Raw genomic sequence first — 72,089 nt, 5'->3', positions numbered from 1 at the left:
TCTCCAAAAGGTAAAATAGCAATTGATTGAATTCACAGAGTTACAGGGAAATTTGGAAGCTCACTGGCATGAAAAAGCCAGTAAGAAACATTTTGGGCGTTGAACGCCCAAAAGAAGCACCCACTGGGCGTTCAACGCCAGTAAGGGTAGCCATCTGGGTGTTAAACGCCAGAAAGGAGCATCTTCTGGGCGTTGAACGCCAGAAAGAAGCACCTTCTGGGCGTTTAACGCCAGATTGATAGCGTCCTGGGCGTTCAGAAAAACGCCCAGTGACAAAGGACTTCCTGGCGTTCAACGCCAAAAAGAAGCAACAGCTGGGCGTTGAATGCCCAGGAGAAGCAACAATTGGGCGTTAAACGCCCAAAACATGCAGCAGTTGGGCGTTTAATGCCAGGATGGTGGGGAGGAGGTAAAATTCGTTTTTCTTCAAAAAATTTTCTAATTTTTATGTTTCAATTCATGATTTCTTGCATAAACATGTTTCCAAATATCATCCTTCAATTTCAAAAATTTTAATCCTAATTTCTAAATCTCTAATTTCTGAAATCCCTATTTCAAAGATTTTACATGCATCTTAATCCATAAAGACAGATGATTTTCAATCCAATCCAACTCTTTTTCCAATCTCTTTCCCAACTTAATTATCTTTTAAAATCTTTTTCAAATTAAAAATTCAGATTTATTTCAATTTTTTTTTAAATTATATCCTTTTCTTATCATATTTATCTTTTATAAATCATATCTCTTATCTTATATCTTTTTCTTATTTTCGAATACCCACCCCCTCCCTTTATATTCACTTTCGGCGCCCCTCTCATCATCCACCATTCCATACTTGCTCTCCTCCTATCCCTCTTCTCTCTCTTCTTTTGCTTGAGGACAAGCAAACCTCTAAGTTTGGTGTGCTTATCCGTGATCACAAAAACATACTCACTTTGATCATGGCCCCTAAAGGAAAACAACCCAACCCAAGAGGCAAGAAAGAGAATATTCCAAAGCCACTTTGGAATCAAGGGAAGTTCTTAACTAAAGAACATTCAGACCATTACCACAAAATAATAAGTCTAAGATCAGTGATCCCGGAAGTCAAGTTCGATCTGAAAGAAGATGAATATCCAGAGATCCAAGAACAAATTCAAAACAGGAACTGGGAAATCCTAGCTAATCCTGAAACGAAAGTGGGAAGGAACATGGTTTAGGAGTTCTATGCTAATCTATGGCAGACAGACAGGCAAAGAATAATTGGAGCTGTCCTCTATGACCATTGGACCTTAGTCAGAGGAAAGATTGTTCATACCCATCCTGACAAAATCAGGGAGATCTTTAAGCTTTCTCAACTGAAAGATGACCCAGATTCCTTTAATAGGAGAATGATGAGGGTAAATAAAGGCTTGGACAATATTCTAGAGGATATATGCATCCCTGAAGCCAGGTGGACCACCAGCACGACTGGCATCCCAAATCAACTCAAAAGAGAAGATCTCAAACCAGTAGCCAGAGGCTGGCTGGATTTCATTGGGTGTTCTATATTACCCACCAGCAATCGTTCTGAAGTTACTATTAAAAGAGCAGTGATGATTCACTGCATCATGTTGGGAAAAGAAGTAGAAGTCCATCAACTAATCTCGTGTGAACTATACAAAATAGCAAACAGGAATTCCAAGGATGCCAGATTGGCCTATCCAAGCTTAATTTCTATGCTCTGCAGAGATGCCAGAGTGAAGATGGGAATAACAGAGTATATCTCAGTTGAGAGGCCAATCACTAAAATATCAATGGACAGACAACAGCTGCAGGATGATCCAATCAAGAGGAGAGCACAGGAAGTCCTCCCAAAACTTCCTCAATTCGAATATTGGGAACATCTTGAGGCATCTATCTCCAAATTACAAGAAGCTATGAACCAAATAAAGGAAGAACAGAACAATCAAAGTAGCATGCTTTGCAAACTGCTTAAGGAACAAGAAGAGCAAGGGCGTGATTTAAGGGAGCTGAAGCGCCAGAAATTAATCCTTGAAGGACCAAGCACCCCACAGATCAGAGGAACATCTACTTCTTAGAACACAGGTTGTTGAGTTCTAAATTTTAGCTTTAATTCTATGATAGTGTTATTATAGAAATTTACCTTAGGAGATATATATAGTAGTAGTAGTAGTACTTAGTATATCTATTCTGATTTTATTCCCAATTAAGTTATAATTTATTTTTCTCATCATCATCAGACATGAATAAAATAGTAGATAATTAGAATAAAGAAGTAATTTATTTTTTTTTCGAGTTCTTAATAATATAAATTATAATTAACTATATGTGGTGGCAATACTTTTTGTTCTCTGAATGAATGCTTGAACAGTGCATAATTTTTATCTTGAATTTTATGAATATTGGCTCCTGAAAGAATGAGGAACACGAAAAATATTATTGATGATCTGAAAAATCATGAATTTGATTCTTGAAGCAAGAAAAAGCAGTGAAAAAAAAATTTACAAGAAATCATTGGATCAAGAGAAGGAATAAAAGCCAACAGCCCTTAAAACCAAAAGGCAAGGGTGAAAAGGATCCAAGGCTTTGAGCATCAGTGGTTAGGAGGGCCCAAGGAAATAGTTACAGGCCTAAGCGGCTAAATCAAGCTGCCCCTAACCATATGCTTGTGGCATGCAGGTCCAAGTGAAAAACTTGAGACTGAGTGGTTAAAGTCGTGATCCAAAGCAAAAAAAAGAGTGTGCTTAAGAGCTCTGGACACCTCTAACTGGGGACTTTAGCAAAGCTGAGTCAAAATCTGAAAAAGGTTCACCCAGTCATGTGTCTGTGGCATTTATGTATCCGGTGGTAATACTGGAAAACAAAGTGCTTAGGGCCACGGCCAAGACTCATAAAGTAACTGTGTTCAAGAATCAACATACTACACTAGGAGAATCAATAATACTATATGAATTCTGAGTTTCTATGGATGCCAATCATTCTGAATTTCAAAGGATAAAGGGAGATGCCAAAACTGTTTAGAAACAAAAAGCTACAAGCCCCGCTCATCTAATAAGAATCTGAGGTCCACTTAAAAACTCTGAAATATTATTACTTCTTAATTTCTTTTAATCCTATTTTATTTATCTAGTTGCTTGAGGACAAACAACAGTTTAAGTTTGGTGTTGTGATGAGTGGATATTTTATACGCTTTTTGGGGGTAATTTCATGTAGATTTTAGCATGTTTTAATTAGTTTTTAGTAGAATATTATTAGTTTTTAGAAAAAAATCATATTTCTAGACCTTACTATGAGTTTGTGTGTTTTTCTATGATTTCAGGTATTTTCTGGCTGAAATTGAGGGAGCTGAGCAAAAATCTGAGTTAGGCTAAAAAAGGACTGCTGATGTTGCTGGATTCTGACCTCCCTGCACTCGAAATGGATTTTCTGGAGCTACAGGAGTCCAATTGGCGCGTTCTTAACCGCTTTGGAAAGTAGACATCCAGGGCTTTCCAGCAATATATAATAATCCATACTTTTCGCGAAGATAGACGACGTAAACTGGCGTTCAACGTCAGTATCATGCTGCTGTCTGGCGTCCAGCGCCAGAAACAGGTTACAACCTGGCGTTGAACGCCCAAAACAGCCCCAGGCACGTGAGAAGCTTAAGTCTCAGCCCTAGCACACACCAAGTGGGCCCTAGAAGTGGATTTCTGCACTATCTATCATAGTTTACTCATTTTCTGTAAACCTAGGTTACTAGTTTACTATTTAAACAACTTTTAGAGATTTACTTTGGACCTCATGACATTTTCAGATCTGAATTTTATACACTTTGACGGCATGAGTCTCTAAACTCCATTGTTGGGGGTGAGGAGCTCTGCAGCGTCTCAATGAATTAATGCAACTATTTCTATTTCATTCAAACGTGTGTGAGTTCCTATCTAAGATGTTCATTCGCGCTTAATTGTGAAGGAGGTGATGATCCGTGACACTCATCACCTTCCTCAATCCAAGAACGTGTGCCTAACAAACACCTCAGTTCTACATCAGATTGAATGAGCATCTCTTAGCTTCCTTAATCAGAATCTTTGTGGTATAAGCTAGAACTGATGGCGGCCATTCTTGAGGGTCCGGAAAGTCTAAACCTTGTCTGTGGTATTCCAAGTAGGATTCAAGGAGTGAATGGCTGTGACGAGCTTCAAACTCGCGATTGCTGGGCGTGATGACAAACGCAAAAGGATCAATGGATCCTATTCCAATATGATCGAGAACCAACAGCTGATTAGCCGTGCTATGACAGAGCATCTGGACCGTTTTCACTGAGAGGATGGGAAGTAGCCACTGACAATGGTGACACCCTACATACAGCTTGCCATGGATGGAACTTTACAAACAATTGAGTTGAATATTACATTGCAGAAATTCAGAGGACAAAGCATCTCCAAAACTCCAACATATTCTTCATTAATAAAGTAACAATTCCTTATTCCAAATACTTTTACTTCTTACAATTAAACCCAAATAACCTTATTTGCATCTTGACTAAGATTAATAAAATAAATATAGCTTGCTTCAAACCAATAATCTTCGTGGGATCGACCCTTACTCGCGTAAGGTATTACTTGGACGACCCAGTGCACTTGCTGGTTAGTTGTACGGATTGCAAATTCGTGCACCATCCACCATTGTTAAAGCCTTGTTGAGGCTTTTGTTGATCCTTCCATGAGAAATTTGGATGATTTCTCCATGATGAATTATAGGTGTTTCCATAAGGTTCACCCATGTAATTGACATCTGCCATTGCAGGGTTCTCAGGATCATAAGCTTCTTCAGAAGCTGCCTCTTTAGTACTGTTGGATGCATTTTGCCATCCATTCAGACTTTGAGAAATCATGTTGACTTGCTGAGTCAACACTTTGTTCTGAGCCAATATGGCATTCAGAGCATCAATTTCAAGAACTCCTTTCTTCTGAGGTATCCCATTATTCACAGAATTCCTCTCAGAAGTGTACATGAATTGGTAGTTTGCAACCATGTCAATGAGTTCTTGAGCCTCTTCAGGCATTTTCTTTAGGTGAATAGATCCACCTGCAGAATGGTCCAATGACATTTTCAAAAATTCAGACAGGCCATAATAGAATATATCTAATATGGTCCATTCTGAAAACATGTCAGATGGACATCTTTTGGTCAGCTGCTTGTATCTTTCCCAAGCTTCATAGAGGGATTCACTATCTTTTTGTTTGAAGGTTTGAACATCCACTCTCAGCTTGCTCAGCTTTTGAGGAGGAAAGAATTTATCCAAGAAGGCGGTGACCAGCTTATCCAAGGAGTCCAGGCTATCCTTGGGTTGTGAATCCAACCATATTCTAGCTCTGTCTCTTACAGCAAAAGGGAAAAGCATGAGTCTGTAGACTTCAGGATCAACTCCATTCGTCTTTACAGTCTCACAGATCTGCAAGAACTCAGTTAAAAACTGATAAGGATCTTCAGATGGAAGTCCATAAAACTTGCAGTTTTGTTGCATTAAGGCAACTAGCTGAGGTTTCAGCTCAAAGTTGTTGGCTCCAATGGCAGGAATGGAGATGCTTCTTCCATCAAATTTGGATGTTGGCTTTGTGAAGTCACCAAGCATTCTCCTTGCATTATTATTGTTTTCGGCTGCCATCTCCTTCTCTTATTCGAAAATTTCTGAAAGGTTGTTTCTGGATTGTTATAATTTAGTTTCTCTTAGTTTCCTTTTCAGAGTCCTTTCAGGTTCAGGATCAATTTCAACAAGAGTGCCTTTTTCCCTGTTCCTACTCATATGAAAGAGAAGAAAACAAGAAAAGAAGAGGAATCATCTATGTCACAGTATAGAGATTCCTTTGTGTTAGTAGAAAAAGAGAGGGGAGAAGAATGAAGAAGAATGAATAGTCTGTATAAAGAGTAAGGATAGGGGAGGTGAAGATAAGTGTTAGTAAATAAATAATTAAATAGAATAAGAGAGAAGAGATAGAAAATTCGAAAATACTTTTGAAAAAGGGATTAGTAATTTTTGAATATTAAAGATAAGATGTAATTAAAATTAAAACATGAAACAATTAGTTAATTAAAAAGAATTTTTGAAAAAGGGGTGAGATATTTTCGAAAATTAGAGAGGAAAGAGTAGTTAGGTGGTTTTGAAAAAGATAAGAAACAAACAAAAAGTTAATTAGTTAGTTGAAAAAGATTTTAAAATCAAATTTTAAAAAGATAAGAAGATAAGAAGTTAGATAAGATATTTTAAAATCAAATTTTGAAAAAGATATGTTTGAAAAAGATTTAATTTTAAAATTAAAATTAATTACTAACAAGAAACTAAAAGATAAGATTCTAGAACTTAAAGATTGAACCTTTCTTAACAAGCAAGTAACAAACTTCAAATTTTTGAATCAATCACATTAATTGTTAGCTAATTTTTGAAAATATGATATAAAGATAAGAAAAAGATTTTGAAAAAGATTTTTGAAATTTTCGAAAAAGAGGAAAAATTGGAAAAGATATGATTTTTGAAAAAGATTTTGAAAAGATAAGATTTTTAAAATTGAAAAATTGACTTGACTTGTAAGAAACAACTAATTTTGAAAATTTTTGACTAAGTCAACTCAAATTTTCAAAAATTTGGAGAGAAATAAGGAAAAGATATTTTTTTATTTTTGAATTTTTAATGATGAGAGAGAAAACCACAAACATGACCCAAAACATGCAAATTTTGGATCAAAACACAAGATGCATGCAAGAATACTATGAATGTCAAGATGAACACCAAGAACACTTTGAAGATCATGATGAACATCAAGAACATATTTTTGAAAAATTTTTAATGCAAAGAAAACATGCAAGACACCAAACTTAGAAATCTTTAATGCATGGACTCTAACAAACGAAAAATGCACATGAAAAACAACAAACAACACAAAACAAGAAAACATCAAGATCAAACAAGAAGACTTACCAAGAACAACTTGAAGATCATGAAGAACACTATGAATGCATGGAATTTTCGAAAAATGCAAGAAAAATTTTTAAAGCATGCAATTGACACCAAACTTAAAAATTAACTCAAAACTCAAACAAGAAACACAAAATATTTTTTATTTTTATGATTTTATTAATTTTTTTTAAAATATTTTTGGAAAAAAACGAAAAAGGAAAGGAAATTTTGAAAAAGATTTTTGAAAAGAAAATTACCTAATCTGAGCAACAAGATGAACCGTCAGTTGTCCATACTCGAACAATCCCCGGCAACGGCGCCAAAAACTTGGTGGACGAAATTGTGATACAAGAGTTCCAGGCACTGTTAGAGAAGCTCATAACTCCGTTCAACTTAACCAGCAAGTGTATTGGGTCATTCAAGTAATACCTTACGTGAGTAAGGGTCGATCCCACAGAGATTGTTGGTATGAAACAAGCTATGGTTACCTTGTAAATCTCAGTTAGGCAGATTAAATGGTTTTGGGTTTCAAAAATTAATAATAAATAGAAAATAAAAAGGGATAGAAATACTTATATAAATCAATAGTGGGAATTTCAGATAGGCGTATGGAGATGTTGTGCTCCTCTCGAATCTCTACTTTCTTCTTACATTCATCCAATCCTTCTTATTTCTTTCCATGGCAAGCTGTATGTAGGGCATCACCATCATCAATGGCTACTTTTAATCCTCTCGGGAAAATGGTCCTATGCGCTGTCACTGCACGGCTAATCGTCTGGAGGCATCACCCTTGTTGATAGCTACATCCCATCCTCTCAGTGAAAATGGTCCAAATGCTCTGTCACAGCACGGCTAATCATCTGTCGGTTCTCAATCAGGTTGGAGTAGAATCCATTGATTCTTTTGCGTTTGTCATCACGCCCAGCCTTCAGGAGTTCGAAGCTCGTCACAGTCATTCAATACCGAAATCTTACTCGGAATACCACAGACAAGGTTAGACTTTCCGGATCCTCATGAATTCCGCCATCTATCTAGCTTATACCACGAAGATTCTGTTGGGAAATCTAAGAGATATGTGCCCGGCCTAAGGTAGAACGGAAGTGGTTGTCAGTCACGCGCGTTCATAGGTGAGAATGATGATGAGTGTCACGTATCATCACATTCATCAAGTTGAAGTGCAACGTATATCTTGGAATAAGAATAAAAGAGAATTGAATAGAAAATAATAGTAATTGTATTGAAACTTGAGGTACAGCAGAGCTCCACACCCCTAATCTATGGTGTGTAGAAACTCCACCATTGAAAATACATAAGTGAAAGGTTCAGGCATGGCCGAGTGGCCAGCCCCCTAAAACATGATCAATAGCCTCCTAAGATGAAGAATAAAACAAAACTGAGACCAAAGATGAAACGTGGTCAAAAAGGCGACTAATACACTAGTAAAAAGTCTTATTTATACTAAACTAGGTACTAGGGTTTACATGAGTAAGTAATTGATGCATAAATCCACTTCCGGGGCCCACTTGGTGTATGCTTGGGCTGAGATTGATCTATCCACGAGCTGAGGCTTTTCTTGGAGTTGAACTCCAAGTTATAACGTGTTTTGGGCGTTCAACTCCGGATCATGACGTGTTTCTGGCGTTTAACTCCAGATAGCAGCATGTACTTGGCGTTCAACACCAAGTTACATCATCAATTTCCGAATAAAGTATAGACTATTATATATTGCTGGAAAGCTCTGGATGTCTACTTTCTAACGCCGTTGAGAACGCGCCAATTGGAGTTTTGTAGCTCCAGAAAATCCATTTATAGTGCAAGGAGGTCAGATTCCAACAGCATCAGCAGTCCTTTTGTCAGCCTTTTTCAGAGTTTTGCTCAAGTCCCTCAATTTCAGCCAGAAATTACCTGAAATCACAGAAAAACACACAAACTCATAGTAAAGTCCAGAAATGTGAATTTAACATAAAAACTAATGAAAACATCCCTAAAAGTAGCTTGAACTTACTAAAAACTACCTAAAAACAATGCCAAAAAGCGTATAAATTATTCGCTCATCATCCAGCCAGCCTCTGGCGACTGGTTTGAGATCTTCTCTCTTGAGTTGAATTGGGATGCCAGTGGTGCTGGTGGTCCACCTGGCTCCAGGGTTGCATATATCCTCTAGAATCTTGTCCAGTCCCTTGTTTGTTCTCATCATTCTCCTATTAAAGGAGTCTGGGTCATCTTTCAGCTGAGGCAGCTTAAAGATCTCCCTGATTTTGTCAGGGTGGATGTGAACAATCTTTTCTCTAACCAAGGTCCGATAGTCATAGAGGGCAGTTCCAGATATTCTCTACCTGTCTGTTTGCCACAAATTAGCATAGAACTCCTGAACCATATTCCTTCCTACTTTTGTTTCAGGATTAGCTAGGATTTCCTAGTTTCTGTTTCGAATTTGCTCTTGGATCTCTGGATATTCATCTTCTTTCAGATCAAACTTGACTTCCGGGATCACTGATCTTAGACCCATTATTTTGTAGTAATGGTCTGAATGTTCTTTGGTTAAGAACTTCCCTTGATTCCAAAGTGGTTTTGGAATACTCTCTTTCTTGCCTCTTGGAGTGGATTGTTTTCCTTTAGGAGCCATGATCTAAGTGAGTATGTTTTTGTGATCACGGATGAACACACCAAACTTAGAGTTTTGCTTGTCCTCAAGCAAAAGAAAAGAAAGGAGAGGGATCGAAGGAGAGCTAATGTCGAATGGTGGATGAGAGGAGGGAGGCCGAATGTGGATTTTAAAGGGAGGGGGTGGGTTTTCAAAAATATTAAAAAGATAAGATAGAAGATATGATTTATAAAAGATAAATAAGAAAAAGATATAATTTAAAATTAAAAAGTTGTGATTGATATTTGAAAAAGATAAATCTGAATATTTGAAAAAGATTTTAAAATATAATTGTGTTTTGAAAAGAGTTGGATTGGATTGGAAAAAGATTTGTGTTTATGCATTAAGATACATTTGATATTTTTGAAAAAGAGATTTTAGAAATTAGGGTTTTTAGAAATTAGGATTAAAATTTTTGGAATTTAAGGATGAGAATTTGTAACATGTTTATGTAAGAAATCATGAATTGGAACATAAAAATTAAAAAAATTGAAGAAAAACGAATTTACCTCCTCCCCACCATCCTGGCGTTAAACGCCCAAATGCTGCACGTTTTGGGCGTTTAACGCCCATGTGCAACTTCTCCTGGGCGTTCAACGCCCAGCTGTTGCTTTTTTCTGGCGTTGAACGCCAGGGAGTCCTTTGTCACTGGGCGTTTTTCTGAACGCCTAAGACGCTATAAATCTGGCGTTGAATGCCCAGAAGGTGCATCTTTCTGGCGCTCAACGCCCAGAAGATGCTCCTTTCTGGCGTTTAACGCCCAGATGGCAATCCTTACTGGCGTTGAACGCCCAGTAGGTGCTTCTTTTGGGCGTTCAATGCCCAAAACAGCTTTTACTGCCTTTTTCGCACCAGTGAGCTTCCTTTTTTACTGCTTTATCCTCTGAATCCTTCTGTAACTCTGTGGACTTAAGCAGTTGCTATTTTACCTTGAAGATACTTGACATATACCTGTAAAAATCAATTAATTAACAAATAAACTTTGTAAATGGCTGGGTTGCCTTCCAGCAAGCGCTTCTTTATTGTCTTTAGCTGGACTATTACTGAGCTTTAGTTAAGTCTCAGTTTTGAGCATTCTTGCTCAAAATTGCTGTCAAGATAATGTTTGACTCTTTGTCCATTAACAATGAACTTTTTGTTAGAATCATTATCCTGGAGCTCTACGTATCCATATGGTGACACACTTGTAGTCACATATGGTCCTCTCCACTGGGACTTCAATTTTCCGGGGAATAATTTGAGCCTAGAATTAAATAGCAGAATTTTCTGCCTTGGCTCAAAGACTCTGGATGACAATTTCTTATCATGCCATCTTTTTGCTTTCTCTTTGTAAATTTTTGCATTCTCGAAAGCATTGAGTCTAAATTCCTCTAGCTCATTTAATTGGAGCAATCGTTTTTCTCTAGCTAACTTGGCATCAAGTTTCAGGAATCTGGTTGCCCAGTAGGCCTTATGTTCCAGTTCCACTGGCAAGTGACATGCCTTTCCATACGCAAGCTGGTATGGAGAGGTCCCTATAGGGGTCTTGAATGCTGTTCTGTATTAGAGACTTCAGCTTGCCCATTTGTCTGTGGATGATATGGAGTGGCCACCCTGTGGCTAACTCTATATCGAACCAAAGCAGAGTAAAGCTGTTTATTGCAGAATTGAGTGTCCCCATCACTGATTAATACTCTAGACGTACCAAATCTGTTGAAGATGTGTTTCTGGAGGAATTTTAGCACTGTCTTAGTGTCATTAGTGGGTGTTGCAATAGCTTCCACCCATTTGGATACATAATCCACTGCCACCAGAATATAAGTGTTTGAGTGTGATGGTGGAAAAGGCCCCATGAAGTCAATACCCCATACATCAAACAACTCAATCTCCAAGATCCCTTGTTGAGGCATGGCATAACTGTGAGGCAGATTGCCAGATCTTTGGCAACTGTCACAGTTAAGTACAAACACTCGGGAGTCTTTATAGAGAGTAGGCCAGTAGAAGCCGCATTGGAGGACTCTTGTGGCTGTTCGCTCACTTCCAAAATGTCCTCCATACTGTGATCTATGGCAGTGCCAGAGGATCTTCTGTGCTTCTTCTTTAGGCATACATCTACGGATTACTTCGTCTGCATATCTCTTGAAGAGATATGGTTCATCCCAAAGATAGTACTTTGCATCTGTGATCAATTTCTTTGATTGCTGCCTACTGTACTCTTTGGGTATGAACCTCACTGCCTTATAGTTTGCAATATCTGCAAAGCATGGCACTTCTTGGATGGCAAAAAGTTGCTTATCCAGAAAGTTTTCAGAGATCTCAGTAAGAGGGAGGGACGCCCTTTCTACTGGTTCGATTCGGAACAGGTGATCTGCTACTTGGTTCTCTATCCCTTTTCTGTCTCTTATTTCTATATCAAACTCTTGCAGAAGCAACACCCATCTGATGAGTCTGGGATTTAAATCCTGCTTTGTGAGTAGATATTTAAGAGCAGCATGCTCAGTGTACACAATCACTTTTGATCCTACTAAATAGGATCTGAACTTGTCAATGGCGTAAACCACTGCAAGTAACTCTTTTTCTGTGGTTGTGTAGTTCTTCTGTGCGTCATTTAGAACACGACTGGCATACTAAATGACGTGCAGAAGCTTGTCATGCCTTTGTCCCAACACTGCACCAATGGCATGGTCACTGGCATCACACATTAATTCAAATGGTAATGTCTAGTCTGGTGCAAAGATGACTGGTGCTGTGACCAGCTTAGCTTTCAGAGTTTCAAATGCCTGCAGACACTCTTTATCAAAGATAAATGGCGTGTCGGCAGCTAGCAGATTACTCAGAGGTTTGGCGATTTTTGAAAAATCCTTTATAAACCTCCTATAAAATCCTGCATGCCCCAGAAAGCTTCTGATTGCCTTAACATTGGCAGGTGGTGGTAATTTTTCAATTACCTCTATCTTAGCTTGATCCACTTCTATTCCCTTGTTCGAAATTTTGTGCCCAAGGACAATTCCTTAAGTCACCATAAAGTGACATTTCTCCCAGTTTAAAACTAGGTTAGTCTCTTGGCACCTCTTTAGAACAAGTGCTAGATGGTCAAGACAGGAGCTGAATGAGTCTCCAAGTACTGAAAAGTCATCCATGAAGACTTCCAGAAAATTTTCCACTATATTAGAGAAAATTGAGAGCATGCACCTTTGAAAGGTTGCAGGTGCATTGCACAAGCCAAATGGCATTCTTCTGTATGCAAATACTCCAGATGGACATGTGAATGTTGTTTTCTCTTGATCCTATGGATCTACTGCAATTTGATTATAACCTGAATATCCATCCAGGAAGCAGTAGTATTCATGACCTGCTAGTCTTTCTAGCATCTGGTCTATGAATGGTAAAGGAAAATGATCCTTTCTGGTAGCTGTATTGAGCATTCTATAATCAATACACATACGCCACCCTGTAACTGTTCTTGTAAGAACCAGTTCATTTTTTTCATTATGAACCACTGTCATGCCACCCTTCTTAGGGACGACTTGTACAGGGCTTACCAAGGGGCTATCAGAAATAGGATAAATAATCCCAGCCTCTAGTAATTTAGTGACCTCCTTCTGCACTACCTCCTTCATGGCTGGATTCAGCCGCCTCTGTGGTTGAACCACTGGCTTAGCGTCACCCTCCAATAGGATCTTGTGCATGCATCTGGCTGGGCTAATGCCCTTAAGATCACTGATGGACCACCCAAGAGCTGTCTTGTGTGTCCTTAGCACTTGAATTAGTGCTTCCTCTTCCTGTGGCTCTAAGGTAAAGGTTATGATTACAGGAAAGGTATCACCTTCTCCCAGAAATGCATATTTCAGGGATGGTGGTAATGGTTTGAGCTCGGGTTTGGGAGGTTTCTCTTCTTCTTGAGGGATTTTCAGAGGTTCTATTATTCTCTCTGATTCCCCCAGATCAGGCTGAACATCTTTAAAGATATCCTCTAGCTCTGATTCGAGACTCTCAGCCATATTGACTTCTTTTACCAGAGAGTCAATAATATCAACGCTCATGCAGTCATTTTGGGTGTCTGGATGCTGCATGGCTTTGACAACATTCAACTTGAACTCATCCTCATTGACTCTCAGGGTTACTTCCCCTTTTTGAACATCAATAAGGGTTTGGCCAGTTGCTAGGAAAGGTCTTCCCAGAATGAGAGTTGCACTTTTATGCTCCTCCATTTCCAGCACCACAAAGTTAGTGGGTGGTGGACGAAATTGTGATCACTACAACTTCGCACAACTAACCAGCAAGTGTACTGGGTCGTCCAAGTAATAAACCTTACGCGAGTAAGGGTCGATCCCACAGAGATTGTTGGTATGAAGCAAGCTATGGTCACCTTGTAAATCTTAGTCAGGCAAACTCAAATGGATATGAATGATGATATACGAAAACATAAAGGTAAAGATAGAGATACTTATATAATTCATTGGTAGGAATTTCAGATAAGCGTATGAAGATGCCTTCCCTTCCGTCTCTCTGCTTTCCTACTGTCTTCATCCAATCCTTCTTACTCCTTTCCATGGCAAGCTCAAGCAAGGGTTTCACCTTTGTCAATGGCTACCTCCCATCCTCTCAGTGGAAATGTTCAATGCACCCTGTCACGGCACGGCTATCCATCTGTCGGTTCTCGATCAGGCCGGAATAGAATCCAGTGATTCTTTTGCGTCTGTCACTAACGCCCCGCCCTGAGGAGTTTGAAGCACGTCACAGTCATTCAATCATTGAATCCTACTCAGAATACCACAGACAAGGTTAGACCTTCCGGATTCACTTGAATGCCGCCATCAGTTCTAGCCTATACCACGAAGACTCTGATCTCACGGAATGGATGGCTTGGTTGTCAGGCAAGCGCTCGTTTGTCAGGCGATCAACCATGCATCGTGTATCAGGAATCCAAGAGATATTCACCCAATCAAAGGTAGAACGGAGGTGGTTGTCAGTCACACGTTCATAGGTGAGAATGATGATGAGTGTCACGGATCATCACATTCATCAAGTTGAAGAACAAGTGATATCTTGGAACAAGAACAAGCGGAATTGAATAGAAGAACAATAGTAATTGCATTAATACTCGAGGTACAGCAGAGCTCCACACCTTAATCTATGGTGTGTAGAAACTCCACCGTTGAAAATACATAAGTGATAGTGTGATCATTGGTTTCGGCCCCAGAGAGGGAACCAGAAGAACCAAGATGAAAATACAATAGTAAAAGGTCCTATATATAGAAAACTAGTAGCCTAGGATGTACAGATATGAGTAAATGACATAAAAATCCACTTCCGGGCCCACTTGGTGTGTGCTTGGGCTGAGCAATGTAGCATTTTCGTGTAGAGACTCTTCTTGGAGTTAAACGCCAGCTTTTATGCCAGTTTGGGCGTTTAACTCCCACTTTGGTGCCAGTTCCGGCGTTTAACGCTGGGAATTCTGAGGGTGACTTTGAACGCCGGTTTGGGCCATCAAATCTTGGGCAAAGTATGAACTATCATATATTGCTGGAAAGCCCAGGATGTCTACTTTCCAACGCCGTTGAGAGCGCGCCAATTGGGCTTCTGTAGCTCTAGAAAATCCACTTCGAGTGTAGGGAGGTCAGAATCCAACAGCATCTGCAGTCCTTTTTAGTCTCTGAATCAGATTTTTGCTCAGGTCCCTCAATTTTAGCCAGAAAATACCTGAAATCACAGAAAAACACACAAACTCATAGTAAAGTCCAGAAAAGTGAATTTTAACTAAAAACTAATAAAAATATACTAAAAACTAACTAGATCATACTAAAAACATACTAAAAACAATGCCAAAAAGCGTACAAATTATCCGCTCATCACAACACCAAACTTAAATTGTTGCTTGTCCTCAAGCAACTGAAAATCAAATAAGATAAAAAGAAGAGAATATGCAATGAATTCCAAAAACATCTATGAAGATCAGTATTAATTAGATGAGCGGGGCTTTTAGCTTTTTGCCTCTGAACAGTTTTGGCATCTCACTCTATCCTTTGAAATTCAGAATGATTGGCTTCTTTAGGAACTCAGAATCCAGATAGTGTTATTGATTCTCCTAGTAAAGTATGATGATTCTTGAACATAGCTACTTATCGAGTCTTGGCCGTGGCCCAAAGCACTCTGTCTTCCAGTATTACCACCGGATACATACATGCCACAGACACATAATTGGGTGAACCTTTTCAGATTGTGACTCAGCTTTGCTAGAGTCCCCAATTAGAGGTGTCCAGGGTTCTTAAGCACACTCTTTTTGCCTTGGATCACAACTTTATTTCTTTCTTTTTCTCTCTTTTTTTTCGTTTTCTTTTCTTTTTTTTGTATTCACTGCTTTTTCTTGCTTCAAGAATCATTTTTATGATTTTTTAGATCCTCAGTAACATGTCTCCTTTTTCATCATTCTTTCAAGAGCCAACATTCATGAACCACAAATTCAAAAGACATATGCACTGTTTAAGCATACGTTCAGAAAACAAAAGTATTGCCACCACATCAAAATAATCAAACTGTTATAAAATTCAAAATTCATGCAATTCTTCTCTTTTTCAATTAAGAACATTTTTCATTCAAGAAAGGTGATGGATTCATAGGACATTCATAACTTTAAGGCATAGACACTAAGACACTAATGATCACAAGACACAAACATAGATAAACATAAGCATAATTTTCGAAAAACAGAAAATAAAGAACAAGGAGATTAAAGAACGGGTCCACCTTAGTGATGGCGGCTTGTTCTTCTTCTTGAAGATCCTATGGAGTGCTTGAGCTCCTCAATGTCTCTTCCTTGTCTTTGTTGCTCCTCTCTCATGATTCTTTGATCTTCTCTAATTTCATGGAGGATGATGGAGTGTTCTTGGTGCTCCACCCTTAGTTGTCCCATGTTGGAACTCAATTCTCCTAGGGAGGTGTTTAGTTGCTCCCAATAGTTTTGTGGAGGAGAGTGCATCCCTTGAGGCATCTCAGGGATTATATGATTAGAGGAGTTTCTTGTTTGCTCCATCCTCTTCTTAGTAATGGGCTTGAGGTCATGCCTTCTCAGTTGAACCGGCTTCCCTCTTGAATCTCTCTTCCATTAAGCGCCCTCTTTCACAAATGTTTGTGAGGACTTGGTCCAACCTTTGATCAAAGTTGACCCTTTCTGAGTTTGGAAGGGACCGCGGGGATCACCTTCTTCAAGGCCACAACTTCATAGAAGTGGTCTTGATGCACCCTTGAGATGAATCTTTCCATCTCCCATGACTCGGAGGTGGAAGCTTTTGCCTTCCCTTTCCTCTTTCTAGAGGTTTCTCCGGCCTTGGATACCATAAATGATTATGGAAAAACAAAAAGCAATGCTTTTACCACACCAAACTTAAAATGTTTGCTCGTCCTCGAGCAAAAGAAGAGAGAAGAGAGTAGGAGAAGAAGAAATGAGGAAGAAGGGAACGGCTTTGTGTTCGGCCAAAGGGGGGAAAAGTGTTGTTTAGGTTGTGTGAAAATGAAGGAGTGAATGAGGGTTTATATAGGAGTGGGGAAAGGGTAGGTTTCGGTTAATTGAGGGTGGGTTTGGGTGGGAAAGTGGTTTGAATTTGAATGGTGAGGTAGGTGGGGTTTTGTGAAGGATGGATATGAGTGGTGAAGAGAAAGATGGGATTTGATAGGTGAAGGGTTTTTGGGGAAGAGGTGTTGAGGTGATTGGTGAATGGGTGAAGAAGAGAGAGAGTGGTGGGGTAAGTAGGGATCCTGTGGGGTCCACAGATCCTGAGGTGTCAAGGAAAAGTCATCCCTGCACCAAATGGCATGCAAAAATGCGTTTTTAGCCATTTATGGCGTTAAACGCCGGGCTGGTGCCCATTTCTGGCATTTAACGCCAGCTTCTTGCCCTTTTCTGGCGTTTAACGCCAGTCTGGTGCCCCTTTCTGGCGCTAAACGCCCAGAATGGTGCCAGACTGGGCGTTAAACGCCCAACAGCTAGCCTTACTGGTGTTTAAACGCCAGTAAGTTCTTCCTCTAGGGTGTGCTATTTTTCTTCCTGTTTTTCATTCTGTTTTTGCTTTTTTCATTGATTTTGTGACTTCTCATGATCATCATCCTACAAAAACATAAAATAACAAAGGAAAATAGTCAAAATATAACATTGGGTTGCCTCCCAACAAGCGCTTCTTTAATGTCAGTAGCTTGACAGTGGGCTCTCATGGAGCCTCAGAAATGCTCAGAGCCATGTTGGAACCTCCCAACACCAAACTTAGAGTTTGAATGTGGGGGTTCAACACCAAACTTAGAGTTTGGTTGTAGCCTCCCAACACCAAACTTAGAGTTTGACTGTGGGGGCTCTGTTTGGCTCTGTTTTGAGAGAAGCTCTTCATGCTTCCTCTCCATGGTGACAGAGGGATATCCTTGAGCCTCAAACACAAGGGATTCTTCATTCACTTGAATGATCAACTCTCCTATATCAACATCAATCACAGCCCTTGCTGTGGCTAGGAAGGGTCTGCCAAGGATGATGGATTCATCCATGCACTTCCAGTCTCTAGGACTATGAAATCAGTAGGGATGTAATGGTCTTCAAATTTTACCAGAACATCCTCTACAAGTCCATAAGCCTGTTTTCTTGAGTTGTCTGCCATCTCTAGTGAGATTTTTGCAGCTTGTACCTCAAAGATCCCTAGCTTCTCCATTACAGAGAGAGGCATGAGGTTTACACTTGACCCTAAGTCACACAAGGCCTTCTTGAAGGTCATGGTGCCTATGGTACAAGGTATTGAAAACTTCCCAGGATCTTGTCTCTTTTGAGGCAGTTTCTGCCTAGACAAGTCATCCAGTTCTTTGGTGAGCAAAGGGGGTTCATCCTCCCAAGTCTCATTTCCAAATAGCTTGTCATTTAGCTTCATGATTGCTCCAAGGTATTTAGCAACTTGCTCTTCAGTGACATACTCATCCTCTTCAGAGGAAGAATACTCATCAGAGCTCATGAATGGCAGAAGGAAGTCCAATGGAATCTTTATGGTCTCATTTTGAGCCTCAGATTCCCATGGTTCCTCATTGGGGAACTCATTGGAGGCCAGTGGACGTCCATTGAGGTCTTCCTCAGTGGCGTTCACTGCCTCTCCTCCCTCCCAAAATTCGGCCATGTTGATGGCCTTGCATTCTCCTTTTGGATTTTCTTCTGTATTGCTTGGGAGAGTACTAGGAGGGAGTTCAGTAATTTTCTTTCTCAGCTGACCCACTTGTGCCTCCAAATTTCTAATGGAGGACCTTGTTTCAGTCATGAAAGTTTGAGTGGTTTTGATTAGATCAGAGACCATGGTTGCTAAGTCAGAGGTATTCTGCTTAGAACTCTCTGTCTGTTGCTGAGAAGATGATGGAAAAGGCTTGCTATTGCTAAACCTGTTTCTTCCACCATTATTGTTGTTGAAACCTTGTTGAGGTCTCTGTTGATCCTTCCATGAGAGATTTGGATGATTTCTCCATGAAGGATTATAGGTGTTTCCATAGGATTCTCCCATGTAATTCACCTCTTCCATTGAAGGGTTCTCAGGATCATAAGCTTCTTCCTCAGATGAAGCCTCCTTAGTACTGCTTGGTGTATTTTGCATTCCAGACAGACTTTGAGAAATCATATTGACTTGTTGAGTCAATATTTTGTTCTGAGCCAATATGGCATTCAGAGTGTCAATTTCAAGAACTCCTTTCTTCTGACTAGTCCCATTGTTCACAGGATTTCTTTCAGAAGTGTACATGAATTGGTTATTTGCAACCATTTCAATCAGCTCTTGAGCTTCTGTAGGCGTCTTCTTCAGATGAAGAGATCCTCCAGCAGAGCTATCCAAAGACATTTTGGATAGTTCAGAGAGACCATCATAGAAAATACCTATGATGCTCCATTCAGAAAGCATATCAGAAGGACACTTTCTGATTAATTGTTTGTATCTTTCTCAAGCTTCATAGAGGGATTCTCCTTCCTTCTATCTGAAGGTTTGGACTTCCACTCTAAGCTTACTCAATTTTTGAGGTGGAAAGAACTTTGCCAAGAAGGCATTGACTAGCTTTTCCCAAGAGTCCAGGCTTTCTTTAGGTTGTGAGTCCAACCATGTCCTAGCTCTGTCTCTTACAGCAAAAGGGAATAGCATAAAGACCTCAGGATCAACCCCATTAGTCTTGATAGTGTCACAGATTTGCAAGAATTTAGCTAAAAACTGATGAGGATCTTCTAATGGAAGTCCATGGAACTTGCAATTCTGTTGCATTAGAGAAACTAATTGAGGCTTAAGCTCAAAGTTGTTTGCTCCTTGCATTGTTGGCATTGTTGTTGTTTTCGGCTGCCATAGGTTCTTCTTCTTTGAAGATTTCTGTTAGGTCCTCTACAGAGAGTTGTGCTTTGGCTTCTCTTAGCTTTCTCTTCAAGGTCCTTTCAGGTTCAGGATCAGCCTCAACAAGAATGCTTTTGTCCTTGCTCCTGCTCATAAGAAAGAGAAGGGAACAAGAAAATGTGGAATCCTCTATGTCACAGTATAGAGATTCCTTTAGGTGTCAGAGGAAAAGAAAAGTAGAAGACAGAAGTAGAAAATTCGAACTTATCAAAGAAGATGGAGTTCGAATTTTGCATTAAGGAATAGTGTTAGTCCATAAATAGAAGGATGTGAGAAGAAGGGAAGTAATTTTTGAAAATTAAGTAAAAGATTTTGAAAACATTTTTGAAAAACACTAATTGATTTTCGAAAATGAAAGTGGAAGAGAAATCAAGTGATTTTTGAAAAAGATTTTGAAATTAGAAATCAAAAAGATTTGATTGAAAACTATTTTGAAAAAGATGTGGTTAAGAAGATATGATTAGTTTAAAAAGATGTGATTGAGAAGATATGATTTGAAAGACATTTTAAAAAGATTTGATTTTGAAAATTAAAAACTTGGCTAACAAGAAAAGATATGATTCAAACATTAAACCTTTCTCAACAGAAAAGGCAACATACTTGAAATGTTGAATCAAATCATTAATTGATAGCAAGTATTTTTAAAAATAGAAATAAATTGATTTTGAAAACATATGATTGAAAAGATATGATTTGAAAAAGATTTGATTTTGAAAAAGTTTGAAAACTGAAAAAAAATCTGCATTAAAAACAAAATCTTCCCTCTTGTGCCATCCTGGCGTTAAACGCCCAGAATGGTGCACATTCTGGCGTTTAACGCCCAAAACTATACCCTTTTGGGCGTTAAACACCCAACCAGGTACCCTGGCTAGCGTTTAAACGCCAGTCTGTCCTTCTTCACTAGGCGTTTTGAACGCCCAGTTTTTTTCTGTGTAATTCCTCTGCTGTATGTTCTGAATCTTCAATTCTCTATATTATTGACTTGAGAAGACACAAATTAAAAATATTTTTGGATTTTTAATAATAAGAAAAAATCAAAATGCAACAAGAATCAAATAACAATGCATGCAAGACACCAAACTTAGCAGTTTGTATACTACTGACACTAATGAGAATGCATATGAGACACACAAAACACTCAAGTCAAGAGAATTTAAAGATTAGAGTAAGAAATCATCAAGAACATCTTGAAGATCACTAAGACACATGAATGAATGCATGCAATTGACACCAAACTTAACATGAGACACTAGACTCAAACAAGAAATATTTTTGGATTTTATGACTTTGTAAAATTTTTTTTGTGATTTTCGAAAATTAAGTGGAAAAAGAAGATAAAGGTATCAAAATTCTTAATGAGAACTCCAGGAATCATGCAATGTTTAGTCTAAGACTCTGGTCCAGGAATTAGACATGGCTTCACAGCCAGCCAAGCTTTCAAGGAAAGCTTCGGTCCAAAACACTAGACATGGCCAATGGCCAGCCAAGCCTTAGCAGATCACTGCTCCAACAGCAAGATTGATAAAAATCAACAAGCTCTTGTGATGATAAGTTGAAACCTCGGTCCAATGAAATTAGACATGGCTTCACAGCCAGCCAGACTTCAACAAATCATCATGAAACTCTAGAATTCATCTTCAAGAATTCCGAAAAAAATACCTAATCTAAGCAACAAGATGAACCGCCAGTTGTCCAAACTCAACAATCCCCGGCAACGGCGCCAAAAACTTGGTGGACGAAATTGTGATCACTACAACTTCGCACAACTAACCAGCAAGTGTACTGGGTCGTCCAAGTAATAAACCTTATGCGAGTAAGGGTCGATCCCACAGAGATTGTTGGTATGAAGCAAGCTATGGTCACCTTGTAAATCTTAGTCAGGCAAACTCAAATGGATATGAATGATGATATACGAAAACATAAAGGTAAAGATAGAGATACTTATGTAATTCATTGGTAGGAATTTCAGATAAGCGTATGAAGATGCCTTCCCTTCCGTCTCTCTGCTTTCCTACTGTCTTCATCCAATCCTTCTTACTCCTTTCCATGGCAAGCTCAAGCAAGGGTTTCACCGTTGTCAATGGCTACCTCCCATCCTCTCAGTGAAAATGTTCAACGCACCCTGTCACGGCACGGCTATCCATCTGTCGGTTCTCGATCAGGCCGGAATAGAATCCAGTGATTCTTTTGCGTCTGTCACTAACGCCCCGCCCTCAGGAGTTTGAAGCACGTCATAGTAATTCAATCATTGAATCCTACTCAGAATACCACAGACAAGGTTAGACCTTCCGGATTCTCTTGAATGCCGCCATCAGTTCTAGCCTATACCACGAAGACTCTGATCTCACGGAATGGATGGCTCGGTTGTCAGGCGAGCGCTCATTTGTCAGGCGATCAACCAAGCATCGTGTATCAGGAATCCAAGAGATATTCACCCAATCGAAGGTAGAACGGAGGTGGTTGTCAGTCACACGTTCATAGGTGAGAATGATGATGAGTGTCATGGATCATCACATTCATCAAGTTGAAGAACAAGTGATATCTTGGAACAAGAACAAGGGGAATTGAATAGAAGAACAATAGTAATTGCATTAATACTCGAGGTACAGCAGAGCTCCACACCTTAATCTATGGTGTGTAGAAACTCCACCGTTGAAAATACATAAGTGATAGTGTGATCATTGGTTTCGGCCCCAGAGAGGGAACCAGAAGAACAAAGATGAAAATACAATAGTAAAAGGTCCTATATATAGAAAACTAGTAGCCTAGGGTGTACAGATATGAGTAAATGACATAAAAATCCACTTCCGGGCCCACTTGGTGTGTGCTTGGGCTGAGCAATGAAGCATTTTCGTGTAGAGACTCTTCTTGGAGTTAAACGCCAGCTTTTATGCCAGTTTGGGCGTTTAACTCCCACTTTGGTGCCAGTTCCGGCGTTTAACGCTGGGAATTCTGAGGGTGACTTTGAACGCCGGTTTGGGCCATCAAATCTTGGGCAAAGTATGGACTATCATATATTGCTGGAAAGCGCAGAATGTCTACTTTCCAACGCCGTTGAGAGCGTGCCAATTGGGCTTCTGTAGCTCCAGAAAATCCACTTTGAGTGCAGGGAGGTCAGAATCCAACAGCATCTGCAGTCCTTTTTAGTCTCTGAATCAGATTTTTGCTCAGGTCCCTCAATTTCAGCCAGAAAATACCTGAAATCATAGAAAAACACACAAAATCATAGTAAAGTCCAGAAAAGTGAATTTTAACTAAAAACTAATAAAAATATACTAAAAACTAACTAGATCATACTAAAAACATACTAAAAACAATGCCAAAAAGCGTACAAATTATCCGCTCATCAGTGGGAAAGGCAAATGGCCCAACCTTGACAATCATGTCTTCAATCACGCCTGATGGGTATTTAATAGAGCCATCAGCAAGTTGGAGACATATCCGGGTTAGTTTAACTTCATCAGTCAACCCAAGCTTTTTGACAGTGGCTGCAGGTATTAGGTTAATACTTGTCCCAAGATCACATAGAGCTTGCTTGGTACAAGTACCTTCTAATGTGCATGGTATCATAAAGCTTCCCAGATCTTTAAGCTTCTCAGGTAAGCTTTTCAAAATGACTGCACTGCATTCTTCAGTGAGGTAAACTTTTTCAGTTTCCCTCCAATCCTTCTTATGACTTAAGATCTCTTTCATGAACTTAGCATAAGAGGGTATTTGCTCAAGTGCCTCTGCAAACGGAATCTTTATTTCAAGAGTCCTGAGATAGTCTGCAAAGCGGGCAAATTTCTTATCCGGTTCCGCTTGGCGGAGTTTCTGAGGATAAGGTATTTTGGCTTTGTATTCCTCAACCTTAGTTGCTGCAGGTTTATTGCCTACAGATGTGGGTTGGGAAGTCTTTTTAGAAGGGTTATTATCAGCACTAGTATGTGTCTGATCCCCCACTGGCATTTGAATGCCAGGGGTGGAAGCTGGAGTGGCGTTAGATGCCAGCTCCTTACCTGCTTCTGGCGTCTGAACGCGAGAACTGTGCTCCCTTTGGGCATTCAACGCCAACTCCTTGCTTGTTTCTGGCGTTGAACGCCAGGACTGAGCATGGTTTGGGAGTTCAACGCCAGCTTTCCACCCATTTTTCGGCGTTTGAGCGCCAGAATTTTTCCTCTTTGGGATCTTACTGTCCGCAGATGGATTTTGGGTAGTTTGCTCATTCCTTGGCTTTTTGCTACCTTGAAGTGAGGTATTTAATGTTTTCCCACTTCTTAATTGAACTGCTTGGCATTCTTCTATTATTTGTTTTGATAACTGCTGTTCTGTTTGCTTCAACTGTACTTCCATATTCATATTAGCCATTCTTGTTTCTTGTAATATCTCCTTGAATTTGGCTAACTGTTTTGTTAGAAAGTCTAATTGCTGATTGAATTCAGTAGCTTGATCTGTAGGACTGAGTTCAGCATTTACTGTTTTAGCCTCTTAGTTGATGGAAGATTAACTGTTTAGGTACAAATGTTGATTTCTGGCAACTGTATCAATAAGCTCTTGAGCTTCTTCTATTGTCTTTCTCATGTGTATAGATCCACTAGCTGAGTGGTCTAGAGAAATCTGAGTTCTTTTTGTAAGCCCATAGTAGAAGATGTCTAACTGCACCCACTCTGAAAACATTTCAGAGGGGCATTTTCTTAGCATCTCTCTGTATCTCTCCCAAGCATCATAAAGAGATTCATCATCTCCTTATTTGAAGCCTTGGATACTCAGACTTAGCTGTGTCATCCGTTTTGGAGGAAAATAGTGATTCAGGAATTTTTCTGACAGCTGTTTCCATGTTTTTATACTGTCCTTAGGTTGGTTATTTAACTACCTCTTAGCTTGGTCTTTTACAGCAAATGGAAACAGTAACAATCTGTAGACATCCTGATCTACCTCCTTATCATGTACTATGTCAGCAATTTGTAAAAACTGTGCCAGAAACTCTGTAGGTTCTTCCTGTGGAAGACCAGAATACTAGCAACTTTGCTGCACCATGATAATGAGCTGAGGGTTCAACTCAAAACTACTAACTCCAATGGAGGGTATACATATACTACTCCCATATGAAGCAGTAGTGGGGTTAGCATATGACCCCAGAGTCCTTCTGGACTGTTCATTTCCACTTATGTCCATGTTGGAGTAAAGGGGGTAATGTGGATTTAAATTTTTATTTTATAAATTAATAAAAAATGATTTTCGAAATAAAATAAAATAAAATAAAAATCAAAATTAAAATAAGATAAAATAAGAAAATTAAAATTAAAAAAATAATAAGAATTTGAAAATATTTTATGACGATTTTCAAAAAAAAAGTGAGGAGAGAGAAAATAGTTAGGATATTTTCGAAAAAGATATAATAATAAATTTTTTTAATCTTAAAAGGATAAGATTTGAAAAATTTTGAAATTGAAATATGAATTTTTATAAAAAAAATTCGAAAATATAGCTTGAAAATAGTTAGAAAAGATAAATTTTTTTGAAGTTTAAATTTTATGATGAAAGAGAAAAACACACAAAAGACACAAGACTTAAAATTTTTAGATCTAATGCTCCTTGTTTTAAAAAATTTTGGAGGAAAAACACCAAGGAACACCAAACTTAAAAATTTTAAGATCAAAACACAAGAAAGACTCAAGAACACTTGAAAATTCACAAGAACAGTAAGAACAAAAGAAAGAACACCAAACTTAAAATTTTTAGAAAACTTCAATAAAATTTTTGAAAATTATAAAAAGATTAACAAGAAAACACCAAACTTAAAGTTTAGCACAAGATTCAATCAAAGAAAAATTATTTTTGAAAAAGATTTTAAAAAGGAGATACCCAATTACCAAGAGCATAGACCAACGCTTTAGCCAATTGGGCAGTAAAGGTAATACTTGTTTTGAAGAGGTATATTCCTTTTGGAAGACTAATGCTTTGGAATAGCACAAGAAAAACAAGAAAAGACACAGAGCAAGAAAAACTAAAGATCAAACAAGAAAAATAAACAAGAACAACTTGAAGATCAAAGAACACAACTTCGAAAATTTAAAAGAAAAATATAAAATATGAAATTGACACCAAACTTAGAACAAGACACTAAACTCACGAAAAAAATTAAAAATTGATAAAGAAAAATAATATTTTTGAAAAATTTTTGAAAAGGAAATAAAGGACTCAGAATTTAATGACTCTATAGTAACAAAAATAAATTATTCCTAATCTAAGCAACAAAATAAACCTTTAGTTGTTCAAACTCGAACAATCCCCAGCAACGGCGCCAAAAACTTGGTGCACGAAATTGCAATCACACTTTTGCAATCCGCACAACTAACCAGCAAGTGCACTGGGTTGTCCAAGTAATACCTTACGTGAGTAAGGGTCGAATCCCACGGAGATTGTTGGTTTGAAGCAAGCTATGTTTATTTTATTATTCTTAGTCATGAGATCAATTATAATTATCAGTTTGAATTATTAAAAAAATAAAAGAGCGTGAAATAATTACTTGTTGTGCAATAATGGATAATATGTTGGAGTTTTGGAGATGCTTTGTCTTCTGAATTCCTGTAACATAATATTCCTCTCATGAAAAAGTGCAAAGTTCCTTCCATGGCAAGCTCTATGTAGGGTGTCGCCGTTGTCAATGGCTACTTCCCATCCTCTCAGTGAAAATGGTCCAAATGCTCTGTCACAGCACGGCTAATCAGCTGTTGGTTCTCAATCATGTTGGAATAGAATCCATTGATTCTTTTGCGTTTGTCATCACGCCCAACACTTGCGAGTTTGAAGCTCATCACAGTCATCCAATCCCAGAATCGTACTCGGAATACCACAGACAAGGTTTAGACTTTTCGGATTCTCATGAATACCGCCATCAATTCTAGCTTATACCACGAAGATTCTGATTAAGGAATCTAAGAGATACTCATTCAATCTGATGTAGAACGGAGGTGGTTGTCAGACACACGTTCATGGATTGAGGAAGGTGATGAGTGTCACGGATCACCACCTTCTCCATAGTTAAGCGCGAATGAACATCTTAGATAGGAACACGCATGTTTGAATGGAAAAATAGAAATAATTGCATTAATTTATCGAGACACTGCAGAGCTCCTCACCCCCAACAATGGGGTTTAGAGACTCATGCTGCCAAAAAGTACAAATTTCAGATCTAAAAATGTCATGAGATATTTAATAAGTCTCTAAAAGTTGTTTAAATACTAAACTAGTAACCAAGGTTTATAGAAAATGAGTAAACTAAGATCATTGGTGTAGAAATCCACTTTTGGGGCTCACTTGGTGTGTGCTGGAGCTGAGACTTAAGCTTTTCACGTTCCTGGGCTGTTTCTGGAGTTGAATGCCAGGTTGCAACGTGTTTTTGGGGTTGAACTCCAACTTGTAACCTGTTTCTGGCGCTGGACGCCAGGCTGCAACATGGAACTGGCGTTGAATACCAGTTTACGTTGTCTATCTTCACGCAAAGTATGGACTATTATATATTGCTGGAAAGCCCTGGATGTCTACTTTCCAACCCAATTGAGAGCGCGCCAATTGGACTCTTGTAGCTCCAAAAAATCTATTCCGAGTTCAGGGAGGTCAGAATCCAACAGCTTCAGCAGTCCTTTTTCAGCCTAAATTAGATTTTTGCTCAGCTCCCTCAATTTCAGCCAGAAAATACCTAAAATCACAGAAAAACACACAAACTCATAGTAAAGTCTAGAAATATGATTTTTGCTTAAAAAATAATGAAATTCTATTAAAAACTAATTAAAACATGCTAAAATCTACATGAAATTACCCCTAAAAAGCGTATAAAATATCCGCTCATCACATGCTCAGCGCATCTATTCCGTGATTTTCTCCTTCAGTAGTGTATCTCCCATTCATGTTTTGAATGTGGTTAGCAATAATTTAAAAAATATTTTAAATTATAAATTAATAAATCTAATTATAATTAAATTAATTATATTTAATTAAGTTGTTTCATTCTTGGCTGATTAGGAGTTGGTTCATATACTTTCCCTTTATAATATTGTTTAAGATCTTTATTTTATTTAAATCTATTCTCTTTGACTTATCTATGCCAATGTTACTATTCTTCTCTTAATTAATATTTATTTTGCCTTACTTTATGGCCTATGAGAACATTAAACCAAGGTTTATGAGTTTGCATTTTATATGTTTTAACGCTATAGGTATTTATATGTGTCACACATGTCATAACATAAATAAATGAGAAGCATCTAAAAGTCACACCACTCTGACTAACAAAGACTTTTAGAAATAATAATTGAATAACATTGCATCATTGGTGCACGAAATTGTGATCATCAATGGCGCCATCAACATGGTACGCACAATTGTAATCCCAACTCTTTATCACAACTTCGCACAACTAACCAGCAAGTGTACTGGGTCGTCCAAGTAATAAACCTTACGCGAGTAAGGGTCGATCCCACAGAGATTGTTGGTATGAAGCAAGCTATGGTCATCTTGTAAATCTCAGTCAGGTAGATTCAAATGGTTATAGATGATTTATGAATAAAACATAAAGATAAAGATAGAGATACTTATGTAATTTATTGGTGAGAATTTTAGATAAGCGTATGGAGATGCTTTGTCCCTTCCATCTCTCTGCTTTCCTACTGTCTTCATCCAATCCTTCTTACTCCTTTCCATGGCAAGCTGTATGTAGGGTTTCACCGTTGTCAGTGGCTACCTCCCATCCTCTCAGTGAAAATGTTCAACGCATCCTGTCACGGTACGGCTAATCATCTGTCGGTTCTCAATCAGGTTGGAATAGAATCCAGTGATTCTTTTGCGTCTGTCACTAACGCCCAGCCTTCAGGAGTTTGAAGCTCGTCACAGTCATTCAATCATTGAATCCTACTCAGAATACCACAGACAAGGTTTAGACCTTCCAGATTCTCTTGAATGCCGCCATCAATTCTAGCTTATACCACGAAGATTCCGATTAAGGGATCCAAGAGATAAACATTCAAGCCTTGTTTGCTTGTAGAACAGAAGTAGTTGTCAGGCACTTGTTCATAAGTGAGAATGATGATGAGTGTCACATAATCATCACATTCATCATGTTCTTGGGTGCAAATGAATATCTTAGAACAAGAATAAGCTTAATTGAATAGAAGAACAATAGTAATTGCATTAATACTCGAGGTACAGCAGAGCTCCACACCTTAATCTATGGTGTGTAGAAACTCCACCGTTGAAAATACATAAGAACAAGGTCTAGGCATGGCTGTGAGGCCAGCCTCCCAATGATCTAAGAACTAGGCGTCCAAAGATGATCAAAAGATCTAAAATGATCCAAATACAATAGTAACAGGTCCTATTTGTAGAGAACTAGTAGCCTAGGGTTTACAAGGATGAGTAAATGACATAAAAATCCACTTCCGGGCCCACTTGGTGTGTTCTTGGGCTGAGCATTAAATCATTTTCGTGTAGAGACTTTTCTTGGAGTTAAATGCCAGCTTTTGTGCCAGTTTGGGCGTTTAACTCCCATTCTTGTGCCAGTTCCGGCGTTTAACGCCAGGCAGTTTTGAGCTGATTTGGAACGCCGGTTTGGGCCATCAAATCTTGGACAAAATATGGACTATTATACATTGCTGGAAAGCCCAGGATGTCTACTTTCCAACGCCGTTGAGAGCGCGCCAATTGAGCTTCTGTAACTCTAGAAAATCCACTTCGAGTGCAGGGAGGTCAGAATCCAACAGCATCTGCAGTGCTTTTTAGTCTCTGAATCAGATTTTTGCTCAAGTCCCTCAATTTCAGCTAGAAAATACCTGAAATCACAGAAAAACACACAAACTCACAGTAAAGTCCAGAAAAGTGAATTTTAACTAAAAACTAATAAAAATATACTAAAAACTAACTAAAACATACTAAAAATATACTAAAAACAATGCCAAAAAGCGTATAAATTATCCGCTCATCACAACACCAAACTAAAATTGTTGCTTGTCCTCAAGCAACTGAAAATCAAATAAGATAAAAAAGAAGAGAGTATACAATGAATTCCAAAAACATCTATAAAGATCAGTATTAATTAGATGAGCGGGGCTTTTAGCTTTTTGCCTCTGAACAGTTTTGGCATCTCACTCTATCCTTTGAAATTCAGAATGATTGGCTTCTATAGGAACTCAGAATCCAGATAGTGTTATTGATTTTCCTAGTTAAGTATGATGATTCTTGAACACAGCTACTTTATGAGTCTTGGCCGTAGCCCAAAGCACTCTGTCTTCCAGTATTACTACCAGATACATACATGCCACAGACACATAATTGGGTGAACCTTTTCAGATTGTGACTCAGCTTTGCTAGAGTCCCCAATTAGAGGTGTCCAAGGTTCTTAAGCACACTCTTTTTGCCTTGGATCACAACTTTATTCTTTCTTTTTTTTCTCTTTCTTTTCTTTTCTCTTTTTTTTCGTTTTTCTCTCTTTTTTCTCTCTTTTTTTGTATTCACTGCTTTTTCTTGCTTCAAGAATCATTTTTATGATTTTTCAGATCCTCAGTAACATGTCTCCTTTTTCATCATTCTTTCAAGAGCCAACATTGATGAACAACAAATTCAAAAGACATATGCACTGTTTAAGCATACATTCAGAAAACAAAAGTATTGCCACCACATCAAAATAATTAATCTGTTATAAAATTTAAAATTCATGCAATTCTTCTCTTTTTCAATTAAGAACATTTTTCATTTAAGAAAGGTGATGGATTCATAGGACATTCATAACTTTAAGGCATAGACACTAAGACACTAATGATCATAAGACACAAACATAGATAAACATAAGCATAAAATTCGAAAAACAGGAAAATAAAGAACAAGGAAATTAAAGAACGGGTCCACCTTAGTGATGGCAGCTTGTTCTTCCTCTTGAAGATCTTATGGAGTGCTTGAGCTCCTCAATGTCTCTTCCTTGCCTTTGTTGCTCCTTTCTCATGATTCTTTGATCTTCTCTAATTTCATGGAGGAGAATGGAATGTTCTTGGTGCTCCACCCTTAGTTGTCCCATGTTGGAACTCAATTCTCCTAGGGAGGTGTTCAAGTGCTCCCAATAGTTTTGTGGAGGAAAGTGCATCCCTTGAGGCATCTCAGGGATTTCATGATGAGTGAGATCTCTTGTTTGCTCCATCCTTTTCCTAGTGATGGGCTTGTCCTCATCAATGGGGATGCCTCCCTCAATGTCAATTCCAACTGAATAATAGAGGTGACAAATGAGATGAGGAAAGGCTAACCTTGCCAAGGTAGAGGACTTGTCTGCCACCTTATAAAGTTCTTGGGCTATAACCTCATGAACTTCTATTTCTTCTCCAATCATGATGCTATGAATCATGATAGCCCGGTCTATAGTAACTTCAGACCGGTTGCTAGTGGGAATGATTGAGCGTTGGATAAACTCCAATCATCCTCTAGCCACAGGCTTGAGGTCATGCCTTCTCAGTTGAACCGGCTTCCCTCTTGAATCTCTCTTCCATTGAGCGCCCTCTTCACAGATGTCTATGAGGACTTGGTCCAACCTTTGATCAAAGTTGACCCTTCTAGTGTAGGGGTGTTCATCTCCTTGCATCATGGGCAAGTTGAATGCCAACCTTACATTTTTCGGACTAAAATCCAAGTATTTCCCCCGAACCATTGTAAGCCAATTCTTTGGGTCCGGATTCACACTTTGATCATGGTTCTTGGTGATCCATGCATTGGCATAGAACTCTTGAACCATTAAGATTCTGACTTGTTGAATGGGGTTGGTAAGAACTTCCCAACCTCTTCTTCGAATCTCATGTCGGATCTTCGGATATTCACTCTTTTTGAGTTTAAAAGGGACCTCGGGGATCACCTTCTTTATGGCCACAACTTCATAGAAGTGGTCTTGATGCACCCTTGAGATGAATCTTTTCATCTCCCATGACTCGGAGGTGAAAGCTTTTGCCTTCCATTTCCTCTTTCTAGAGGTTTCTCCGGCCTTGGATGCCATAAATGGTTATGGAAAAACAAAAAGAAATGCTTTTACCACACCAAACTTAAAAGGTTTGCTCGTCCTCGAGCAAAAGAAGAAAGAAGAGAGTAGAAGAAGAAGAAATAGAGGAGATGGAGATGGCTTTGTGGTTCGGCCAAAGGGGGAGAAGTAGTGTTTAGGTTGTGTGAAAATGAAGGGGTGAAGATGGGTTTATATAGGGTTGAAGAGAGGGGTAGGGTTCGGCTATGGGAGGCTGGGTTTGGGTGGGAAAGTGGTTTGAATTTGAATGGTGAGGTAGTTGGGGTTTTATGAAGGATGGATGTGAGTGGTGAAGAGAAAGATGGGATTTGATAAGTGAAGGGTTTTTTGGGGAAGAGGTGTTGAGGTGATTGGTGAATGGGTGAAGAAGAGAGAGAGTGGTGGGGTAGGTGGGGATCCTGTGGGGTCCACAGATCCTGAGGTGTCAAGGAAAAGTCATCCCTGCACCAAGTGGCGAGCAAAATTGCTCTCTGTGCCAATTCTGGCGTTAAACGCCGGGCTGATGCCCATTTCTGGCGTTTAACGCCAACTTCTAGCCCTTTCCTGGCGTTTAACGCCAGTCTGGTGCCACTTTCTGGCGTTAAACGCCCAGAATGGAGCCAGACTGGGCGTTAAACGCCCATTTGCTAGCTTCACTGGCGTTTAAACGCCAGCAAGGTCTTCCTCCAGGGTGTGCTATTTTTCTTTCTGTTTTTCATTCTGTTTTTGCTTTTTCAATTAATTTTGTGACTTCCCATGATCATCATCCTACAGAAAACATAAAATAACAAAAGAAAATAGATAAATATAATAAGATTGGGTTGCCTCCCAACAAGCGCTTCTTTAATGTCATTAGCTTGACAGTGGGCTCTCATGGAGCCTCAAAGATACTCAGAGCAATGTTGGAACCTCCCAACACCAAACATAGAGTTTGAATGTGGGGGTTCAACACCAAACTTAGAAGTTGGTTGTGGCCTCCCAACACCAAACTTAGAGTTTAACTGTGGGGGCTCTGTTTGGCTTTGTTTTGAGAGAAGCTCTTCATGCTTCCTCTCCATGGTTACAGAGGGATATCCTTGAGCCTTAAACACAAGGGATTCTTCATTCACTTGAATGATCAATTCTCCTCTGTCCACATCAATCACAGCCTTTGTTGTGGCTAGGAAGGGTCTGCCAAGGATGATGGATTCATCCATGCACTTCCCAGTCTCTAGGACTATGAAATCAGCAGGGATGTAATGGTCTTCAACTTTTACCAGAACATCCTCTACAAGTCCATAAGCTTGTTTTCTTGAATTGTCTGCCATCTCTAGTGAGATTTTTGCATCTTGTACCTCAAAGATCCCTAGCTTCTCCATTACAGAGAGAGGCATGAGGTTTATACTTGACCCTAAGTCACACAAGGCCTTCTTGAAGGTCGGGGTGCCTATGGCACAAGGTATTGAGAACTTCCCAGGATCTTGTCTCTTTTGAGGTAATCTCTGCCTAGACAAGTCATCCACTTCTTTGGTGAGCAAAGGGGGTTCATCCTCCCAAGTCTCATTACCAAATAACTTGTCATTTAGCTTCATGATTGCTCCAAGGTATTTAGCAACTTGCTCTTCAGTGACATACTCATCCTCTTCAGAGGAAGAATACTCATCAGAGCTCATGAATGGCAGAAGTAAATCCATTGGAATCTCTATGGTCTCAGTGGGAGCCTCAGATTCCCATGGTTCCTCATTAGGGAACTCATTGGAGGCCAGTGGATGTCCATTGAGGTCTTCCTCAGTGGCGTTCACTGCCTCTCCCTCCTCTCCAAATATGGCCATGTTGATGGCCTTGCACTCTCCTTTTGGATTTTCTTCTGTATTGCTTGGAAGAGTACTAGGAGGGAGTTCAGTAATTTTCTTGCTCAGCTGACCCACTTGTGCCTCCAAATTTCTAATGGAGGACCTTGTTTCAGTCATGAAACTTTGAGTGGTTTTGATTAGATCAGAGACCATGGTTGCTAAGTCAGAGTGGTTCTGCTTAGAATTCTCTGTCTGTTGCTGAGAAGATGATGGAAAAGGCTTGCCATTTCTAAACCTGTTTCTTGCACCATTATTATTGTTGAAACCTTGTTGAGGTCTCTGTTGATCCTTTCATGAAAGATTTGGATGATTTCTCCATGAAGGATTATAAGTGTTTCCATAGGGTTCTCCTATGTAATTCACCTCTTCCATTGAAGGGTTCTCAGGATCATAAGCTTCTTCTTCAGATGAAGCGTCCTTAGTACTACCTGGTGCATTTTGCATTTCAGACAGACTTTGAGAAATCAAATTGACTTGCTGAGTCAATATTTTGTTCTGAGCCAGTATGGCATTCAGAGTATTAATCTCAAGAACTCTTTTCTTCTGATTTGTCCCATTGTTCACAGGATTCCTTTTAGAAGTGTACATGAATTGGTTATTTGCAACCATTTCAATTAGTTCTTGAGCTTCTGTAGGTGTCTTCTTCAGATGAAGAGATCCTCCAGCAGAGCTATCCAAAGACATCTTGGACAGTTCAGACAGACCATCATAGAAAATACCTATGATGCTCCATTCAGAAAGCATATCAGAGGGACACTTTCTGATTAATTGTTTGTCTCTTTCCCAAGCTTCATAGAGGGACTCTCCTTCCTTCTGTCTGAAGGTTTGGACTTCCACTCTAAGCTTACTCAATTTTTGAGGTGGAAAGAACTTTGCCAAGAAGGCATTGACTAGCTTTTCCCAAGAGTTCAGGCTTTCTTTAGGTTGTGAGTCCAACCATATCCTAGCTCTGTCTCTTACAGCAAAAGGGAATAGCATAAGTCTGTAGACCTCAGGGTCAACCCCATTAGTCTTGACAGTGTCACAGATTTGCAAGAACTCAGCTAAAAACTAATGAGGATCTTCCAATGGAAGTCCATGGAACTTGCAATTCTGTTGCATTAGAGAAACTAATTGAGGCTTAAGCTCAAAGTTGTTTGCTCCAATGGCAGGGATAGAGATGCTTCTCCCATAGAAGTCGAGAGTAGGTGCAGTAAAGTCACCCAGCACCTTCCTTGCATTGTTGGCATTGTTGTTGTTTTCGGCTGCCATGTCTTCTTTTTTGAGGATTTCTGTTAGGTCCTCTACAGAAAATTGTGCTTTAGCTTCTCTTAGCTTTTGCTTCAAGGTCATTTCAGGTTCAGGGTCAGCCTCAACAAGAATGCTTTTGTCTTTGCTCCTGCTCATATGAAAGAGAAAAGAACAAGAAAATGTGGAATCCTCTATGTCACAATATAGAGATTCCTTAAGGTGTCAGAGGAAAAGAAAAATAGAAGGAAGAGGTAGAAAATTCGAACTTATCAAAGAAGATGGAGTTCGAATTGTGCATTAAGAAAGAGTGTTAGTCCATAAATAGAAGGATGTGAGAAGAGGGGAAGAAATTTTCGAAAATTAAGTAAAAGATTTTGAAAACATTTTGAAAAACACTAATTGATTTTCGAAAACCAAGGGTGGAAAAGAAATCAAATAATTTTTGAAAAAGATTTTGAAGTTAGAAATTAAAAAGATATGATTTGAAAGCTATTTTGAAAAAGATGTGATTAAAAAAATATGATTGAAAACTTATGGTTTTAAAAAGATGTGATTGAGAAGATATGAATTGAAAAACAATTTAAAATTAATGACTTGGCAAACAAGAAAAGATATGATTCAGACATTAAACCTTTCTCAACAGAAAAGGCAACATACTTGAAATGTTGAATCAAATCATTAATTGATAGCAAGTATTTTTGAAAAAGGAAAGGAATTGATTTTGAAAAAGATTTGATTGAAAAGATTTGTTTTGAAAAAGATTTGATTTTGAAAACTTGAAAAAAAATTTGAATTGAAAACAGAATCTTCCCTCTTGTGCCATCCTGGCGTTAAACGCCCAGAATGGTGCACATTCTGGCGTTTAACGCCCAAAACTCACCCCTTTTGGGCGTTAAACGCCCAGCCAGGCACCCTGGCTGGCGTTTAAACGCCAGTTTTCCTTCTTCACTGGGCATTTTGAACGCCCAGCTTTTTCTGTGTAATTCCTCTGCAGTATGTTCTGAATCTTCAATTCTCTGTATTATTGACTTGAAAAGACACAAATTAAAAATTTTTTGGATTTTTAATAATGAGGAATAATCAAAAATGCAACTGAAATCAAATAAACAAATGCATGCAAGACACCAAACTTAAAAGTTTGTATATTATTGACACTAACAAAATGAGAATACATATGAAAAACAGCAAAACACTCAAGACAAGAGAATTTAAAGATCATAATAAGGAAATCATCAAGAACATCTTGAAGATCACTTAAGACACATTAATGAATGCAAGAAGAACAGAAACATGCAATTGACACCAAACTTAACATGAAACACTAGACTCAAACAAGAAATATTTTTGGATTTTATGATTTTGTAATTTTTTTGTATTTTTCGAAAATTAAGTGGAAAAAGAAAATAAAGATATCAAAATTCTTAATGAGAATTCCAGGAATCATGCAATGTTAGTCTAAAGCTTTAGTCTAAAGAAATTAGACATGGCTAGCTAAGCTTCAGCAGGACATTGCATTCAAGAGCTAAACTGATGAAGATCAATCAGCTTTGGTGATGATAAGAAAATCACCTTGAAACACTAGAATTCATCCTTAAAAATTCTGAAAAATACCTAATCTAAGCAACAAGATGAACCTTCAGTTGTCCAAACTCAAACAATCCCCGGCAACGGCGCCAAAAACTTGGTGCTGTTGCCGGATCAAAATTTGGCACTGATGTCACCGAACCAAAAGCTTGCCGAAAACTCGAACAATTCCCCGGCAACGGTGCCAAAAACTTGGTGCACGAAATTGTGATCATCAATGGCACCATCAACATGGTACGCACAATTGTAATCCCAACTCTTTATCACAACTTCGCACAACTAACCAGCAAGTGTACTGGGTCGTCCAAGTAATAAACCTTACGCAAGTAAAGGTCGATCCCACAGAGATTGTTGGTATGAAGCAAGCTATGGTCATCTTGTAAATCTCAGTCAGGTAGATTCAAATGGTTATAGATGATTTATGAATAAAACATAAAGATAAAGATAGAGATACTTATGTAATTCATTGGTGAGAATTCCAGATAAGCGTATGGAGATGCTTTGTCCCTTCCGTCTCTCTGCTTTCCTACTGTCTTCATCCAATCCTTTTTACTCCTTTCCATGGCAAGCTGTATGTAGGGTTTCACCGTTGTCAGTGGCTACCTCCCATCCTCTCAGTGAAAATGTTCAGCGCACCCTGTCACGGCACGGCTAATCATCTGTCGGTTCTCAATCAGGTTGGAATAGAATCCAGTGATTCTTTTGCATCTGTCACTAACGCCCAGCCTTCAGGAGTTTGAAGCTCGTCACAGTCATTCAATCATTGAATCCTACTCAGAATACCACCGACAAGGTTTAGACCTTCCGGATTCTCTTGAATGCCGCCATCAATTCTAGCTTATACCACGAAGATTCCGATTAAGGGATCCAAGAGATAAACATTCAAGCCTTGTTTGCTTGTAGAACAGAAGTGGTTGTCAGGCACTTGTTCATAAGTGAGAATGATGATGAGTGTCACATAATCATCACATTCATCATGTTCTTGGGTGCAAATGAATATCTTAGAACAAGAATAAGCTGAATTGAATAGAAGAACAATAGTAATTGCATCAATACTCGAGGTACAGCAGAGCTCCACACCTTAATCTATGGTGTGTAGAAACTCCACCGCTGAAAATACATAAGAACAAGGTCTAGGCATGGCCGTGAGGCCAGCCTCCCAATGATCTAAGAACTAGGCATCCAAAGATGATCAAAAGATCTAAAATGATCCAAAGATCCAAATACAATAGTAACAGGTCCTATTTGTAGAGAACTAGTAGCCTAGAGTTTACAAGGATGAGTAAATGACATAAAAATCCACTTCCGGGCCCACTTAGTGTGTTCTTGGGCTGAGCATTGAAACATTTTCGTGTAGAGACTTTTCTTGGAGTTAAACGTCAGCTTTTGTGCCAGTTTGGGCGTTTAACTCCCATTCTTGTGCCACTTCCGGCGTTTAACGCCAGGCAGTTTTGAGCTGATTTGGAACGCCGGTTTGGGCCATCAAATCTTGGGCAAAGTATGGACTATTATACATTTCTGGAAAGCCCAGGATGTCTACTTTCCAACGCCATTGAGAGCGCGCCAATTGGGCTTCTGTAACTCCAGAAAATCTACTTCGAGTGCAGGGAGGTCAGAATCCAACAACATCTGCAGTCCTTTTTAGTCTCTAAATCAGATTTTTGCTCAAGTCCCTCAATTTCAGCCAGAAAATACCTGAAATCATAGAAAAACACACAAACTCACAGTAAAGTCCAGAAAAGTGAATTTTAACTAAAAACTAATAAAAATATACTAAAAACTAACTAAAACATACTAAAAACATACTAAAAACAATGCCAAAAAGCGTATAAATTATCCGCTCATCAATCATCACTGTTTTTTTTTTAAAAATCAGAGTGGTTAGAAATGGATATGATGACACCATATAGATAAACTACTGAAAAACTTTTGTTTCTCACCCCTCTCTCCGTACCATCTTCAGGAACGACATAGTACAAAGTAATACACTGCTCGATTGAGGTAAATAGACAAGTGCAGTATTAGGAGTAAGATATCAAGAATGTAGATACGAAATGTTAAGCGCTTACCCAAATTCTTATTAAGGAGGAAGAATAGGCGATGGTTTTAGTTATAGTTATACAAATTAAGAAAATTAGTATTTTCTGTGTATCTTGTTAAATCTTTAGAGAGTGATTGTAATTGTAATTATGATGTTTTTTTATGATTATTTAGTATGAGTAAAACTTGTCATTGTTTGTGCCTTGGCCAAGGGGATTAAATGAATGAAGAAATGAGTTTCTTAGGTCATTCACAGTTCATTATAATAATGGTAACAAGTTAGAGTTTGACAATTAAACCATACTCTAAAGGTTAACCAAGAGCTGGAAAGATGGAAGGAATTATACTTTGTTCTTCTAAGGTTCTTAGTAAAAATATATTACTTCATACTATCGAGTCGTTGAGGGGTGTTGCTAGACGCCAACCTTGATTAGTAAATTTAGTATGACTAATTTACTATCCGCTTAGTATTGAACCTATGGGGTCACACACTAACGAGTGTTCTAATCTTTGCTATAGAATTATTTAATTATTATTTTGATTTGATCAAAAAAATAATTATATTAATTCAAACAGAATATTATTATATTTTTTGCTAGCACAAAAAATATAATAATAGTATGATAATTGAGAATATTAAATGAGATTTGAGAATAATTAGTTATTCTATTTATAAATTTGGATGAGATCCTAACTGATTCCGTTTTCAAATTGAGTTATGATATGATTCATAAAATTTGAAGGATTCATATTTGGAATTTCAAGATATGATTTAAATTTGAATTGAGAATCAAATTTAAAATCAGTAACAAATCTCATACTATATATATGTATGCCAAGAGTAGAGGTATATAACAGAGAGAATAACAAGAGTTTTATTCCTTTACCTCTACGCACATAAATGTATGTGAGCCTAATTCTTGGAGAAGAATTTTATGGCGTACAAAAAGTTGCAAGAGATTTCTCAATTTTAGATCAGATTTTCATTGGTCAATGAGTTGATAGCAAAGGTTGGTCTCGGTGTGGATACGCATAGCGCCTTCGTACCATCGAAGGAGAAATTGATTTTTACTACCGTACTAGTGCACGAAATTGTGATCATTAATGGCGCCATCAACATGGTACGCTCAATTGCAATCTCAACTCTTTATCACAACTTCGCACAACTAACCAGCAAGTGCACTGGGTCGTCCATGTAATAAACCTTACGCGAGTAAGGGTCGATCCCACGGAGATTGTTGGTATGAAGCAAGCTATGGTCATCTTGTAAATCTCAGTCAGGCAGATTCAAATGGTTATGGATGATTTATGAATAAAGCATAAAATAAAGATAGAGATACTTATGTAATTCATTGGTGAGAATTTCAGATAAGAGTATGGAGATGCTCTGTCCCTTCCGTCTCTTTGCTTTCCTACTGTCTTCATCCAATCCTTCTTACTCCTTTCCATGGCAAGCTGTATGTTGGGCATCACCGTTGTCAGTGGCTACAATCCCATCCTCTCAGTGAAAATGTTCAACGCGCTCTGTCACAGCACGGCTAATCATCTGTCGGTTCTCAATCAGGTTGGAATAGAATCCAGTGATTCTTCTGCGTCTGTCACTAACGCCCAGCCTTTAGGAGTTTGAAGCTCGTCACAGTCATTCAATCCTTGAATCCTATTCAGAATACCACAGACAAGGTTTAAACCTTCCGGATTCTCTTGAATGCCACCATCAATTCTAGCTTATACCACGAAGATTCTGATTAAGGAATCCAAGAGATAAACATTCAAGCCTTGTTTGCTTGTAGAACGGAAGTGGTTGTCAGGCACGCGTTCATAAGTGAGAATGATGATGAGCATCACATAATCATCACATTCATCATGTTCTTGGGTGCGAATGAATATCTTAGAACAAGAATAAGCTGAATTGAATAGAAGAACAATAGTAATTGCATTAATACTCGAGGTACAGCAGAGCTCCACACCTTAATCTATGGTGTGTAGAAACTCCACCGTTGAAAATACATAAGAACAAGGTCTAGGCATGGCCGAGAGGCCAGCCCCCATAATCTAAGAACTAGACGTCCAAAGATGATCTAAAGATCTAAAGTGATCAAAAAATGTAAATACAATAGCAAAAGGTCCTATTTATAGAGAACTAGTAGCTTAGGGTTTACAAATATGACGTAAAAATCCACTTCCGGGCCCACTTGGTGTGTGCTTGGGCTGAGCATTGAAGCTTTCATGTGTAGAGACTTTTCTTGGAGTTAAACGCCAGCTTTTGTGCCAGTTTAGGCATTTAACTCCCATTCTTGTGCCAGTTCCGGTGTTTTGCGCCAAAATTCTTGAGCTGACTTGGAATGCCTGTTTGGGCCATCAAATCTCGAGCAAAGTATGGACTACTATACATTGCTGAAAAGCCCAGGATGTCTAATTTCCAACGCAATTGAGAACGCGCCAATTGAGCTTCTGTAACTCCAGAAAATCTACTTCAAATGCAGGGAGGTCAGAATCCAACAGCATCTGTAGTCCTTTTCAGCCTCTGAATCAGATTTTTGCTCAGGTCCCTCAATTTCAGCCAGAAAATACCTGAAATCACAGAAAAACACACAAACTCATAGTAAAGTCCAGAAAAGTGAATTTTAACTAAAAATAATAAAAATATAATAAAAACTAACTAAAACATACTAAAAACATACTAAAAGCAATGCCAAAAAGCGTATAAATTATCCGCTCATCACAACACCAAACTTAAATTGTTGCTTGTCCCCAAGCAACTGAAAATCAAATAAGATAAAAAGAAGAGAATATGCAATGAATTCCAAAAACATCTATGAAGATCAGTATTAATTCGATGAGCGGGGCTTTAGCTTTTTGCCTCTGAACAGTTTTGGCATCTCACTTTATCCTTTGAAATTCAGAATGATTGGCTTCTATAGGAACTCAGAATCTAGATAGTGTTATTGATTCTCCTAGTTAAGTATGATGATTCTTGAACATAGCTATTTTATGAGTCTTGGCCGTGGCCCAAAGCATTCTGTCTTCCAGTATTACCACTGGATACATACATGCCACATATAACTGGGTGAACCTTTTCAGATTGTGACTCAGCTTTGCTAGAGTCCGCAATTAGAGGTGTCCAGGGTTCTTAAGCACACTCTTTTTGCCTTGGATCATGACTTTATCTTTTTTCTTTTTCTTTTTCCTCTCTTTCTCTTTTTTTTTTGTATTCACTGCTTTTTCTTGCTTCAAGAATCATTTTTATGATTTTTCAGATCCTCAGTAACATGTCTCCTTTTTTCATCATTCTTTCAAGAGCCAACATTCATGAACAACAAGTTCAAAAGACACATGCACTGTTCAAGCATACATTCAGAAATCAAAAGTATTGCCACCACATCAAAATAATTAATCTATTATAAAATTCAAAATTCATGCAATTCTTCTCTTTTTCAATTAAGAACATTTTTCATTTAAGAAAGGTGATGGATTCATAGGACATTCATAACTTTAAGGCATAGACACTAAGACACTAATGATCATAATACACAAACATAAATAAAACATAAAGCATAATTTTCGAAAAACAGAAAAATAAGGAACAAGGAGATTAAAGAACGGGTCCACCTTAGTGATGGCGGCTTGTTCTTCCTCTTGAAGATCTTATGGAGTGCTTGAGCTCCTCAATGTCTCTTCCTTGCCTTTGTTGCTCCTCTCTCATGATTCTTTGATCTTCTCTAATTTCATGGAGGAGAATGGAATGTTCTTGGTGCTCTACCCTTAGTTGTCCCATGTTGGAACTCAATTCTCCTAGGGAGGTGTTGATTTGCTCCCAATAGTTTTGTGGAGGAAAGTGCATTCCTTGAGGCATCTCAGGGATTTCATGATGAGGAATCTCCTCATGTCCATGAGTGGGATCTCTTGTTTGCACCATCCTCTTCTTAGTGATGGGCTTGTCTTCATCAATGAGGATGTCTCCCTCTATGTCAATTCCGACTGAATAACAGAGGTAACAAATGAGATGAGGGAAGGCTAACCTTGCCAAGGTAGAGGACTTGTCCGCCACCTTATAAAGTTCTTGGGATATAACCTCATGAACTTCTACTTCCTCTCCAATCATGATGCTATAAATCATGATAGCCCAGTCTATAGTAACTTCAGACCGGTTGCTAGTGGGAATGATTGAGCGTTGGATAAACTCCAACCATCCCCTAGCCACGGGCTTGAGGTCATGCCTTCTCAGTTGAACCGGCTTTCCTCTTGAATCTCTCTTCCATTGAGCGCCCTCTTCAGAAATGTCTATGAGGACTTGGCCCAACCTTTGATCAAAGTTGACCCTTCTAGTGTAAGGGTGTTCATCTCCTTACATCATGGGCAAGTTGAATGCCAACCTTACTTTTTTCGGACTAAAATCTAAGCATTTCCCCCGAACCATTGTAAGCCAATTTTTTGGGTCCGGGTTCACACTTTGATCATGGTTCTTGGTGATCCATGCATTGGCATAGAACTCTTGTACTATTAAGATTCCGACTTGTTGAATGGGGTTGGTAAGAACTTTCGAACCTCTTCTTTGGATCTCATGTCAGATCTCTGGATATTCACTCTTTTTGAGTTTGAAAGGGACCTCGGGATCACCTTCTTCTTGGCCACAACTTCATAGAAGTGGTCTTGATGCACCCTTGAGATGAATCTCTCCATCTCCCATGACTCAGAGGTGGAAGCTTTTGCCTTCCCTTTCCTCTTTCTAGAGGTTTCTCCGGCCTTAGATGCCATAAATGGTTATGGAAAAACAAAAAGCAATGCTTTTACCACACCAAAATTAGAAGGTTTGCTCGTCCTCGAGCAAAAGAAGAAAGAAGAGAGTAGAAGAAGAAGAAATAGAGGAGATGGCGGTGGCTTTTGTGTTTCGGCCAAAGGGGAGAAGTAGTGTGTAGGTTGTGTGAAAATAAAGGAGTGAAGATGGGTTTATATAGGAGTGGAGAGGGGTTGTATGGTTCGGCCATTATGGGTGAGTTTGGGAGGGAAAGTGGTTTGAATTTGAATGGTGAGGTAGGTGGGGTTTTATGAAGGATGGATGTGAGTGGTGAAGAGAATAGTGGGTTTTGATAGGTGAAGGGTTTTTTGGGGAAGAGGTATTGAGGTGATTGGTGAATGGGTGAAGAAGAGAGAGAGTGGTGGGGTAGGTGGGGATCCTGTGGGGTTCACAGATCCTGAGGTGTCAAGGAAAATTCATCCCTGCACCAAGTGGCGAGCAAAAATGCTCATTCTGCCAATTCTGGCGTTAAACACCGGGCTGGTGCCCATTTCTGGCGTTTAACGCCAGCTTCTTGCCCATTCCTGGTGTTAAACGCCAGTCTGGTGCCCCTTTCTGGCGTTAAACACCCAGAATGGTGCCAGACTGGGCGTTAAACGCCCATTTGCTAGCTTCACTGGCGTTTAAACGCCAGCAAGGTCTTCCTCCAGGGTGTGCTATTTTTCTTTCTGTTTTTCATTCTGTTTTTGCTTTTTCAATTAATTTTGTGACTTCCCATGATCATCATCCTACAGAAAACATAAAATAACAAAAGAAAATAGATAAATATAATAAGATTGGGTTGCCTCCCAACAAGCGCTTCCTTAATGTCATTAGCTTGACAGTGGGCTCTCATGGAGCCTCAAAGATACTTAGAGCAATGTTGGAACCTCCCAACACCAAACTTAAAGTTTGAATGTGGGGGTTCAACACCAAACTTAGAAGTTGGTTGTGGCCTCCCAACACCAAACTTAGAGTTTGACTGTGGGGCTCTGTTTGACTCTGTTTTGAGAGAAGCTCTTCATGCTTCCTCTCCATGGTTACAGAGGGATATCCTTGAGCCTTAAACGCAAGGGATTCTTCATTCACTTGAATGATCAATTCTCCTCTGTCAACATCAATCACAGCCTTTGCTGTGGCTAGGAAAGGTCTGCCAAGGATGATGGATTCATCCATGCACTTCCCAGTCTCTAGGACTATGAAATCAGCAGGGATGTAATGGTCTTCAACCTTTACCAGAACATCCTCTACAAGTCCATAACCTTGTTTTCTTGAATTGTTTGTCATCTCTAGTGAGATTCTTACAGCTTGCACCTCAAAGATCCCTAGCTTCTCTATTACAGAGAGAGGCATGAGGTTTATGCTTGACCCTAGGTCACACAGAGCCTTCTCAAAGGTCAAGGTGCCTATAATACAAGGTATTGAGAACTTCCCAGGGTCCTGTCTCTTTTGAGGTAATTTCTGCCTAGTCAATTTATCCAATTCTTTGGTGAGCAAAGGAGGTTCATCCTCCCAAGTCTCATTCCAAATAACTTGTCATTTAGCTTCATGATTGCTCCAAGATATTTAGCAACTTGCTCTTTAGTCACATCTTCGTCCTCTTCAGAGGAAGAATACTCATCAGAGCTCATGAATGGCAGAACTAAATCCAATGGAATCTCTATGGTCTCAGTGTGAGCCTCAGATTCCCATGGTTCCTCATTAGGGAACTCATTGGAGGCCAGTGGACGTCCATTGAGGTCTTCCTCAGTGGCGATCACTCCCTCTTCCTCCTCTCCAAATTCGGCCATGTTAATGGCCTTGCACTATCCTTTTGGATTCTCTTCTGTATTGCTTGGAAGAGTACTAGAAGGGAGTTCAGTAACTTTCTTACTCAGCTGACCCACTTGTACCTCCAAGTTTCTAATGGAGGACCTTGTTTCAGTCATGAAACTTTGAGTGGTTTTGATTAGATCAGAGACCATGGTTGCTAAGTCAGAGTGGCTCTGCTTAGAATTCTCTGTCTGTTGCTGAGAAGATGATGGAAAAGGCTTGCCACTGCTAAACCTGTTTCTTCCACCATTATTATTGTTGAAACCTTGTTGAGGTCTCTATTGATCCTTCCATGAGAGATTTGGATGATTTCTCCATGAAGGATTATAGGTGTTTCCATAGGGTTCTCCCATGTAATTCACCTCTTCCATTGAAGGGTTCTCAGGATGGTAAGCTTCTTCTTCAGATGAAGCATCCTTAGTACTGCCTAGTGCAGCTTGGATTCCAGACAGACTTTGAGAAATCATATTGACTTGCTGAGTCAATATTTTGTTCTTAGCCAGTATGGCATTCAGAGTATCAATCTCAATAACTCCTTTCTTCTTATTCGTCCCATTGTTCACAGGATTCCTTTCAGAAGTGTACATGAATTGGTTATTTGCAACCATTTCAATGAGTTCTTGAGCTTCTGCAGGTGTCTTCTTCAGATGAAGAGATCCTCCAGCAGATCTGTCCAATGACATCTTGGACAGTTCAGACAGACCATCATAGAAGATACCTATGATGCTCCATTCAGAAAGCATGTCAGAAGGACACTTTCTGATCAATTATTTGTATCTTTCCCAAGCTTCATAGAGGGATTCACCTTCCTTCTGTCTGAAGGTTTAGACTTCCACTCTAAGCTTACTCAATTTTTGAGGTGGAAAGAACTTTTCCAAGAAGGCATTGACTAGCTTTTCCCAAGAGTTCAGGCTTTCTTTAGGTTGTGAGTCCAACCATATTCTAGCTCTGTCTCTTACAGCAAAAGGGAATAGCATAAGTCTGTAGACCTCAGGGTCAACCCCATTAGTCTTGACAGTGTCACAGATTTGTAAGAACTCAGCTAAAAACTGATGAGGATCTTCCAATGGAAGTCCATGGAACTTGCAATTCTGTTGCATTAGAGAAACTAATTGAGGCTTAAGCTCAAAGTTGTTTGCTCCAATGGCAGGGATAGAGATGCTTCTCCCATAGAAGTCAGGAGTAGGTGCAGTAAAGTCACCCAGCACCTTCCGTGCAATGTTGGCATTGTTGTTGTTTTCGGCTGCCATGTCTTCTTCTTTGAAGATTTCTGTTAGGTCCTCTACAGAGAGTTGTGCTTTAGCTTCTCTTAGTTTTCGCTTCAAGGTCCTTTCAAGTTCAGGGTCAGCCTCAACAAAAATGCTTTTGTCTTTGCTCCTGCTCATATGAAAGAGAAGAGAACAAGAAAGTATGGAATCCTCTATGTCACAGTATAGAGATTCCTTGAGGTGTCAGAGGAAAAGAAAAATAGAAGGAAGAGGTAGAAGAATTCGAACTTATCAAGAAAGATAGAGTTCGAATTGTGCATTGAGGAGTAGTGTTAGTCCATAAATAGAACGATGTGAGAAGAGGGGAAGAAATTTTCAAAAATAAATTAAGAAGATTTTAAAAACATTTTGAAAAATTGAAGAATGATTTTCGAAAAATATGATTGGGAGGGAAATAAAGTGATTTTTGAAAAAGACTTTGAAATTAGAAATAAAAAAGATATGATTGAAAACTATTTTGAAAAAGATGTGATTAAAAAAATATGATTGAGAAGTTATGGTTTTAAAAAGATATGATTGAAAAATAATTTAAAAAAGATTTGATTTTGAAAATTAATGAGTTGGCTAACAAGAAATTTGAAAGATATGATTCAGACATTAAACCTTTCTCAACAGAAAAGGTAACATACTTGAAATGTTGAATCAAATCATTAATTGTTAGCAAGTATTTTTAAAAATGGAAAGAAATTGATTTTGAAAATATATGATTGAAAAGATGTGATTTGAAAAAGATTTGATTTTGAAAAATTATGGAAACTTGAAAAAAATTTGAATTAAAAACAAAATCTTCCCTCTTGTGCCATCCTGGCGTTAAACGCCCAGAATGGTATCCATTCTGGCGTTTAACGCCCAAAATGCTACCCTTTTGGGCGTTAAACGCCCAGCCAGGCACCCTGGCTGGCGTTTAAACGCCAGTTTTCCTTCCTCACTGGGCATTTTGAATGCCCAGCTTTTTCTGTGTAATTCCTCTGCTGTATATTCTGAATCTTCAATTCTCTGTATTATTGACTTGAAAAGACACAAATTAAAAATTTTTTGGATTCTTAATAATGAGGAATAATCAAAATGAAACTAAGATCAAATAAACAATGCATGCAAGACACCAAACTTAGAAGTTTGTATACTACTGACATTAACAAGTTGAGAATGCATATGAGAAACAACAAAACACTCAAGACAAGACAATTTAAAGATCAGAGAAATGAAATCATCAAGAACAACTTGAAGATCAATGAAGACACATGATTGAATTCAAAAAATGCATGTAATTGACACCAAACTTAAAATGAGACACTAGACTCAACAAGAAACATAAAATATTTTTGGTTTTTTATGATTTTGTAAATTTTTTTGGATTTTTTGAGAATTGAGTGGAAAAAAATATAAAGAGATTCAAAATTTTTAATAAGAATTCCAGGAATCATGCAATGTTAGTCTAAAGCTGCAGTCTAAAGATATTAGACATGGCTAGCCAAGCTTCAGTAGGACATTGCATTCAAGAGCTAAATTGATGAGACTCAATCAGCTTTGGTGATGATGAAAACATCACCTTGAAACTCTAGAATTTATTCTTAAAAATTCTGAAGAAAAATACCTAATCTAAGCAACAAGATGAACCGTCAGTTGTCCAAACGCAAACAATCCCCGACAATGGCGCCAAAAACTTGGTGCACGAAATTGTGATCATCAATGGCGCCATCAACATGGTACGCTCAATTGCAATCTCAACTCTTTATAACAACTTCGCACAACTAACCAGCAAGTGCACTGGGTCGTCCAAGTAATAAACCTTACATGAGTAAGGGTCGATCCCACGGAGATTGTTGGTATGAAGCAAGCTATGGTCATCTTGTAAATCTCAGTCAGGCAGATTCAAATGGTTATGGATGATTTATGAATAAAGCGTAAAATAAAGATAGAGATACTTATGTAATTCATTGGTGAGAATTTCAGATAAGCGTATGGAGATGCTTTGTCCCTTCCGTCTCTCTGCTTTCCTACTGTCTTCATCCAATCCTTCTTACTCCTTTCCATGGCAAGCTGTATGTTGGGCATCACCATTGTCAGTGGCTACAATCCCGTCCTCTTAGTGAAAATGTTCAATGCGCTCTGTCACAGCACGGCTAATCATCTGTCGGTTCTCAATTAAGTTGGAATAGAATCCAGTGATTCTTTTGCGTCTGTCACTAACGCCCAGCCTTCAGGAGTTTGAAGCTCGTCACAGTCATTCAATCCTTGAATCCTACTCAAAATACCACAGACAAGGTTTAGACCTTCCGGATTCTCTTGAATGCCGCCATCAATTCTAGCTTATACCACGAAGATTTTGATTAAGGAATCCAAGAGATAAACATTCAAGCCTTATTTGCTTGTAGAATGGAAGTGGTTGTCAGGCACGCGTTCATAAGTGAGAATGATGATGAGCATCACATAATCATCACATTCATCATGTTCTTGGGTGCGAATGAATATCTTAGAACAAGAATAAGCTGAATTGAATAGAAGAACAATAGTAATTGCATTAATACTCGAGGTACAGCAGAGCTCCACACCTTAATCTATGGTGTGTAGAAACTCCACCGTTGAAAATACATAAGAACAAGGTCTAGACATGGCCGAGAGGCCATCCCCCATAATCTAAGAACTAGACGTCCAAAGATGATCTAAAGATCTAAAGTGATCAAAAGATGTAAATACAATAGCAAAAGGTCCTATTTATAGAGAACTAGTAGCTTAGGGTTTACAAATATGACGTAAAAATTCACTTCCGGACCCACTTGGTGTGTTTTTGGGCTGAGCATTGAAGCTTTCATGTGTAGAGACTATTCTTGGAGTTAAACACCAGCTTTTGTGCCAATTTGGCCGTTTAACTCCCATTCTTGTGCCAGTTCCGGCGTTTTACGCCAGAATTCTTGAGCTGACTTGGAACGCCTATTTGGGCCATCAAATCTCGGGCAAAGTATGAACTATTATATATTGCTGGAAAGCCCAGGATGTCTACTTTCCAACACAATTGAGAGCCCACCAATTGGGCTTCTGTAACTCCAGAAAATCCACTTCGAATACAGGGAGGTCAGAATCCAACAGCATCTGTAGTCCTTTTCAGCCTCTGAATCAGATTTTTGCTCAGGTCCCTCAATTTCAGCCAGAAAATACCTGAAATCACAGAAAAACACATAAACCCATAGTAAAGTCCAGAAAAGTGAATTTTAACTAAAAACTAATAAAAATATAATAAAAACTAACTAAAACATACTAAAAACAATGCCAAAAAGTGTATAAATTATCCGCTCATCACGTACACAGGTATTTAGATCTGATCTACTATATATTTATTATTGGAATAAAGTTTAAGCACAAAATAGATCTTTAAGGATTACTTTCTTTTCTTCTGTTGTGTGTTATGAACACATGGTAATCCTTTAGTGGTATCAGAGCTTTGGCTTTTTTGTGTTTAAATTTTTATTCCTATTTTTTTAAAGTTGTGAATTAATAGGATTAATTCAAATTATTTTTCAAGCATGTGATGTATGTATTTTCATTGAGATGGTTTTCTAATAAATTAATAGTTAATTTATTTTAATTATTTAATTATGATTAAATTATCATTTTTAAATATAAAAGTTATATTTATAATCAAATATTTTTTGATTTTATTTATTTATTAAATTTTATTGTGATTTTGATCACAATAAAAGGAATAAGATGCAAAATATCTTTTGTTCGTTTTTTCATATATATATAAGTGTATATATAAAGGTCAAATTTGATTTGATAATTTTTTAAGGCTAAATGTTAGTACATGAAAAATCAAATTTTGATTTGATTGATGTGTTTTGAACACTATAATTTTAGAAATTAGTTTTTCTAATGTTCTTGATTATAAAGAGCAGCCTGACAACCAGGAGTTTTATTTTCAAGATAATAATCAGTATCTACATTTGATGTATTAAGGATTTAATTTTATATTCTTACCTAGACAACTTGGGAGTATAAAATTTAATCCATGACTACTGATGAAAAATTCTCTAACAATAGAGATAAATCCTAAAAGTTAGGAGGTTGCCAAATTAATAAATTTATCTCTTGTTTACAAGGAGTAACATGACATCTAGGACACTTGTACTCAAAGATAGAATTTATTTATGCATATGATGATGTATAAGGAGAATTAATTTTATGCTTGAACCTAGACTACCTAGGGGTATAAAATATAATTCAGTTAAATAATTGTCTGACAACCAGATAATTATTTGGGATTATAATTGTATGTGATACAATTTAATCATGTTTATTTGGAATAGGTATGAGTAACAACTTGACAACCAAGGTACTCATTCATGATTCTAAATAATTTTAACAGAAATATAGATTTCTTAATTTACTTTCATATTTTTTAAATATGTCCATCTTTCGTATGACATAATTGAAAGTAATAAATTGGTTATACATTGAGAATTGTTCTTATGTATGAAAGAGTTATCATAGACATGATAATCCTATTGAAATAATATTCTCCAGTACATTTAGTTATAGAATGATTAGAAGTTGTGAAGAATTTGGAACATTGCTTTACTGCAACATGGGTTATTTTGACAATTATGAGTTCTAATTTCAAAGACAACCTACTATTTATTATTAAACATATTGAGAAGATCTATAATGCCCAAAGCAAGATAGTACGACTATCAAAGAGTTTATTTAAATTAGTAGGAGTATTGGGCAATATATTTTGAATTAAACAACTTTAGAAGTTGGAATGCCATTAGCCAAATGGCTTTAGCAAAAATTGTTCTTGCAAGTATTTTTGGAGATTTATTTTGTTTCAAACAATTTATAATTGGCCTTAATATGACTAATGTTTGTGATCTTTTTAGAAAAACTCAATATGAGTATTGAGGATGCCAATTAAAATTGCTTTTAAGGGTTGGTTTGACCAACAATAAAGATATTGAGTATTTTTATTATAAGAGTGGTGCACGAAATGGTGATCTCTAATAATGGCATTCAACTTGGCATGCGCATTTACTAACTCAGCACTTTCTTTACAACTCCGCACAACTAACCAGCAAGTGCACTGGGTCATCCAAGTAATAAACCTTACGTGAGTAAGGGTCGATCCCACAGAGATTGTTGGTATAAAGCAAGCTATGGTCATCTTGTAAATCTCAGTTAGGCGGATTTAAATGATTATAATAGTTTTCGAAATTAATAATAATAAATAAACAGAAAACAAAGATAGAAATACTTATGTAAATCATTGGTGAGAATTTCAGATAGACGTATGAAGATGCTGTGCTCCTTTTGAATCTCTGCTTTTCTACTGCCTTCATCCAATCCTTCCTACTCCTTTCCATGGCAAGCTGTATGTAAGGCATCACCATTGTCAATGGCTACATCCCATCCTCTCAGTGAAAATGGTCCAAATGCTCTGTCACAGCATGACTAATCATATGTCGGTTCTCGATCATGTCGGAGTAGAATCCGTTGATTCTTTTGCGCTTGTCTTCACGCCCAACAATCGCGAGTTTGAAGCTCGTCACAGTTATTCAATCCCTGAATCCTACTCGGAATACCACAGACAAGGTTTAGACTTTCCGGATTCTCATGAATGCCGCCATCAATTTTAGCTTATACCACGAAGATTTTGATTAAGGAATCCAAGAGATATGCACCTGGTCTAAGGTAGAACGGAAGTGGTTGTCAGTCACGCGTTCATAGGTGAGAATGATGATGAGTGTCACGGATCATCACATTCATCATGGTGAAGTGCAACGAATATCTTAGAACAGGAATAAACTGAACTGAATAGAAAATAGTAGTAATTGCATTAAAACTCGAGGTACAGCAGAGCTCCACACCCTTAATCTATGGTGTGCAGAAACTCCACCGTTGAAAATATATAAGTGATGGTCCAAGCATGGCCGAATGGCCAGCCCCCATGGTCTAAGAACTAAACGTCAAAAGATGTCTAATACAATAATAAAATGTCCTATTTATACTAGACTAGCTACTAGGGTTTACAGAAGTAAGTAATTGATGTAGAAATCCACTTCCGGGGCCCACTTGGTATGTGCTTGGGCTGAGCTTGAGCTTTAAACGTGCAAAGGCTTCTTTTGGAGTTGAATGCCAAGTTGTAACGCATTTTTGGTGTTCAACTCTGGTTCATGACGTGTTTCTGCCGTTTGACTCCAGAATGCAACATGGAACTAGCGTTGAGCGCCAGTTTACGTCATCTAATCACGAATAAAGTATGGACTGTAATATATTGCTGAAAAGCTCTGGATGTCTACTTTCCAACGCCATTTAGAGTGCACCGTTTGAAGTTCTATAGCTCCGGAAAATCTATTTCGAGTGCAGGGAGATCAGAATCCAACAGCATCAGCAGTCTTTTGTCAGTCTTCTTATCAGAGTTTTGCTTAGGTCCCCCAATTTCAGCCAGAAAATACCTGAAATCACAGAAAAACACACAAACTCATAGTAAAGTCCAAAAATGTGAATTTAGCATAAAAACCAATGAAAACATCCCTAAAAGTAACTATATCCTACTAAAAACGACCTAAAAACAATGCCAAAAAGCGTATAAATTATCCGCTCATCACAACACCAAACTTAAATTGTTGCTTGACCCCAAGCAACTGAAAATCAAATAGGATAATAAGAAGAGAATATACTATAAATCTCAAAATATCAATGAATATTAGTTCTAACTAGATGAGCGGGACTTGTAACTTTTTGCTTCTAAACAGTTTTGGCATCTCACTTTATCCTTTGAAGTTTAGAATGATTGGCATCTATAGGAACTTAGAATTTCAGATAGTGTTATTGATTCTCCTAGTTAAGTATGTTGATTCTCGAACACAGCTACTTTTATGAGTCTTGGCCGTGGCCCTAAGCATTTTGTTTTCCAGTATTACCACCGGATACATAAATGCCACAGACACATGACTGGGTGAACCTTTTTAGATTGTGACTCAGCTTTGCTAAAGTCCCCAGTTAGAGGTGTCCAGAGCTCTTAAGCACACTATTTTTGCTTTGGATCACGACTTTAACCACTCAGTCTCAAGTTTATAACTTGGACCTGCATGCCACAAGCACATGGTTAGGGACAGCTTGATTTAGCCGCTTAGGCCTGGATTTTAGTTCCTTGGGCCCTCCTATCCATTGATGCTCAAAGCCTTGGATCCTTTTTACCCTTGACTTTTGGTTTTAAGGACTATTGGCTTTTTCTGCTTGCTTTTTCTTTTTCTTTTTTTTCGCCACTTTTTTTTCGCAAACTTTTGCTATTCACTGCTTTTTCTTGCTTCAAGAATCAAATTTATGATTTTTCAGATCATCAGTAACATTTCTCTTTGTTCATCATTATTTCAAGAGCCAACAATTTTAACATTGATAAACAGCAAGATAAAAAATATGCACTGTTCAAGCATTCATTCAGAAAACAAAAAGTATTGTCACCACATCAATATAATTAAACTAAATTCAAGGATAAATTCGAAACTCATGTACTTCTTGTTCTTTTGTATTAAAAACACTTTTCATTCAAGAGAGGTGAAGGATTCATGGAATTATTCATAGCCTTAAGACATAGTTACTAAATACTAATGATCATGTAGGAAAGACACAAACCTAGATAAACATTAAGCATAAGAACCGAAAAATAGAGAAATAAGAACAAGGAATGAGTCCACCTTAGTGATTGTGGCACTTTCTTCTTGAAGAACCAATGATTTCCTTGAGCTCTTCTATGTCTCTTCCTTGCCTTTGTTGCTCCTCCCTCATTGCTCTTTGATCTTCTCTAATTTCATGGAGAATGATGGAGTGCTCTTGATGTTTCACCCTTAATTGATCCATATTGTAACTCAAATCTTCTAGAGAAGTGTTGAGTTGTTCCCAATAATTGTTGGGAGGAAAGTGCATCCCTTGAGGCATCTCCGGGATTTCTTGGTGATGAGCTTCCTCATGTGTCTCTTGGGATCTATGAGTGGGCTCTCTTGTTTGCTCCATCCTTTTCTTAGTGATGGGATTATCCTCCTCAATGGGGATGTCTCCTTCTATGATAACTCCAGCTGAGTAACATAGATGGCAAATAAGATGAGGAAAAGCTAGCCTTGCCATGGTGGAGGACTTTTCGGCTATTTTGTAGAATTCAAGGGAGATGATTTCATGAACTTCTACTTCCTCTCCATTCATGATGCTATAAATCATGATGGCTCGATCTACAGTAACTTCGGATCGGTTACTAGTGGAGATGATGGAGCGTTGGATGAACTCCAACCATCCTCTAGCCATAGGCTTGAGGTCCAGTCTTCTTAATTGAACCGGCTTGCCTTTGGAGTCTCTTTTCCACTGAGCTCCTTCCACACATATGTCCATAAGAACTTGGTCCAACCTTTGATCAAAGTTGACCCTTCTAGTGTAGGGGCGTGCATCTCCTTGCATCATGGGCAAGTTGAATGCCAACCTCACATTTTCCGGACTAAAATCTAAGTATTTTCCCCGAACCATTGTAAGATAATTCTTTGGATTCGGGTTCACACTTTGATCATGGTTCCTAGTGATCCATGCATTGGCATAGAACTCTTGAACCATTAAGATTCCGACTTGTTCAATGGGTTTGGTCAGAACTTCCCAACCTCTTCTTTGGATCTCATGTCAGATCTTCGGATACTCATTTTTCTTGAGTTTGAAAGGGACCTCAGGGATCACCTTTTTCTTGGCCACAACATCATAGAAGTGGTCTTGATGGGCTTTGGAGATGAATCTCTCCATCTCCCATGACTCGGAGGTGGAAGCTTTTGTCTTTCCTTTCCCTTTTCTAGAGGTTTCTCCAGCCTTAGGTGCCATCAATGGTTATGGAAAAACAAAAAAGCTATGCTTTTACCACACCAAACTTAGAATATTGCTCGCCCTCGAGCAAGAGAAGAAAGAATAGATGAAGAAGAAGAAGATATGAAAGAGAGGGAGAGAGGTTAGTGTTTCGGTCAAAGAGGAGAAGAGAGGGTTGTGTTGTGTGAAAATGAAGAAGAATTGACGGGTTTATATAGTGGAGGGAGAGGGGTTAAGGTTCGGCCAAATTGGGTGGGTTGGGTGGGAAAAAGGGATTTTGAATTTTGAAGGTAGGTGGGGTTTATGGGGAAGAGTGGATGGATGTGAGTGGTGAAGAGGTGATGGGGAAGAGAGATTGAGGTGATTGGTGAAGGGTTTTTTTTGGGAAGAGTGTTATTGGATTGTGTGAAGAAGAGAGAAGGTGAGTTGAGGTAGGTGGGGATCCTGTGGGGTCCACATATCTTGAGATGATTCTTGTGGGGTCCACAGATCCTAAGGTGTCAAGGATTATCATCCCTGCACCAATGAGGCATGTAAAACGCCCTCTGCATGCAATCCTGGTGTTCAACGCCAGATTGATGCTTGTTTATGGCGTTGAATGCCAGCTTCATGCTTGTTCTGGGCATTCAACGCCCATTTGCAGCATGTTTCTGGCGTTGAACGCCAGTTCCATGCTTGTTTCTGGCATTCAGCGCCAGCTTTCCTCAGGGTGTATTCCTGAAGTTTAAACGCCAGAATTTTGCTTGTTTCTGGCGTTCAACGCCAGATCCATGCTCTGTTCTGGCGTTGAACGCCAGCCAGATGCTCCTTACTGGCATTTAAACGCCAGTAAGTCCTTCCTCCAGGGTGTGCTTTTTCTTCTGCTATTTTTGATTCTGTTTTTAATTTTAGTATTTATTTTGTGACTCCACATGATCATGAACCTAATAAAATATAAAGAAAAAATAAAATAAAAATAAAATTAGATAAATAAAAATTGGGTTGCCTCCCAATAAGCTCTCCTTTAATGTCACTAGCTTGACAGTGGGCTCTCATGGAGCCTCACAGGTGATCAGGTCAATGTTGTAGACTCCCAACACCAAACTTAGAGTTTGGATGTGGGGATTCAACACCAAACTTAGAGTTTGGTTGTGCCCCCCCCCCCAACACCAAACTTAGAGTTTGATTGTGGGGGCTCTATTTGACTCTGTACTGAGAGAAGCTTTTCATGCTTCCTCTCCATGGTTGCAGAGGAACACCCTTGGGTTTTAAACACAAGGTAGTCTCTATTCAATTGAAGGACTAATTCTCCTCTGTTAACATCTATCGCAGCTCCTGCTGTGGCTAGGAAAGGTCTTCCAAGGATGATGCATTCATCCTCCTCCTTCTTAGTGTCTAAGATTATGAAATCAGCAGGGATGTAAAGGCCTTCAACCTTCACTAACACGTCCTCTACTAATCCATAACCTTGTCTTATTGACTTGTCTGCCATCTGTAGTGAGAATATGGCAGGCTATACCTCAATGATCCCCAGCTTCTCCATTACAGAGAGTGGCATAAGATTTATGCCTGACCCTAGGTCACATAGAGCCTTCTCAAAGGTCATGGTGCCTATGGTACAGGGTATTAAGAATTTGCCAGGATCTTATCTCTTTTAAGGTAAAGTTTGCTGAATCCATGTATCTAGTTCATTAATGAGCAAGGGAGGTTCACCTTCCCAAGTCTCATTACCAAACAATTTGGCATTCAGCTTCATGATGGCTCCTAGATATTGAGCAACTTGCTCTCCAGTTACATCTTCATCCTCTTCAGAGGAAGAATAGTTTTCAGAGCTCATGAATGGCAGAAGGAGGATTAATGGAATCTCTATGGTCTCTATATGAGCCTCAGATTCCTTTAGGTCCTCAATAGGGAACTCCTTCTTACTTGAGAGACGTCCCATGAAGTCTTTCTCATTGGGATTCACGTCCTCTCCTTCCTTTCTAGGTTCGGACATGTTGATTATGTCAATGGCCTTGCACTCTCTTTTTGGATTCTCTTCAGTGTTGCTTGGGAGAGTACTAGGAGGAGTTTTAGTGATTTTCTTACTCAGCTGGCCCACGTATGCCTCCAAATTTCTAATGGAGAACCTTGTTTCACTCATGAAACTTAAAGTGGCCTTAGATAGATCAAAGACTAAGTTTGCTAAGTTAGAGGTGTTCTGCTCAGAATTCTCTATCTGTTGCTGAGAAGATGATGGATAAGACTTGCTATTGTTGAGCCTATTTCTTCCACCATTATTAAAGCCTTGTTGAGGCTTTTGTTGATCCTTCCATGAGAAATTTGGATGATTTTTCCATGATGAATTATAGGTGTTTCCATAAGGTTCACCCATGTAATTTACCTCTGCCATTGCATGGTTCTCAGGATCATAAGCTTCTTCTTCAGAAGATGCTTCTTTAGTACTGTTGGATGCATTTTGCCATCCATTCAGACTTTGAGAAATCATGTTGACTTGCTGAGTCAATATTTTGTTGAGCCAATATGTCATTCAGAGCAACAATTTTAAGAACTCCCTTCCTTTGAGGCGTCCCATTACTCACGAAATTCCTCTCAGAAGTATACATGAATTGGTTATTTGCAACCATATCAATGAGTTCTTGAGCTTCTGTAGGCATTTTCTTTAGGTGAATGGATCCACCTGCAGAATGGTCTAGTGACATCTTAGAGAATTCAGATAGGCCATCATAGAATATATCCAAAATGGTCCATTCAGAAAGCATGTCAGAAGGACACCTTTTGGTCATCTGCTTGTATCTTTTCCAAGCTTCATAGAGGGATTCACCATCTTTTTGTTTGAAGGTCTGAACATCCACTCTAAGCTTGCTCAGCTTTTGAGGAGGAAAGAACTTAGCCAAGAAGGCCGCGACCAGCTTATCCCATGAGTCCAGGCTATCTTTAGGTTGTGAATCCAACCATATTCTAGCTCTGTCTCTTACAGCAAAGGGGAAAAGCATGAGCCTGTAGACTTCAGGATCTACTCCATTAGTCTTAACAATCTCACAGATCTGCAAGAACTCATTTAAAAATTGGTAGGGATCTTCTGATGGAAGTCCATGGAACTTGCAGTTCTGTTGCAGTAGAGCAACTAGTTGAGCTTTCAGCTCAAAGTTATTTGCTCCAATAGCAAGGATTGAGATGCTTCTTCCATCAAACTTGGAAGTAGGTGTAGTATAATCACCAAGCATCCTCCTAGCATTATTATTTTTGGCTGCCATCTCCTCTTCCTTTTTGAAAATTTTTGTAAGGTTGTCTCTGGATTGTTGTAATTTAGCTTCTCTTCATTTCCTCTTTAGAGTCCTTTCAGGTTCAGGATCTGCCTCAACAAGAATGTTCTTGTCCTTGCTCATGCTCATATGAAAAAGAAGAGAACAGAAAATAATAATAGGGATCCTCTTTACCACAGTAGAGAGATTCCTTTATGTTAGTAGAAGAAAAAAGGAATAGAAGAAGGAAAAGGTAAGAATCCAAACACAAGGGTAAAGATAGGTTCAAATTCTTGAGATGAAGATAAGTGTTAGTAAATAAATAAATAAATAGAAGAAGATGAAAGGGCGAGAAATAGCTAAGTTTTAAAAAAATTTTACCAAGTCAACTCAAATTTTTGAAATTTTGAGAGAAATAAGAAAAAGATATATTATTTTGATTTTTGAATTTTTAATGATGAGAGAGAAAAACAACAAAAATGACTCACAACATGAAAATTATGAATCAAAACACATGATGCATGCAAGAACACTATGAATGTCAAGATGAACACCAAGAACACTTTGAAGATCATGATGAACAAGAACATATTTTTGAAAAAATTTTGATGCAAAGAAAACATGCAAGACACCAAACTTAGAAATCTTTCATGTTTAGAAACTATGAATACAAAAATGCACATAAAAAACATCATACAACACAAAACAAGAAAATTTAAAGATCAAACAAGAAGACTTACCAAGAACAACTTGAAGATCATGAAGAACACTATGAATGCATGAATTTTCGAAAAATGCAAGAACAAGATGAATATGCAATTGACACCAAACTTAAAACATGACACAAGACTCAAACAAGAATCACAAAATATTTTTAGTTTTTTTTTTATGATTTTATGATTTTTTTGTATTTTCTTTTGAAATTTTATAGGAAAAAGAAAATAAGAAATTCAAAATTTTTAATAAGAATTCCAGGAATCTTTCAATGTTAGCCTAAAGCTCCAATCCAAGGGTTGGACATGGCTTAATAGCCAGCCAGCTTTAGGATATAAATCAGGCATGCAACAATTGATGCTTCATCCAACTCCATATACATGCCTTTTATGTTGACAAGTGGAAGCCTCAATCCAAAAGAATTTGGATATGGCTTTACTGCCAGCCAGGCTTCAACATGGTACCATGAAACTCTAGAATTCATTCTTAAAAATTTAGAATAATTTTCGAAAACAAAAGAAAAAAATTTTTGAAAGAATTTTGAAAAATATTTTTTTTTCAAAAATAAAACAAAAAGAAAATTACCTAATCCGAGCAACAAGATGAACAATCAGTTGTCCAAACTCAAACAATTCCCGGCAATGGCGCCAAAAACTTGGTGCACAAAATTATGATCTCTAATAATGGCATTCAACTTGGTATGCGCATTTACTAACTCAGCACTTTCTTCACAATTCCGCACAACTAACCAACAAGTGCACTAGGTCGTCCAAGTAATAACCTTACGTGAGTAAGGGTCGATCCCACGGAGATTGTTGGTATGAAGCAAGCTATGGTCATCTTATAAATCTCAGTTAGGCGAATTTAAATGATTATAATGGTTTTCGAAATTAATAATAATAAATAAACAGAAAACAAAGATAGAAATACTTTTGTAAATCATTGGTGGGAATTTCAGATAGGCGTATGAAGATGCTGTGCTCCTTTTGAATCTCTGCTTTCCTACTGCCTTCATCCAATCCTTCATACTCCTTTCCATGGCAAGCTGTATGTAGGGCATCACCGTTGTCAATGGCTACATCCCATCCTCTCAGTTAAAATGGTCCAAATGCTCTGTCACAGCACGGCTAATCATCTGTCGGTTCTCGATCATGTCGGAGTAGAATCCATTGATTCTTTTTCGCATGTCATCACGCCCAACAATCGCGAGTTTGAAGCTCGTCACAGTCATTCAATCCCTGAATCATACTCGGAATACCACAGACAAGGTTTAGACTTTCCAGATTCTCATGAATGCCGCCATCAATTCTAGCTTATACCACGAAGATTCTGATTAAGGAATCCAAGAGATATGCGCCCGGTCTAAGGTAGAACGAAAGTGGTTGTCAGTCACGTGTTCGTAGGTGAGAAAGATGATGAGTGTCACGAATCATCACATTCATCATGGTGAAGTGCAACGAATATCTTAGAACATGAATAAACTGAATTGAATAGAAAATAGTAGTAATTGCATTAAAACTCGAGGTACAGCAGAGCTCCACACCCTTAATCTATGGTGTGCAGAAACTCCACCATTGAAAATACATAAGTGATGGTCCAGGCATGGTCGAATGGCCAGCCCCCATGGTCTAAGAACTAAACGTCAAAAGATGTCTAATACAATAGAAAAATGTCCTATTTATACTGGACTAGCTACTAGGGTTTACAGAAGTAAGTAATTGATGCAGAAATCCACTTCCGGGGTCCACTTGGTGTGTGCTTGGGCTGAGCTTGTGCTTTACATGTGCAGAGGCTTCTTTTAGAGTTGAACGCCAAGTTGTAACGTGTTTTTCACGTTCAATTCTGGTTCGTGACGTATTTCTGGCGTTTGACTCCAGAATGCAGCATGGAACTGGCGTTGAGTGCCAGTTTACGTCGTCTAATCACGAATAAAGTATGAACTATTATATATTTTTGGAAAGCTCTGGATGTCTACTTTCCAATGCCCATGAGAGCGCACCATTTGGAGTTCTGTAGCTCCAGAAAATTTATTTCGAGTGCAGGGAGGTCAGAATCCAACAGCATCAGCAGTCCTTTGTCAGCCTTCTTATCAGAGTTTTGTTCAGGTCCCCCAATTTCAGCCAGAAAATACCTGAAATCACAGAAAAACTCACAAACTCATAGTAAAGTCTAGAAATGTGAATTTAGCATAAAAACCAATGAAAACATCCCTAAAAGTAACTATATCCTACTAAAAACTACCTAAAAATAATGCCAAAAAGCGTATAAATTATCCGCTCATCAATGAGCTTAAAGTAAAATCTCTAATTATCTAATTGATATTCTATTAAATAGAGAATGAGATTCTCTCTATGCACAAATACTAGTACTCTATGTACTCCATCATGTTTAAAGAAACATGAAATTTGATTTAGTTGAGTATCATTGTTTGTTAAATATTTGGACTACATTTTAAAAATGTTGCTAAATTAACATATTTCTCACTAAATCAGTTTTTTTACCCATATGAGATATGAAAAAGGCATAAGCTGAAACTCGAGCATTAGAGTTTGGAGATCTCTTATATGTGTTAAGAGATTGCACAACAATAGAATTGATATTAGATCCGATAAATGAGATTTATTGGTTATCCTAAAAAATAATGAGATTATTTTATATCACTCTTCTTTGTGATAAGAGGTTAAACTCTTTTTTTAGAAAATGGATTCCATCTTAAAGAAAGAGTAGGAGTACAATTACTTTTATTAGAATTGTCTACCACTCAATAGAGGATATACTTTCTCAAAGTATGAAAACGTTTGATCGTCAAACTAACTTTTCGAAAAAATAGCCTATACAATTCTATACAGATAGATCTAATTCTTACTTATATTTTTTTTAATAATCATGTTCAATAAGGATTGTTCTTAAAATAAAATTATGCACTATTGTAGCGGAAGATTTCATATTTCGAGAAAACGTGATATTTATTATGCACCAAGCATATCTTGCAAAAGGTCAAGCACATGTGCTCAAAAGTTAAGGTGTTTAAGGTCAAGAGTTTTGATAAACACAAATGTGCATTGAAAAATTATACACATGATTGATTGACTCTAGTGCAAGTGGGAGATTATTGTGATAATAGTATGCCCAAGATCCAATCTATCATGATTGACTCTCGTGCAAGTGGGAGATTGTTGGGAATAAGTAGTATGACCACAATCCAATCAGTCATGTGTTAAATAATTTGTTATTGTTATTATATTAAAATGTTAATATAATAAGGTCATTGATTAAATTTAGAGATTTATCATTATGATAGTGATCACAATATTGAGAGATAAATCTTTTATAATTTAATCTAAATTGTTCTTGTCATAGGATTATTAAAAAGGACATTAATAATCCAAAAAGATCAATATATATATAATGGTCTTCATTGGATGAAGTTTAATAGATCTCATTTATTAAATTATATATATATATATATATATATATATATATATATATATATATATATATATATATATATATATATATATGGTGCATATAGGGATATGACCATTGAACTGACTCACTTTGAGAATTCCTAATGGTTACAATTACTGCATATTTGTCAATAGGATATTCTCAAGATGAACATAGTAATAGAGTTTCTTTGACCTACGACTGTCATAGTAATTAACAATGTATTTATTATACTTTGATTCCGGACACCTAATACCTTAGGGTGCTAGTTGAATGGATATTGGGTATGATTTAAATACTTGTAAAATTAATGATCAGTCAATAAGAAATCCGTCAACTATCGGTAAAGAGTTTGAACTCTATGATTATAATGAATGAAATGAATAAAACCTTGGCCAAGGAGATTGAATGAATGAAGATATGAGTTTCTTAGGTCATTCACAGTTCATTATAATAATGGTAAAAAGTTAGAGTTTGACAATTAAACTATACTCTAAAGGTTAACCAAGAGCTGGAAAGATAGAAGGAATTATACTTTGTTCTTATGAGGTTCTTAATAAAAATATATTACTTCATACTATCAGGTTGTTGAGGAGTGTTGCTAGACGCCAACCTTGATTAGTAAATTTAGTATGACTAATTTACTACCCTCTTAGTATTGAACCTATGGGGTCGCACACTAACGAGTGTTCTAATCTTTGCTATAGAATTATTTAATTATTATTTTGATTTGATCAAATTAATAATTATATTAATTCAGATAGAATATTATTATATTTTTTGCTAGCACCAAAAATATAATAATAGTATGATAATTGAGAATATTAAATGAGATTTGAGAATAATTAGTTATTCTATTTCTAAATTTGGATGAGATCCTAACTGATTTCATTTTCAAATTGAGTTATGATATGATTCATAAAATTTGAAGGATTCAGATTTGGAATTTCAAGATATGATTTAAATTTGAATTGAGAATCAAATTTAAAATCAGTAACAAATCTCATACTATATACATGTATACCAAGAGTAGAGGTATATAATAGTATACCAAGAGTAGAGGTATTTAAGAGAGAGAATAACAAGAGTTTTATTCCTTTACCTCTACGCACATAAATGTATGTGAGCCTAATTCTTGGAGAAGAATTTTATGGCGTGCAAAGAGTTGCAAGAGGTTTCTCAATTTTAGATCAGATGTCCATTGGTCAAGGAGTTGACAGCAAATGTTGGTCTCGGTGTGGATACGTATAGCACCTTCGTACCATCGAAGGAGAAAGTGATTTTTACTAGCGTACACAGGTATTTAGATCTGATCTACTATATATTTATTATTGGAATAAAGTTTAAGCATAAAATAAATCTTTAAGAATTACTTTCTTTTTTTCCGCTGCGTGTTATGAACACATGATAATCCTTCGGATATGTCCTAACTTGTAATCTTAAGATCCATTATCTATAATATATGTGATAGCAGCACTAACTAAATTACTAGTGTTAACTGGTTCTTTATTCTTTGTTAGTTTTAAGTTATTCATATAAGTTTTATCTATATTGAAGATGTACAAGCTACTTTTCTATCTAGCATGATTAATCATCTTAAAAAATGTCCTATATCTCACGGTACATATTATTAATAAGAATTATCAAGATAAAATATTAATTGTTTTAGACACAAATATAAGATTAAAATTGAAAAAAGACACGTATAACAAATTTAGCATCGGTCATATATTATCTATTTTATCTTTTTTTATTCAATTTTTTTAAATAAAATATAAAAAATTTATTCAAAAATATTCTATGTAAACTAAAAATTTACTCTTATTATTAATTATTACATATTTGTATATACTTATGTATTATGTATTATATATTATTAGTTACTAAATAATAAATTTTGTTATCGTAAAATAATTAAATCTTTAATAAAAAGATTTTATAATAATATAATATTTTTTTACAAAATATATCAATAACATAGCATAATTGATGATTAATTGATGTTACGATGAAGTGTAAAATTTAAGTGAATAGTCATATTATTTGATTTAGTAAAAAAAAATTCATAAGAAAAAATATTATATACAATATACATACATATTCTTTATAAATCTAATAAAAAACTTTACCCTAAACTCAATTATATTCTTCATAAAAAAAATCTCATGAATTTTATCTCCTTTCTTTTATTTTTCGTTCTCTTAAATAGAAATTAAAAATTTATCATACTTGCTGTTTGCTCTTATTTTTTTTGGAAAAACAAACATTTGTACCCATAAATTTTATAAACGCTGACAAAAGTACCCATTAAAGATGGAAACTAATGTTGTATCCATCAAAGATGAATTACGTACGATAAAAGTACCCGAATCCTAAATTTATGTTGACTTTTTAATAAAATTCCAGAATTACCCCACCATTATCTTCAACCCCTCCTCTCTTCTTTCCCAAATCTTAAACATCTCCATTGCCTAAAAACCCTAATCTCAATACCCAAAAACCCTAAATTACCATTTTCCTAACCCTAATCTCAATACCCCTTTCAGCAAATTTCAACCATCTTTTTATTCTTTTCATCAATTTTACCACCTCCTTCACCAACACCATTATCACCGCCACCGTCACCAACCGTCAGCCTCATCTTTCTCCTTCTCCACTGTCACAACCATAAACAACAACAATTTCACTCTAACTTTTAATTTTACTTCTCATCATCACTTTTCCAATCTCAAATCCTGTCAACACTCTATTACCGCCATTACCATCACCACCCTTCCTCCATCACTTACAATGTCAAAAGGAGAAGCACCTTTGGATGCTAAAAATTGAAACTTTGGCAAGATCGCTTTGGTGGGGAGGCTGGTACAGTATTTTACAACCCACAAACTAACCGACAAGTGCACCGGATCGTACCAAATAATACCTTACGTGAGTAAGGGTCGATCCCATAAGGATTGATGGATTAAACAACAATAGTGTTTGATAGGATTAGTTAGACAAGCAGAAAGGAGTAGTTTGGTATTCAAAGAGCATTAAACAGTAAATTTGAAATATTAAAGACAGACAGATAAATAAGTTGGGAATATATTATTGAGAAAACAGTTAAGGTTTCAGAGTTATCTATTTTCCGGATTAACTTTTATTACTAACTAATTTAATCAAGATATAATTTCATGGCAAACTATATGTGACTAGACCCTAATTCCTTAGACCTTCCTAGTCTCCTCCAAAATTCATTAACTACCAATTTCTTGGTCAATTAATTCTAATTAGAGGGTGATGATCAATTTCTAGTTTATATGCCAAAAGAATCCTAATTATCCATAGATAAAGGGATTATATGTCATGTATCCCATTAAATACAAACAATTAAAAATTTAGTATAATATGTTTTCAAGCTGTTGTTCAAGTAAAGAGCTTTTCCAAGTTTTACAATAACTCAATTAGAACATGGGTCATACTTCCGTTCCACCCATATTCATAAAATAAAGAGCGAAAACAATTATTGAAATATAAATCTAAACATGGATTAAATTAGAAAGATCAAACGAATAAATCCATACAAATAGTCAGAGCTTCTAACCTTAACAATGGAGGATTAGTTGCTCATGGTTCAGAGAAGAAAAATAAGGGTTCTGGTAACAATATGTACCCGGTTCCAATCTGATGGCATTAGATTCCTTTTTATAACTAATCCTAATAAATTTAAAATCTAATTATCTAAAATTAAAAATAATATCTTTTCCTAAAAATAAGATTTGAATTTAAATTCAAATTAATTAACAAGTCTTCAGTTGATGGGTGGAGACCACTTGATTTGTCCATTTTGCAGCTTCTAATATGTGTTTTTTGGGCTGAAAACTGAGTTAAAACAGCCCAGAAATTGTCCCCAGTGTTTTCTGTTAATTCTGCAGATCGCTCATATGACGCGTCCGCATCGTCCACGCGTTCACGTCATTTGTGCAGATTCCAGTCCACGCGTTCGCGTCAGGCACGCGATCGCGTCATTGCGATTTCCTCCATTCCGCGCGGTCGCGTGAGCCATGCGTCCGCGTCGGTCTTCGCTGGTCATCTTTTTGGTTTCTTCTCTTTCTCTGCAGAAACTTCATCAAATCTATCCGAATGCTATCTAAAATAAATAAAATTGCACAAAACTTAAAATAGCATCCATAGTGGCTAAAATATAATTAATTCTTAATTAAACTCAATAAATTAGATGCAAATTCACTAGGAAAAGATAGAAAAGATGCTCACGCATCAGTCGCATGTGAGTAACACAGGAATCTTGCACATGATATGGTGGTGATTTGGGAGAGTGAGAAAGTTCAACTTCGTTAATTATATAATAAATTTGTAATTTATACTGTTGTAAATATATATAGTACCTTTTTCCATGGAGTCCATGAGCTTGAAGTGGACCTAGGAGGAGTTGAATCGCACCATAGGACCTTGCGCTGGATCTCGGTTCAGTCTCACTTCCGGAACTTCTTCATCTAGCGTTGCGTGGGAACGGATGGATTGCCTGGTTGTCTTGTTGTTGTCTTTGTCATCGTCAGCGTGAAAATATGGCAGCAGTGGTGGTTAGTAGAGTAGTAGAGAATAGAAGGTGGTTAAGGTAATGGCATTGGAGGTGTTTGAGATTCGAAAAAGAAGAGAGGAAGGGTTGAAGATAAAGGATGGGGGTAATTCTGAAATTTTATTAAAAAGTCAATATAAATTTAGAATTTGGATACTTTTGTCGTACGGAATCCATCTTTGATGGATACAACATTAGTTTCCTTTTTTAATGGGTACTTTTGTCAACATTTATAAAATTTATGGATACAAATGATTGTTTTTCCTTTTTTTTTTGTAATTTCTTCCTTTTGTCAAATAAAATATAGAATACACTTAATATATACTTTGAGTACAGAAAAAAATTAATTAACTCTTATAGTAATTTTTCAGATTTATTATTTTTATTAATTTAGTTCTTAAGATTTTAATTATACTACTGAAGTATTTTAAATTGAACTTTAGACACTATAGTGATCTCTCGATTCCTTTTTAATGATCATTCGATTCGATGAATTGCTGCTCTTTTATTACATTGGACTACTATGAAACAACCCCATTTTTATTTAGTGTCTAATAAAGATCCAAATAATATTTTGAGTCTTTTGGACATGAAATGGTTTCAAATGATATTGTTTTAGTCAATATATAAATTAAAAAATTTATTAAAAATAATATAAGAACTAATATATTTTAGATGAATAATTTTTGAAAATTTTAAAAATAATAAAAGTTTATTAAAAACTGAAGCGTCAAATTTAAAATTCACTAAATTTGTTTAGATGTAGATTCAAAACAACATTAATATAACCAAAGCAGAATGAGAGAATATGCCGAATATATTAGGAGTGTATATTAAAAAACTAAAATGTAATTAATCGGTTAAAAAATTATAATTATATTTTGGTTAATTAATTTAACAAAATAATTTTAAAAATGATATCTATATTTTTTAAAATTGGTTAATTAAAATTAAATTTTAAAAAATCGATTTTTAATCGATTAACCAAAATTAAAACTAAATTTTAAAAATTTTAATTTCAAATTGTTAGACTAAAAATTCATTAAAAAAATGAATTCTTTTAGAAAATTGATTTTTTTTGTCCAAAAACTGATTTTTATGCAAAGATCGGTTTTATTTTTTTAAAATAAGTTTTTCTATTTAAATATCAATTATTTTTTTAAAGTTGATTTTTATTTTTATAATTAATTAAAAATTGATTTTTAAATTTTATAACTAACTAATAACTAATTTTATTATATAAAATTAATTTAGTTAATTAAAATTAAATTCTTAATTAACTAAAAAATAAATTTTATTTTTGGATAAACTATATCATAGGCTAGTATGTACTGTGTAAGTCTTAACAGCGTGGACCACCCAAACTCAAACTAACCTTCCACATTACAGTGACGGCCAAATATGAACATCTTATAATAGGGTAGTGTTAGGTAGACAAAAGAGTAATTATAATATAAAAATGTTATAAAAGAAAATTCTCATTCTTTTAATAAATAAATGATATACACTTCTTTATCATTAGCTCTCTTTATCATTCATATTTATTTTGCGTGGTTAGAATTATTAATATTTTTTCTAAAATTAGTTTCAGTTTCTCTCACATCAAATTCCTAACATCTCTCAATCACATTATTATTCATTAAAATACAATTTCTTTGCAGAAAGTATGAAGGTTAAATTAAAAAATTTTAACAATTTTTACTATACAACTCATAATTTACATATAGACTATTAGAAAATAAAAAATAAAAAATAAAATATAAACAAAAATTAAAAAATAAATTTTCTAAAAATAATTATTAACTTGTTATATTAAAATCAATAAATTAACATACATATAAATATTAAATAAAAAATATTAATAATTAAAATTATGACTTATTAGTGCACATGAGATAATTTGAAGAATACAATAAGACGCATAGTTTAAAATTTGGTAATATTAATTATAAAAATTTATTAATTATAGACATTATAAGTATGAAATTATGAATATTATGTGCACAAAAGTATGGATGTTATTAATATGAAATTATGGATGTTATATGTATAAATTTATGGATGTTATGAGTAAATTTATCAATTAAATAAATTAATTTAAGAATTTGACATTTTTTAAATTCAATTATGATAAAATTTAAACATTTGTAATAACTTGATAGTTACTTATGCAATAACTAAAAAATGATATGTGTATGGATGTAATGTCTAATAAACATGAATTTAATTTTTAGATGTTAGTTGTATGTAATTATAGATGTTATGTATATGAACTTATGAATGTTATGTGTATGAACTTAGTTAGTACAGTATAATTATAAATGCACATAAAAATACAAAAAAAATTATATCAGTTTATTATCATATCTCATCAAACTTAATGTGGTTATATTTTTGAAAATTGGTTGACTGACAATAATTTTATTGAATGAGTTCGTCTGTTGTTCAAATTATTCTTCAATTCCTTCTGACATAATTACTGTGTTAAGATCAATTTCAAATGTCATACTATTTGTAATAATAAAAGCGATTTTTTGTAAATTTCTTTAGCCTATCCCAATTATGCTTGTAATTGAACTAGAATTGTGTTTGTTAATTTCTAACCTATACGATTTATAATTCATGATCCTTGTAACAATGATAAAAGTATTAAACAAGGTTTTTTCACGTTTTCTAATTTTTGAAATGGTAATAAATAAATTAAAAGAAATAAAAATTAAAGTCAATTACAATTATTTAATGTAATTGATATTATAATTATCATTCTTAAATATAATTATTATTAATTTTTATTGTATATTTATATAAAAAAAATCAAATTATAAAAATAAATATTAAGTATTGATTATAATAATATCTAATAAAAAAATATAATTTTATAATTAATATTATTAATAAGTAAATTTAATAAGAATGGTAATAAATAAAATGATAAAAGAATAAAGTAAAAAATAAAATTATTATTAAATGATATAAATAAAGTAAAATATAAAAAATTTTGACTGCTGAAACTAAACTTTTTTTTCCTTATAATAATATCATTTGTCATATTGCCGATTGACTTGCTCGCATTTTCGGCCATCTATATCTACATTTCCAATTTCCAATTCCTTAATGACAAAGTTAACACCCAAAATATAAGTCACCATCGTGCGTATTGAAATCCATAAACCTCTCCCTCATCCCTCTGAGGTCTGAGCTATAGTTCATTCCAACATGGAGCAACCACTGCTATCAGGTACAATTTTCAATTTTCCAATTCTTGCCGGCGATATTAACCTTCAACGCTCATTGTGAATTTTGAATAATTTTGGAATTAGGAGAGAGTGGGAATTGGAGCTCGTATCAGCATGTGGGTCGAAGCGGTATACCGACTGCTTCATCAGTGGCTGGGACTGAGGTGAGTGTGGATGAGATAAGATCTGCCGCTTCTGCTCCTTCAAGTCACTATCCACCTTCTCTTCACGGAGCCTTGGTTAGCACACCAGACCCTCACCCTGCAGGTGTGTGAACTGTGATCAGTGATCCTTGTTTGCGAAATTGTAACCATTTTTGTTTCGTTTCCTTCAATCATGCGTTAAATTATTGATTCATATGGTAGCGAGGAATCTTTTAGGTTGCTAAGACAATGGTAGAGTGATCATTGCACAATAAATTGATCCAATGGTATCAGTTAGATGAGTGGAGGTGGATTGATGAATGACGATTGAGTATTAGACTATTAGTTAAACTTTACAAGCGAAGTCGGGATTTGAAACCTAGAATTCGGAAAGAAAATGCTGTGTACACAGCAAAAATCATCCACTAAATCAATCGATATGTATTTGTGTATAAATATATGTGCTTTTTAACTCATTTCTAATGTATGTTTTTGTGTTATAATATGCATTTTATACGAATAGCTGATTTGATGGCTGAATTTTGGTGTACACCTAGCATGGTTGTTAAGAAAGCTCCCTTGGTGAAGTATGAGACTGTTTATCGCTCTCTAAAGTCTTGAAGCCTTAAGCTAGGGCAGCCAAACCAATTCAATCAAAAAAATTGTACAATAATTTGGGCATTAGTTAGTTGACTCAGGCGATGTTGTGTATTTTTCATTTAGCAATATGTTATATTTTAGGAATTGAGTTTGTTAGGTTTTCTTGTTTTTTATTGCACAAAATTTTTCACCTATATGTACAGGTGGATTGGATGTTAAAAGGCCTTTTCTTGTTGCAGGGCAAGCTCTTGTTTATCAAGGTGGATACGGAGGAGATTATGGTGCACCTAGGACTGGATATCAGAGGTATAATCCTGCAATATAAGTAGAAGGTTGAATTTCACATAACTTATATTGAAATTCGAAATTAGACTGCACATAATGCTCTGAGGTTCTCTGGGCTGATTTGTTCCAATAGAAGAGTTTGTAATTATGGATTTTTGGTTATATATTATGCATCAAATTATTTTTTTTTTCAAATTGGATTTTGTACAACAATCTTTATTGCAGCAGAAGTTAGATTGTCAGTATTTCATGTGTCATGGAAGAGGCTTTTTGGTCCTGTTTGTTAACTTCTAATATATGCTTTTTGATATTCAAAATACAAAAAGAAGAAAGATAAAATACTGTTACAATATTCGTTTGAGTTAAATCTTCAAGCACTATATTGGTAAATGACATTGCGGATTGGGTGTGACATTTTAAGGGAATGCTTGGATGAAGTGGAGATACGCGAGTTGCTAATTGATCATGTTGGTCATCGGTGCTGTTGGGGCAGCCATCCTGCTCGAACGTGGAAGATTCATGCAGTGGAAGACTGTAATGTGTATGTTGGAACTCTGGATACGTTTG

General features: G+C 36.9%; 1 protein-coding gene and 1 non-coding gene across 3 annotated transcripts in view; both read left to right on the top strand.

Annotated features, from left to right (window-relative positions):
* The first annotated feature begins 45,937 nt into the window (after positions 1 to 45,937).
* Positions 45,938 to 46,045, top strand: LOC112798851 (small nucleolar RNA R71). The gene has a single exon (XR_003200448.1). It is a non-coding gene; the product is annotated as a small nucleolar RNA R71 (small nucleolar RNA).
* Positions 46,046 to 70,302: 24,257 nt separating this feature from the next.
* The window catches only part of LOC112796882 (uncharacterized), a 3,958-nt gene continuing 2,171 nt past the window's right edge, over positions 70,303 to 72,089 (top strand). The window contains exons 1-4 of one of the 2 annotated variants that reach the window (XM_025839542.3): positions 70,303 to 70,496; positions 70,579 to 70,761; positions 71,477 to 71,543; positions 71,944 to 72,089. The exon at positions 71,944 to 72,089 is cut by the window's right edge and continues 186 nt beyond it. In XM_025839542.3, the coding sequence (XP_025695327.1) occupies positions 70,475 to 70,496; positions 70,579 to 70,761; positions 71,477 to 71,543; positions 71,944 to 72,089 (418 nt within the window). In that variant the 5' untranslated portion in view covers positions 70,303 to 70,474. The remainder of the gene's footprint in view (positions 70,497 to 70,578; positions 70,762 to 71,476; positions 71,544 to 71,943) is intronic. The other variant, XM_025839541.3, reaches the window with a different exon arrangement.

This window comes from Arachis hypogaea, chromosome 4 (assembly GCF_003086295.3).
Source record: "Arachis hypogaea cultivar Tifrunner chromosome 4, arahy.Tifrunner.gnm2.J5K5, whole genome shotgun sequence".
Classification (NCBI taxonomy): Eukaryota; Viridiplantae; Streptophyta; class Magnoliopsida; order Fabales; family Fabaceae; genus Arachis; species Arachis hypogaea.
Note: the sequence above shows the minus strand (reverse complement) of the source record. Positions and strands in the feature narration are given on the sequence as shown.